This window comes from Medicago truncatula, chromosome 8 (genome assembly GCF_003473485.1).
Source record: "Medicago truncatula cultivar Jemalong A17 chromosome 8, MtrunA17r5.0-ANR, whole genome shotgun sequence".
Taxonomy (NCBI): Eukaryota; Viridiplantae; Streptophyta; class Magnoliopsida; order Fabales; family Fabaceae; genus Medicago; species Medicago truncatula.
The window spans coordinates 25,273,806-25,345,894 of NC_053049.1; the positions used below are offsets into that span (position 1 = coordinate 25,273,806).

Here is a 72,089-nt window from a genome sequence, read left to right on the forward strand (position 1 = left end):
TTCACCAAAAAAAAATCATACATCGAAAGCAATTTTAATATCAAATACCCCAAACAAAATCAATTAATAAGAATCACTTTTGCATTCGTGTATCCAAACATAAATAAATTTATACTCAACTCACTTTTGATCAAAATCAATTCGATCAAACTCAATTCTAGTCACCGTGAAACCATTGGTTCAACTTTTGGATAAAATTGATTCTGATAGAATTGATTCTAATAGAATTGATTGTAAGATAATTGATTTACGTTTGGATACAATAATGTAAAATTGATTAAACACATTGAGTGTTGTTTGAATAGTTTTGATCAAAATTGTTTTTGAATGTATAATTACTAAAACCGACATAACTAAATACATATAAATGGACATAGTTGAATGTACATGTAGATCATTATTAAATGTAAATATATTTTTAATTTAAATAAATAAATTTTCTATAGATTCATTTAAAAAATAAAATTAAGATCATTAAACCAATTTTTGATAAAAATATATTTAAGTTTTTTTTTTTGACAAGATATATTTAAGTTAAATAATACTAAAGTTAGTTGCAAAAAATATAGGAGAATTGCTGTTTCCACATCTTGTTTGGCTGTGCCACACGAGTAAAATACGAAAATGCCCTTCGGCAGTTTGCTACCGAAGTTTTTAGGCAACCGGCGGTAGTTAACTGCCAAGGAAAACCTCAGTAGTTAACTGCCGAGGAAATCTGAACTTAAACAATTTCGGTAGTAAACTGCCGAGGAAATCTTCATCTATAAAACATTTCAAAATCATTCTAACAGTATTTTTACAGAAAGTTTTAAAATTCATCATAACAGTTCAAATAACAAATAAATATTGGTGCAAATGCACAACTTAATTAAACCAACATTTTTGTACATTAAACAAAGTAAAAAAAGCCCATGAAATTAAAAATAATGTCATCAAAGTAGAAATATACAAATATACAAATATACATAACTCAATGTCATCAAAAGACTAAAACTAAAAAATAAGTCCTAAAAAAGGAAAATAGTACTACTGGTCCTGATCCTGATGATGGTGCCTCCTCCTCGGCCTCTGGGCTCTCCTCCTGGTCAAAATCGGCGCGATCTGCTCCCTCATATGGGTCATGGCCTCATACCACTGCTGAGGGGTCATGCTCATGACCTCCTCCTGGCCTAACTGCGCATCAGCGTAGGCAACAGCGCCACTAACCATGTCATAGGTGTCAGGCGAGCTTCTCGCCTCATACCGCTGCCACTGCTCTGCAATGATCTGCTCTTCATTTGCAGGCCTCGGAAGATCTCCTGGAATAGGTGGCAAGATCTGAGGGTGAGACACCCTAGTGTACCATAGGACATAGCCATCCGCCACCCGCCATGTATCCTCTCATGCCTGCTCACCCCGAGCGTCCGCCTTAAGCGTGTGAGTGCGGAAGTCGACGAACATCTGCACAATGGAAGGCGGGGGGAGGTCCCTAACATCAGTCGGATGTCTGGGGATGGTCTGCACGTATCCGTACTGCCTCAAAACCCTCTCGGGCAAGTGACGGTACACCCTACGGACGCCGCACATAATCCATTCAGAATACCAGAAAACCTCCTCGAAGTCCTGGATCTCTCTGTGCTCCTCGTACGGCCTCCAGCATACATCATCTAACTGTATACGATCGAGCAGTGACCGATACGTGATCCCCTCCCCAAGACCCTTCTGGAGCTTCCACCTCGCTGCAACCGGATAGTTTTCCAGGTAGTCAGTGTTGAGATCAACACTGAAAAACCCTGGAAAATGCGCCAAAAACCATGCCTGCACAAACCAAACAAATAACATTTATAAATTATTACGCACGGAAAAATATAACAAAAAATTAAAAGTTCACAAAAAAATAAAGTTAACATAAATATAAAATTTCAGTTTTCTTACAGTGAGCAGTGTCACGCTCCCCCCAAGCGCTCTGTGTCCAGGCCTACATGCATCCGCCAACTCGCCGTATAGGTAGGCGAGGGTCATAGCTCCCTAGGAATAATTACGCATCCCTGCGTAGCCGTCCGCCATGGTCGTCAAATATATCAGCTCGATGCGCTTGTTGCTTCTATCGCCAAACAACAAGCATCCGACCAAGTACAGAAGGTAACACCGGACGCAGTATGTCCTGACCCTCTCCAGCTCCTCAACCTCCTTAGGATCCTCCGTACCCGCCAATACGTTGGCCCTACCAAGGTACGAGGTATAGAAGTCCCTCAGCCTGGGGTAGCTAATGTACCCACCGTACTCCTGGTTGCAGATCTTCTCAGCCTCATGCTGGGCCACACCAAGATACGTCATCAGCAGTGCCGCTCCCTCATGCTTGGGCATCTTCTTCCCATGGGCCAACATCCGCCCCTCAATAGGAAGATGCGTGAGACATGCGACATCATCCAATGTCACAGTCATCTCCCCCATCGGCATGTGGAAGGTGCTGGTCTCCGGATGCCACCTCTCGCATAAAGTAAGCAGCATGGCATGAGGCACGGTGGAGTACCCCAAGTAGACCAAGTCATGTAGCCCGCTCTGCTGAAGTGCATCCCAAAACCAATTCTCATTCCCGTTAGGGCGTCCGAGAGTGAGAATCTTCGCCTCATGATTAATCGGTTTAAGCACGCGGGTCTTACGAACCTGAAATAATAGAAAAAAAATATGGATATAATAATTAAACATAAAAACACATAACAATGTATAACAGTGTATATAATAATTAAAAACACATATAAACAAAACAATTAAACATAAAAAATAGAATTAAAAAAATAAACATATAACAGTGTATATAATAATTAAAACAAACAAACATTTAAAGAAAATAATTAAACATAAAGAAAAAGAATTAAAAAAAAACACATATAGAGGTGGATATAATAATAAAAACAAACACACATTTAAAGAAAATATTTTAACATAAAGAAAAACCAATTAAAAAAAACACATATAAAAGTGGATATAATAATTAAACAAACACACATTTAAATTAAAGAAAATATTTTAACATAAAGAAAAACAATTAAAAAAATTACACTTACATTATTTGAATTATACCAGAGTGGCAACGCCACATGACCGACATAAGAGTGGAGCAAGGACAAGTCAGCCGGTCCACCAGGAAAGGGAGGGTCCGTAGGTAACACCTCCGGTGCAGCAGCTGCTGCAATGTCATCCTCGTCTCCTGCATCCTGCTCATGTGGTATATGATCCTGGTCATATCCACCGTCCGTCACATCATGATGTACCTGATCCTGATAGTTCAGGTACTCCACCCCAGTCTGGTCAACAGGCTGTGACGGGTCAACAACCTGTGACTCCTCAGGCTGTGTAGCCTGAGAGCTTCCTGAGCCATCTCCCTTCCGACCTCTACCCCTCTTTGGGATGTGGGCACTCTGTCTCTCCCTGCGGTGGCTCTGAGTCATGGCACGCCTACCACCAATCATCCTCGATGGATCAATGGGGTCCTGATCGGCCATATCTACAAAAAATAAAAAATAAAAATTAATATCATTCAACCACTTTATCAACAAACAGTAAACCTAAACAAAACCTACACTTTCACATTCAACCTAAACATAACCGCTTTCACATTAAACCACTTTACCAAAATAAAGACATTGATTGAACCTAAACATTATCATACACATTATCATTAACATTCAAACGCAAAAAATCAAATGCATTATCATACAAATTCAACCTAAACTAAACATAATTCAATATACACATTCAACCTAATTCAATATGCATTCAACTTAATTCAACATACACGTTTTCGAATTACAATCAAGATCGTATCCAATACCTAAACTAACTAAATAATCAATAAAATTGTCATTGACACATTTTATCAAACACTTTGTGTGCAAAGTATCAAACATACTCAAAATGTGTTATTTTGCCACCAATCAAAACCACATTATACCCTAACATCATTCAATCATCAATTAAACCAACTACATTCAATTATAAACTACATGCACTCATAAAAAAGTCAATTCCTACATCAACCCTAACCACATGAAAACTACCATTTTTTTTTTAAAAAAAACCTACCCAAACTAACATTATGATTAAAAATGAATCAAAATACTTACTTGTGATTAAATGGAGATGATGCACTTGATTTTGCTGAAAAATCGAATTTGGAGAAGTTGGATGGTTTGGAAGAAATTTTGAAGAATGAAGAAAACTGAGTTTCTGCGTTTTGGTTATGTCCAGTTTTCCTCGGTAGTTAGCTGCCGCCGGTTCACTAAAAACTTCGACAGTTAACTGCCGAAGGGCATTTTCGTATTTTACTGATGTGGCACAGCCATACTATATGTGGGAACAACAATTCTCAAAATATAGAATATAGCATAAAAGAAATCTAAAAGAAAAAATACAGTAAACAGGGTCCACTGTATAAAACTTAACTGGTAACAGGGCCCACCTTATAACATTTCTAGCTTTCTTCCTTCTTCAATTCCCGCGCGCTCTTCTTCTCATCCTCCTTCGCCGGAAACTTCCGCATCGGCGAAGCTCCTCATCGGAGTTCCACTCTCTCTCTCTCCTGAAACCATAACCCAACAATTTTCAAAAACCCTAAAATTCATAAGTTTTTTCTAAATCCTAATTGCGTTGTTGAGTTTACAGTGCCGTTGCAACTATGTACGGTGGTGGTGAGTGCGGAAACGAGTTATGTTGTCTTCTTATTGTTCTGATAGTTCTTAACATTGTTCATTTTGTTGAATTTTCAGATGAAGTTTCAGCTATAGTAATTGATCTGGGTTCACATACGTGTAAAGCTGGTTATGCTGGTGAAGATGCTCCCAAAGCTGTGTTTCCTTCTGTAAGTGCTTTCATTACACTTTTCTGATTTTTTTTTTTTTTTTTAATTTTGTTGTGATGTTGTGAATTTCATGTTTCATTGGTATTATTATCTGCTTTCAGCTATATTGTGTTTTTGTTCATTTTAGTTAATTGTTGATTTTAATGAATAATTTTATGTGGTCACAAGTTAGTACTGCTTGATATTGTAGTTAGGTTCATATATGATTTATAGTTTGATAGATTAATGTATTTAAAATGTATGGATGATTTACTTGAAAATTTCATCGCACAATCGTAAGATCCGTGATGTTGTATATATATATATATATAGAGAGAGAGAGAGAGTTCGGGTAGCACTTATTGTAGAAAAGATGGGGGAAACTAGGCTTAGGTAGTTTGATTATGTAGAGAGAAGACCCGTGGACTTTGTTGGAAGGAGAGCAGATGAGATGGAGGGTAGAGGAAGACCTAGAAAAACTATAAGAGAAACTACTAAGAAAGATCTACAGATTAATGAGTTGGATAGGAACATGATATATGATAGAATATTATGACGTCGTTTGATCCATGTAACCGACCCCACTTATAGTGGGATATGGTTTGGTTGATGTTGTGTGTGTGTATTTATTTAACTTTTATTGTTTTGTTTCCTGTTTCACTTGTATTAGTTGTTTTCAGCATTATTATTATTTTGTTCTTTTTGTCGTTGCTGATGATAGTGATGAACCGGGCACTGACAATGTTTGGTTGTCACATGTTTGTATTGCTTGATAGTGTAATTAGGTGTGATGTATAGTTTATTTATAGTTTGTTAGATTATAATCTTCAAAATTCCTGGATACTGTACTCATTTGGGGATTAATTTAATAATGTGATGACAATGAGTTTTGTCTTGACTCATGTGAATTTAGGTTGTTGGAGCGATTGATCAAATGGATGTTGATGAATCAGATAATGCTGAAAAGAACTCTGGCTCTGGGGAATCAAAGAACAATATTAGAAATGTTGACGGTGATAAAGCCAAGGGAAAGAGAAAATTGTATGTAGGATCTCAGTCCTTGGGCTACCGTAGAGATTTTATGGAGGTAACCCTTTTGTAACGTTCTTCTTGATTAGTTTTTGATTCATAGATTTCATATTTTTATAATTCATAGGTGCAATTATCTTTTTATTTTATGATGTCAGGTGGTGTCTCCATTAAAGGATGGTATTGTTGCTGATTGGGATATTGTTGACAGCATTTGGGATCATGCCTTCAGGTTTATACTGATGATCTAATCTCTCTATGATCTGTGTTGTAAGGATGTGTTTTTCCTTTTTATACTGTTCTTATTTTATGACATGTGATTGGCCTTTTTTAAAGTTCTTAGGCAGCTTTGTTTTGGAGGCAAAAATTAGGGATCACTTCATACCACAAGTTGTACATTTTAGATATTTTTTATCAGTCTTACAAAATGTGTGGAGATTGAGACGTGGTGGGGGGACCAACCCACATATAGATTAAGCCGATTGGACGAAATAAATACTTTCAGGTGTAATCTATGATCATTAAGCTGCTATCAGACTCAACAGAAAATATTACTAGATAGTTATAACACTAGTGTAGTGATGCTCTATATGTGTTGTGAATGATACACAACAAAGTGTCAACAACTGCAAAAGATAAATATAACAGTGAATAGTGACGAGCAAGGTAGTCAGTGTTGTCTATGGCATGTAAAACAACATTATTAAATAAAAAACTACAAATTACACCCAAAATAGTTGATAAAACTCAACTTTAGGATCATAAGATTCATAACATCAAGTCTTACAAATTTGATAAAAATGCAACAAACAATAAAGAACTCTAGTTAAGCAAATCCTAAAATCATAATTCATAAGTCACTCAAGTCTCTTGTATCCAAAACAGAGCAGTGTGATACAGGGAGTTTGTACGCAGCTACTCATAGACACAATGGCAGTAGCGAAAAAGAGAACTCTGTTCTCTAATATCCACAACATAGAAAAAGTGCAAAAACAGAGGGAATTCATGCTATATTCATTACATACTGTAGAAGAAACTATAATAGACTCGTTACACTAAATGATTGATTTATTTTCTTGCTATATACTATTGCTAAATGTTTGAATCGCGTAGCTGGCCCTACCTGTCTGAATACGCTTCTCGTGTTGTTAGTGGTTATTTTCCTAACATGGTTTTGAATATTTTCACTATTTGATGATTTTTCTTCTCTGTATGGTTTTCATTATTTTCCCTTTGTATTGTTTTTTTCTTTTCTGAGCATTTTAGTCACATGCTATAGAAATTATATAATTCTGAAATTGACATGTTTCTTTTTTAGTAGGGAGTGTCTACTGATTGATCCTAAAGAGCATCCCATGCTCCTTGCAGAGCCTTCTTCTAATGCTCAACAACAGAGAGAGAGGTATTCTGGCTGTAATTTATCATCTAGATTAATGGAGCTCTGTTTAAAACATCAACATGTATAATTCACTTGTTGTGATTCTTGCAGGGCAGCAGAGCTTATGTTTGAGAAGTACAAAGCACCTGCATTATTTTTGGCAAAAAATGCTGCAAGTGAACAGTCCTACACCAACCTTTATCTCTAAATAAAGTAATATATGTTATCAAGTGAGAATGAAAAACTATTGAAATTGTACTTGTTTGTGATATAGGTTTTGACTTCTTTTGCATCAGGGCGTGCCACATCATTAGTTGTTGATTGGTAAGAGATCATTAAGTTATGTGTTAGCTACTAGTTTCTATCCTTTCTGCATTTCAATCGGCAACTTCTTAGTATATTGTATATGGATGATTATTGATATGGTTGTCTTGTTTCACTATGCCCCACTCTTACTAAATATAGTAGTTGAATGATACACACTTGATATTAGAGTTAGAAATAATGGATGTCAAGCCCTTTGCAATCAAAAGTTGTTCTCGACTGAGAGACTGGAATTACATAGAAAATGCAGGGAAAAGAAAATAGCATGCGCACCTTTCCCAAAACCTCTCCACCCTAGTCATTTATGTCTACCTCTCCCTCATCCTTCTCCCCCTCTATTATCCATATCCGTAACCAATTCCCTCCATTTCCCACATTCCTCACCATGTAGTAGTGTTTCCGTTTGCAGAATTTAGCGGAAGGCCAAAATCCGCCGTATAAACACGCCATTGCGGCCTACGGCGCTGCCATGGCATCCATCCGGTCACAATCTTGCTATGGCAATTTGTCAAAAATGTGCGGTGGCCACCATTTAATAACCCTCGTTGGCCCCTTCCTCACGTCGTCCTTGAAGTAGTAGTCACTTGAAGCTTAACAAAAAGCATTTGGTGTTGCTTTAGTAGCAGGATAAAAAAAGGTTTCTCCATGTAATCATCACGAAATGAGCCAAGAATGGCACACAATAAATTTTGCTTACAGTTTTGGAATATAATTTTTTTACAGTGATGATAAAGAGGCTTTTACTTTCTTTGAAACATGCATTCTTAAATAAATAAGTGAAACAGTGTCCTTCTAGTTGCAAAATAAAAGTCTACAAGTTTCATTGCCATTCATGTGTTAACATGTCTATATATGTTTATTCATGTGTGATTATTATAAAGTAATCCTAGTGCAATGCTATGTGTTAAGCATCATAATGGGTGTGGTTATAGTGATGAAAGTTGAACACATACACTCTAATTTTAACAAGGCATATTATGGGACCAAATTAAAATAATAACAAACATAGAAAATCAATTTACAACATTGAAATAGGGGAGCCATCTCTGTTTGAAAGTTAAATATAGTAGTCTATTTTTATGATGCAATATAATGCTGGAAGTGTTGCTGATGAGAGGTTTTCGTATTATTCCATTGCTTAGTGGTGGAGGATCAACTACAGTTGCACCGGTACATGATGGCTATGTTCTTCAGAAGGTATTTATTATTTATGAATCAAATAAAATTCACCTCTCACATAGTTTAATTGAATTAGATTTTCATTTGATGAAACTCTATTTAGTTTGTTATCCAATTTCTTGAAAAATAACTTGGTTTTGAAGTCTTCCAATCTTGTAATTACTATTTAGTATTTACATGTCTTTTATCATATAGATAGTGGAAAGGCATACAATAGGTTCTCTTTAGAGTGGGGAGAAGGAATAAATGAAAAGCTTGAGATAAGGAGACATGCCTTGGAAGCATATTGTTATTTAAGTTGAAGTAAAATACAGTATATTAAGTGCAAGCAGGGCTGGCCCAAGAGTGAGTGGGGCCTAAAGTAAACTCTGAGGGAGACCTTTTTGCTTTAAGTGAGAGGGTTTTGAGCTGAGTCTCTTTATTAGCACATGTCACAAAAAAAAAGAACACCTTATAAGTGAAATTAGAGAAAATCCGACGAGTCTCATGGTTTAAGTGTCTCACAGGTCTATCATAAAAATGACGAGAGATAGAGGCAAATGTCAACCATAGGATCCATGCATGGTGGATGAAATAGAAAAATGCTTAGGTGTGATCTGTGATATGAAAGTAACATTCACGCACGCTTAAAAGAAAATTTTACCTTGCAGTTGTAAGACTTGCTATGCTGTATATGTAATTAAATGCAAGGCAGACAAACTCAACAATAAAATTAGACCAGTGTTAAAATTTGTAAGGCGATTAGTGCCTCCTCTTTATAAACTCTTCTCAAGAGTTCTATCTATCTGATGTGGGACTAAATCCACCCCCTCAAAGCCAACACAATGAAGGTGTTTGAGGCTGCAATGAAGGCAAGCCAAATGCTGCAATTTAGGCGACTAGGGGCGGACTGCAATGAAGGCGGAATTTCCAACACCCCCCCCCCCCCCCACACACTTCAGCCCGACCCAATGGGCCCGAAGTGTGGAATATTTGGGAAGGCCAACGATAGATCTAGGATAGGCTCTGATACCATGTTAAATTTGGGGCCTAACTCATTCTTAAAAAACCGGCTTGTAAGGTGAGGAGTGCCTCCTCTTTATAAGCTCTTCTCAAGAGTTCTATCTATCCTATGTGGGACTAAATCCACCCCCTCAAAGCCAACACAATGAAGGTGTTGAAGGCTGCAATGAAGGCAAGCCAAAGGCCGCAATTTAGGCGACTAGGGGCAGACCGCAATAAAGGCGGAATTTCCAACAACCACTATTGCAAAGATAAGAATGCCATGTCAGATAAGTGATCACACAAGACAAGATAGAATAAGGAGTGATATCATTGGAAAAAAGTAGGGGTAGCGTCTATTGTAGAATCTCATCTTAGGTGGTTTGGACATGTAGAAGAAGACCAACGTCAAATTATTAAGAAAGATTTGGGGTTAAATGGTCTTCTCACCTTGGTGGGAAGGCTTTGATTGTTGTTTTAGACTTAATTAAATATGAAGGACACACATAAACAGACTATCATCTCTATATTACTTACCAAGTTACCACTTAATCATTTAGCACTATGGTTTTGCAACAAAGGAATAGAGATAATAATGAAAAATTGATGTAAAGGTATCCATGTATATGTAAGGCACTAATTATTGCCTGGGTATAAACAATAACACTTCGTTACGTGTGCTCTGCGTATTCATATTGTCTTCCATTCTGCTCTATATAATTAATAATTTAAGATCTCATTCTAGCCTGGAATTGATATTTGAGATTTGGCTAATACGGAGCCTTTCTGTCTGATCATATTTTCTACAATTTTTGCAACACAAGGCTGTGGCGACGTCTCCAATTGGAGGAGAATTTCTTACAGATTGCTTGATGAAAAGCTTGGAAAGCAAGGGTATAGCGGTGAGTTACAAACTCTAGCTATTATATTTATCAGTGGTAAAGCTGTTGCGATTTAATCTGCCTGAGATTTCCTTTTTTTCTCTTTTCTTTCTTTCTTTCTGTACAGATGAAACCTCGGTATTCCTTTAGGAGAAAAGAAATACGCCCTGGAGAGTTTCAGGTATTATGTGTTTTCATGTTGATGACCTAGTAGTAACTAGTAACAGTTTTTTTCTTTAACGACCATGCATTCATCATTGTACGAAATCTCCCTCACCCCACCCTAAAAAAAAAACCTGGAATATGGGATTCCAGCTCCTGTATATTATGTATATGTGCTTCCAACACATCTTCATAAACTGAGCGTTCCAATTGAAATTTCTTATATCTTGATTAATTTATGAATCAGATATGATAACATTTGCATGTGCCACTACACTGCTACAATGTGAATTGAGCTGAATAGTAAGTAGGACCTATTCAAAAATTTTCTTCAAATTTATGCTAAGAAGATCCGTTTTTAAGATTAAAGTTATTTAGGAGATAATGGTGTTAGCTATTTGTATAAATTTTTGTTTTAAACTAGCGTCTAGACGGGCACTAAGTGCAGTGCCCGTCTTTCCACTTTTCAATTGCGCTTAACTGCATGCTTAGTTTATCGTATTTGGTTATATTTTTTTGGAATATACCATAATCAAATAAAGATTTAACTTATATTGTTCCTATTGTAGTGTACTTCTTCCTATTGTACTGGGATTTAACTGATCTTTTTACTTATAGATTCAAATAATATTATACAAAAAATAAAACTGTAATTAGATAGTTTAAATGAAGGGTATAATTTAAAGATAAAAAGCCAACCCAAAATCATGTATGCTCTTGTATATGCTAGCGTTCAGGCAGGCTATCCCATGTCCGTCTGCCCACTTTTCTAATTTATTTCGCTAATGCATGTAAATTATAATAAGTGGTTTGTTTTTAATTTTTTTTTAAAATTGTGATTTTGATTAGAATTATTTGGTGTATATGTTTTTGACTTTCAAATTGTTAGAAACTATGCTTTATTTTTTTCAATGACATCGACAATAAAACAAATACGATCTAAATTCTTATCTTTTTCAATAAACACCAACAATATAGCTTTCGGTTTCTAATTTAAATACCTAAAATTAATGGTGAGTCTGTAATTTTGACGAAAGGAAAAAATCCAGTCAAAAAAACTTGTATACCCTTTTTATATTGTTATTGTTATTATAGATACATCTGTAAGCCCATGTCTATTATTACCTTTATATCGGATTAAAAAAACTTTTGAACTTTTTAGGCAAATGACAGTAAGAAAAATTCACATTGTTCACTTATTCATTGTGAAAAACCTTTGTAAATGATTTTGGTTTTAATCCAATTAACTGCAGCAATGATGTATGTTTTCTTTTTCATAATTTCTGAATCTGACAGACTGTAGACTTGGATTTTCCTAATACGTCTGAAAGCTACAAGCTCTACTCCCAGGTGTGTTATTGATCATGATTTATCTCATTAAACGTCTTGTTTTGTATGTCTGGTAACTGTTTCCTTGTGACAGAGGGTGATTGCTAGTGATATCAAGGAATGTGTGTGCCGTGCTCCAGATACTCCATATGATGGTTTGTATACCTGTTGTTCTCATCTCATTTAATGTTTGAAATCTTGTTAGTCCTCGGCTTGTTCTTTTGAAAACACTTTTTTTTTTGAGACTGTCTAATAAGATAACTTGGTTTGTCATCCTTGTGATGTGATTTTTTTTTTTACTTGGTCTATGTGCTTTGTGGTTGGTTGCTTTTTCAGTGATCTAATAACATATACATAAATATTTTTTAGATAGTTCTAGAAGTCTAAAAGATGCTCTTCCCTTTTCAACTCTAATAGAATTTATGACATTCCTTTTTCTTTATTTGGCAGAGAGTGCATATTCAAACATCCCAACGACGTCGTATGAGCTTCCTGATGGCCAGTAAGATGCAGTTCTCATAGCCTAATTATTGCTTCTTGTTTATCCATAATCTATGGTGTGAGGTTGTCATGACATATTTTATTTTTTATTTTATTTTATACCACAGGACAATTGAAATTGGAGCTGACAGATTTAAGATTCCAGATGTTCTTTTCAATCCATCCCTGGCTCATGTATGTGACCTGCATTAAAAGATGTGATTAATTTATCTCCTTCATCTGACATTGAATATTTAGGGTACATTAAAGACAAATTGAATAATTTTTTTGCATCCCCTCATTGTTTTTCCTATTCTCTTGCAACATTACTCACAGTTTCCAATAGTGTTGTGGAAGTAGAAATTGATTGAAAATAGAAAAAAAATGTAATTATTGATTCAAAATCAAGATGAAATAGAAAAAATGCATTATAGTAATCTCTGTCGTAGCTCAAAGCAAAAAACTAACTATAAAAGACTGACTGCCTCCCTTTCCCTTCTCACACTCATGTGTTTCCTTCCCATTTCCCTAACTAACTTGCCATTCCTCTCCAACCAAACGGACCCAAAAACAAAACAGACAAATATCACTTCAACATGTGGCATGAAATTGAAAAGTAGAAAGAAAATTCAGGAATGACTAAACCAAAGCATGTTTGTTTGTGATGTAAATGTAATAAAATAATTTTAGATTATAATGGATTAAGATCACAGTTGATTTAAATTTAATTGATAGTAGATTCACCCTTGCTTGCTCACTTAATTGGAGCCTTATTTTGTGTTCAATATGAAGCCAATATTTTTTATGGGATGGGATTTGTTAACACACTGGCCAATCCAAATTTTTTGGGTTTATCTTACACAATCACATATGATCAGATTGGATTTGGAAGGACCATGGTTGTCAAATTGAGATTTGAATCATGAACTGAAAGGCCTTTTCCCCCAATTTTGAATCAAAACATGTCTTGAGTTTTAAATTTCACGATAACAATTGAATAAAGCATAGTATAGTAAAACCTAACATCTATATATTTGCCTTTTTAAGTCAGATTAGTTTCTAGATAGCTAACACTTTTTAATAAACCAAGATGCAAGTATTGGTTCAGTCCCTGATAAAAGGAAAAAGTTTGCAAATGATTATTTTGTAAAATATAATCTAATTATCATCATGCCTAGCAAAGGCCTATAGTGTGATTCTTTTCATTTTGTATGCACTGTATTAAAAAAAAGTGTAGCTTCTTCAAAGCATCTCTCTACAACCTTTTTCCCCCCACGCCCTTGCTAAATTTTCTCACAGTTCGTTTGGTTTTCATTGTGCTTCTATTTTTTTTCCCGCAGTTCTGTATATTACTTCACAATCTATATCCCCATTATTTTTCTCTTATGTTGTGTCGATGTAAATTGCAGTCAATTCCGGGCATGGAGAGCTTTGCAGAAATCGCTCCATCAGTTCGTGGGCTGCCTCAAATGGTAAGATAATTGTACGTGTTCGTTTAAAGTATCTCAAGACCCAAATAGTGGGAAAAGGCTTTGGCTGCTGTTGTTTTATGTATCTCAAACGATAGAGCACAATTTAATAGCTTGGGTAGAAGGATATGGTATGGAAAATTATAGGCCAGCCATTGGGAGGACTTGCATTTATATGGTCTGTCTTTAGACATTACGACATTGTTTGATTCATTTAGCTGACCTCACCTAGCGGAAAAGCTTCAATTGTAGCGATATTATTGTTTTTGTTTGGGGTTTTAACTTCCTGTTGCTGATTTTTTTACATTCCTTTGAATATTTGCAGGTTATCCAAAGCATTAATAAGTGTGACGTAGACATTCGAAGAGAATTATTTAGTAGCATACTGGTAATGTTATTTTTTGTTTCCTTTAATCTCTGTTCCTTTCTGTACATAAACTATACCCAGTTTCTATGTAGAGCTTAATTAAAATTAGCACGGAGTCACAGACACTTTTGATGCATAAAATTAAAGTGCAAGCATGGCTAGTCTGCACACTTATAACCCATCCCATAACTATTTTGATAGGAGCATTTTAGGAGCCTCATGCAGCAGGCCATCCTTTTTTATTGAAAATTTGGAGATATTTTGAGGATAGAATAACAAGCAAGGTTATATAGTTTTCTGATATCACATGCATTGAAACTCGTTTTTTTATTGTGGTTGGAATGCTTTGAGGTTTATTTTGTAGTCAACTGACCTACATTCAACCAACAAATATTTGCTGAAACCATATGATGTACATATATAGGCCAAGTTATCTGTTTGATAGGTTTTGCCTTGCTGTACTGAATAGCATGATGGGAGCATATCATACAGAATCATTTACCTGTGTGTTTAAAATTCCATTTCACTTTCAGCTTGCTGGTGGCACGGCTTCAATGCAACAACTGAAGGAACGCCTTGAGAAAGACTTGCTAGAGGTATAATGTTACTAACAAGCCCTTGTTTATATTATTCACTCTGGCAATTTGTGATAATTCGGAGGTTGCTTCTCTGGGTTAATCACCCTTGAATAATTTTTGAATTGTTGTTTTAAGGTGGTGATTTCAAAGGTTTAACATTTTTTCAAATGGTTTTTCTGTGCGTCTGGATTATTGCATTGTAAGTTGTTGTTGTTTACTCTGTCTCATCCTAGTTGGTCTAATTTTGCGCTGCTGAGTGGCTGACTTCCATTAGTACAGCTCAAGGTACTCAGGAACGAGTCCCAGCATGTAGGATCGCATGATCTTACGTGCCACAACACCTCGACCGTGCTTCGATCCTACTTACGAACCGTGTTTTCTCTGTTTTGCTCTGTTTCCTCTGTTTTCTCTGTTTTCTCTGTTTTTTGCCATTTTTCCTCTGTTTTTCCTCTAATATCTCTGTTTTTATGCTTGGTTCCCCTGTTTTCCCTCTATTTTCCCTATATATTTCTCTCAATTCTATTGACAACCTATCGATCCTACTTACGAACCGTGTTACGTTCCTCGTGTTTACGTTCTTTCACCGGCCGACCGAACCTACGTAGGAACTCGTTCCTGACTACATTGGTACAGCTGAATGGGAACTTTAAATGCCTTGCTTTTTATACTTTGTTTCCCAAGTCGTTTTTAACTCTTATTAATAAGCACTTATCATACAAGAGCTTTTATGTTAATTGTTTCTTCAATCTAAGAAGGAATGAGGGTTACTTCACACAAATTCTGTGTAAGCCGTTTCCATAAACTTCATATGAAAAATTCCAAACACACAATGCTTGTGTTTGATAAGTACAAATAACCCTTCCAAATGTCCCATAGATATACTTGGCTTCTCAACAAAGATTTTGGAGTGTTCGCTGCTTTTGGTTTTCATCTGTGACTTTCAAATGTAATTTTCAAGAGAAGTCTATGGTTATGGTTTCCTTTCGTGTGTTTCTTTGATGGAATTGCAAAGAAGTGGTGAATTCTCTCTTGAGCTAATAGATTTTTGCCCAGTGAATTATCTCAATAAAATATAGAAGTTATCCGGTGACATGGTGATTGAGTTGGTAAAAAGCCAATGGAATTTAAAATCTTGGGAATGTTAAATTGAAATGCCCCCTTTCACCAAGCATTCAAAACTTTTTATCACCGAAACTGTTTAAAACATTTTGAATGTTTTGTATGGTGGAATATTGTGTTTAATTGTAACGCACACTGTTCTGTAAGATTGTGCTACTGCATTATAAACATGCAGCAAAGCTTCTACATTCTTCAAATACTTTCAAAAGAAGATAATCATATTGGAAACTATCAAAAATTGAATAATGATATTGGTTTTTATAAATATAATTACAATATATTAACACATTCTATCTTTTTAGTGTGTATAATCAGGGGTGTCCTTCATAAAGCTGAAAAGGTTATCTGTTATAAAAGTTGACTAAAATTTCATTTCTGATGCAGGAATCCCCTCAGGCTGCTAGAGTAAAGGTATTGGCCAGTGGAAATGCTACTGAAAGGAGGTTTAGGTGCGATCTCCCTCTCTCTCAGTGTTATGATTTTGGTGTTTGATGTTGGCATTATCTCTTGCAGTTATGCTATTTCCCTTTTAGTTATATCCTGCCATTTCTACAAGTTTGTTTCTCTTTGTATGGTTAATTCTACAGTTATAAAATTTTGCGATCAACATATAAGGTGGCTATGGCCATTTTCAGCTAGGAAGCAACATTTATGAGGCTCTTTGATTGTATTTTTTATTTTTTCTTATCTTTGAAAACTATACTAAACAATTTTGAACATTTGCTTTCAAAACTACTATTTGTTAATATTATTTGAAAATGTTTTAGAGGTGAAAGAATAAAAAACCTACTTAGTAAATTTGTTTTAAGAACATATTTTAATAGCCAAGGAGTCTTGGTTAGTGCAGATGTTGTGAACAAAATTGAGAAAAAAACAATTGAACTCCAAAACTATAAGCTCATGTTTTCCTGCTCTGAAAAATTGAACTCCAAAACTAATTTTGAGAACAAGAAAACTTACATATTGAGTTTGTTTTTCTCGATTGTATACAATGTTCACAATTTTGCTACTTGCACAGTATAAACTATCTTAGTTTTTTAATCAGCAAGGTTTTCTATTTATGTCGATTTAGATTTTGTTGTATGGTTAACACCAGGTTTAGAATCTTATAAAAGTTGTGATTTGACTCACAATTATTGATTTTATACGGGGAGTATTTGTTTTTGCATTGCATAAACTGTTTTCTAATTTGTGATGGTGAATTTATTGGCAGTGTCTGGATTGGAGGCAGTATATTGGCTTCTCTTGGTTCCTTCCAACAGATGTGGTTCTCCAAATCCGAGTATTTACCTCCTCCTCCCGTGTCTTAAGAAAAACATGATTATGAAATTATTCCTCAGATTTTTTTGCATAAAGGATAACCTTAAACACTAAATTGTTTTAATGCACTTCTAATAGGTATGAAGAGCATGGAGCTTCATATATCCAAAGGAAATGTCCTTGAGTTGCGATTGGCACGGTTAACATTCTCGTTGGGTCTCTGTCTAACTACCACTGTAATATGCATTGATGTGGAGTGTGCTTAGAGTTCTGTAACAATGTCCTATTTATCAAATTGTGTATTCCTTGGGGTGTAAATTTAATTTAATGTGGAATAACCATTGAGATTTAATTATTGAATAGTTAATTGTATTTGATATATAATTTTTGATTGTCGCCTATCGTAAAAGTTGCAAACACTTGTATTCTTAGGTTATTCTAATGAAATTCTACCGTCTTTGTTAGTCTCGTTTTTTTCTCATATTCTCAATATTCTATATTGCTAACAAGAGTAATGCTATGATCATACACTCTAACACAATCTTGTAGACACATCCACATATGTGAAGACACATTGTCATCTTTGTTTTACTTTACCCAGTAATCGGGTAGCCAAGTTGAGAGACATACATTTTTTTCTTTTCTTTATAGGATTTAACTTTGACATTATTGCTGCCATCTTTACAAGCTCCAAGGCATTGCTGATCTGATCCATCTTGCTCTTCGTTATCCGCCGGCTCTAGTGCGATATATTCTGTCACTTCTATCTTCATCGTTTTCGAGAGCTACCAGGTCCTTTTTTGTGATGTCTTTATGTATTTGTTGTGTGTTTGCGATCTATTCCTTATGGTGCTCTGTTAGTGGCTACCATTTATGTTTGGGAGCTCCAATGGCCATTTATGTCCCTATTATCTTTGAAGAAAGCTGCGGTTACTGCCAATTTCTGGGTGATGTGAAGGAGAACTATGGCAGTGGCTTTGGCATTCTCTAATGTTAATTATTAAAACCTTTTTCTCCTCTAAATAGTAGAACAAAACACTAATAGGTGTGACCTTATCATTGCTTTTGGTATTAAATCAAAATCAGTGGCCAAGAACCATATTTAAAAAGCGTGTGTTATAAGGTGTGACCTTATCATTGCTTTTGCTAATAAAATAAGACAGTCTCCATCTCCAATGAGACAGTCTTAACCTTTTGCGACCTGGTACATGTTACACCACTGGGGAGGAATTTTTTCAAGGTCTTATAAGACCCGAGGTCTCACTTAAATATTCATTCTTAAGTGGGACCCACGTCTTTTAATATTAAAAAATTGATATGTAATGATATAAAATTATTGATAGTTGATCAGTGGATTTCTATTAAGAAATTTGTGTGAGATGCTGGGTTGAAGAGATTGAGTTCTTATTAGATACTACTATTGAAAAATTATAATTGAGTGATGTGTACAAATGAGATCCATTTAAATACTCAAAAATGGATATCTTCATTATAGATACTCTAAATGAATTGAAGTTTTTATTTTCTCTAATAATTTAAAGTTTAAATGAGTTGGACTATTAGAATCCATCAGAGTTAGGCAGTGGCAGAGCCAAGTAGGAATAGGCAAGACCATTACCACCCATAATTTTTTTTTTTTTTTTTATTTAAAAAAATAGGTATTATATACATTTTACAGTATTAATTGAGGTGTATGCATAAATTTTATCGTTTAGCAAACATCCATCGCATGCTGGCGTAAAACATATACTCCACCCATCCTAAATTAGCTAACTTACTTGTCATTTAACATATATATTAAAAAAAGTGTATAAATAAAAAAGATAATAACATTTTTTGCTAAAATACTTTTATCTTGTATTTCATGAATTTTCCATTTCCGTAAGATGGTAAATCTTCGAGTGATGCAAATAATATTATTTAGATGATACAATTAAAAAATAATTAATAATGAATCGAAAATTGAAAAATTCAGTTATTTTTGGACAGTTTTTTTTTTTTTTTTTTTTTCTTTTGTTTTGTTTTGCAAATATAAATGGAGGCTGGGGAATCGAATCCCTCTAAAGCCTTTTTCTCTTACTATTTTTTTTTGTTGGAAAATGTAGTGTTCATTTATCTTTGATTTGCAATATACTCATTTATTTCATTCGGGTGGTAAATCAATGCTTGAGCTGCAATTTGGTTTTCGAATCCAATTGCTCTAAAGTCTTTTTTTCCCTATCTTCTTGGTAAAAACGGGTTAGACATGTTGAACCTCATACTACCAAAAAAAAAAAAAAAAAGGTTGAACCTCGCATAATCGTGAGATTTTGGATTCGAACTCAGATGAAAGTATTTAATCTAATAATATTGAAATTGTCCAATTGAGTTAGACTTTATGGACATTTAACATATACATATTACAACGTAGTGTCTTGCTTTTACCGATTGTGTAATGACATCTAGTGAACAACACTATTTAATTTTTTTTATAAGACATAGACTACTCTCGACCACCCCACTAACATGTCTACACTCTCCAAAGACAATATCTAACTTGCCCTCACAACCCAACAATATAAGAGAAAGAAAAGAGTTAGATATAAACTGAAAGTCTTTATAACTAGTGTATCTTGTAACGAAGAAATATAGTCTATATATAGTCTTGTTCTACCTTTTCTTTTAAAGTTTTATGCAATGTGAAACTTCATCAACATGTATATTTTCAACCAACACCAACAATGTCCAATTACCACCCAATCCAAACACAATCTTATGTTTTTATACAATATTTAATATTGTGAATTGATCATCGAAATGCTTGTATCAATTAACAAAGAGAAACATTTTAGCCACCAATTCAGCCTCATTGGATGCACACTTTATAATTTATTAAAGAAACTATAAAAACATATTCTATTTTAAATTAAAAAAAATTAAATTTGAATCTATGGTATATATAAAAAGAATACATGATTTTGGACTGACTTTTTTTTTATTACTTCAGTTATATTTTTGTATTATATTAATTTTATATTGTTGGTGTTATTAAAAAAGGTAAGAATTTATATTATATTTGTCAAATTATTGTTGTCATCGATAAAGATAAATAGGGTTTGTTGAGTTTGTTACAATTTGAAAGTCACAAATATCTGTACTTATAGTTTTATTTAAAATCAAAATTTCATATAAAGTACCATTCATAATTTGCATGTGTTAGCACAATAAAAATAGTGGAGTGCCCGTCTTTTTGCTAATATTAAATAAATCACATACAATTGATTTTTTCTCATTATCATGAAGTAAACATGACATTTCGAGTTATGAATTTAAATCACAAACAACAACTACTTCCATGAACTATTAATAATCTTGCAACATAATAAAATAAATTTCTCATTTTTAATATTAAATATGACTATTTGAGTCATACATGTTATGTGAGAATGAATATTACATATGTTAGAAATACAACGTGATTGTAAATTTTAACTCCTATTACATATATGTATTATACATCTATTATCTATCAAATAATTGCCTAAATAACCATATGAAAGTTTTGTGACTTTCTTTTATTTTATGTAGAAATTATAAATTACATAAGTTATCACTTAAAAATTAGACAAAAAAATATCAATAATATTAAGGCTAAATTGCAGTTTTAACCCCCTAACTTTCACAATGGTGTAATTTTGGCCCCCTATTAAAAAAAATTAAATTTTAAACACCTATGTTTTAGCCCCTTTGCAAAACAGACCTTTTGGTCAATTTTGACCAGGTCAACGCGGAGGTGTCATGCCACATGTGTATTTTCTCATTTTTTTTTATTCAAAAAGCCAACTGTGTAATGCTTGGAAAAAAAAAATATAGAAGGTGTTATTCAAAAAGCCATTTTTTTTTCAAGCATTACACAATTGGCTTTTTGAATAAAAATAAATGGGAAAATACACATGTGGCATGACACCTCCGCGTTGACCTGGTCAAAATTGACAAAAATGTCTGTTTTGCAAAGGGGCTAAAACATAGGGGTTTAAAATTTAATTTTTTTTAATAGGGGACCAAAATCGCACCATTGTCAAAGTTAAGGGGTTAAAACTGCAGTTTAGCCTAATATTAATTATTTCTTTCATTTCTTATTTGTTTTCATTTATTCTTGTACTACCCTTCTAACCATTAATGAATATTTTTAAAATCAAATTCCATGATATATATGATCTATATAAATTATTACATAGAATCGTAGGAGGTGCCAACCTTTAAATTAACAACACTTTTTTGTTTTTCTAAGAATTAAATTAACAGCACATGGAAGATTTTTTTTTTTTGAAACAACACATGGAAGTTAAAAATAGTGTGTGTGCGCACCACTGTTTCTCAATAGTGATGTTTTCAAATCAAATATGAAATCTATCAACTATATATATATAAAAACAAATAACTATGAAATATATTTTACTGCCCTTGGTCGAAATTCTTTTACTGCCCATTTTTACAGCTACTTAAGGGCAATGCAGCCATTTCATTGTTCTCTGATGCCTTCAAATCACTCCAATTTAATTTTGCTAATTTCTTCCCATCTTATCCTTTATTATAACTACCGTATAGTTTTTCAATGAGGGGTAAACCTGAATTTTTATATCTATTTGATTGTTTAACATTTTATTTGAACACAAATAACTTGAACTTTCACTTTTGCCACTCTAATAGATGTAGTAAATAGTTCCAAGCAGAGGATAAATGTGTAAAAATGGTTAGGGTTATCAACTTTTCATACTACATCCCATGTTACACACTTTTAACCACCACTGTTCTCCTATGCATGCTATTATCCGCTAGACTATAGACGTTATTGAGTTGCTATACACTACCTTACGGCAACAAAATCTATGAACCACAAAATTTGACACAAGTCTCTAGCTTTGAAGATAAGAAGTCTCTCTCTCTTGCTCAACCATCTCAGTTTCGATCTCTCTAACAAGGTTTGAATCGCTTAAACTCAATTCTTGCATGTTAAATAACCGTTTAGCTCTGATGTGGTTTGATGTAATCTCATTTTTCTTTAAAAAAAATTGTTGTTTTCTTTGAAGTTCATCAAAAATTCTGGAATAAGTTGTAAAATTTGTGATTTTAGTTGAAGTTCTATTTTTTTTTTTTTTTAAGGAAGATGAACTTCTCTGATAACAACATTGATTTTTTCTTTGTTAACAACATTGTTGATTCAGTTTCTATTTTTATTTATATTTATTTTGTTCTTAATCATTCATGCTCGTGTTTTTTGTTCTTAATCATTCATGCTCGTGTTTTTTGTTCTTTCACTTAAAGGTCCTCTTTTTATTGAAATCCAATACCAAAAACATGTTTTTACTTTCAATTTTTTTGTTGATTTTAGTTGTGATAAGTTTAAAATCACTTAAAATAGGTGATTTTGTTGCATCTATAATACTCAGAAATCCATTTTGGTGGTTTTAAATTTTGATGTGTTTATAATCACTTATAGAGTTCACTTAAAGGACGTGTTAGAATCTTTATTAACACTAAACAATCACTTGATGTTTGATGTGTTTAAGATACCTAAAAGCATGTGCTTTTCTTCATTTCATTGTTTTAATTTTGATGTGTTTAAGATAGCTAAAAGCATGTGTTTTTCTTGGATCTGTTATGATGTTTGTATTAGGATGGAAGATCATGTTGAAGTTGCTCGTCCTTTTGATGATATCAAAGATATCATCAAAAGACATCTGGACTCTGTCAATTAGGATCGTTGATGTTTGGCCTGTCATCAGTAAATTTAAGAGTGAACATATTGAGATGGTTATCATGGATGCTCAGGTATTATATTTATGATACATTTGTTAACATTATATACATTTGTTATCATGGATCGTTGATGTTTTCACTGATTTAAATCGCAGAGTGGTAGGATTCAGGTGACTGTCCCTAAGGAATTTGAGGCAGATTTTGTACTTGAATAACACTCTTGAAATGGAAAACTTTAAGGTTTGCAAAAATGAAATTGTTGTGAAGGCAACTCCTCATCCATATCGGCTAATTGTCACCGGAGCTACTGTCATTACACCATAAGATTTTCCTGCAATTCCTTTGGCAGGGTTCTGTTTTAAGGATTTTGAAGATGTTCTTGCTGGGAAGTACAGACCAGATCTAATAGTGGGTTAGTATATCATTTAAAACATATATTTCAATTTCTATTTTTAGACGTATTAATGTTTTCATTTAAACTGAAATACCATTTAGATGCAATTGGTGCCTTTCAAGAGGTGACCAATACAAACAGGAGCTCAGGAAGGCTCAAATCAATCACATTTCTTCTAAGAGATGCTAGGTATGATATCCATAAACCAAAATCGGATGTAGTATCATTATGTTTCTTTGTATTATTAAATTTATTTATGTTAGTATTGTTTCTTTCGTAAATGTAGTGGGAAAAGGCTCCATTGTTGTCTTTGGGATGATTATGCAAAGCAGTTTTCTGATGCTTTGGCCAGCTACAATGGTGATGATGAAATCTGCATCATTATCAAGCATTGTAGGATTAAACCTGCACAAGGTTTATATATTTTCCAATCACATAATGCTTACAAAATTTTCCTTAATCCTATCACCAATAATTTAACTTTGATATATGTGTTAGGTAATTATCCTGTTTGCTTCACTAATGCTTGGGATGGCACTCAACTTCTATTCAATCCTGTTTGTCCTGAAGTTGCTAAATTCAGAGAATTGTTAGTTGTTTCTTACTAAATCACTATTATTTTTTTCTACATTATATTTTGTTTTACATATATTAACATAGTACTTTGAATGCAGATTGAAACTTCTTCCAGCTAATGATGTTGTCATGAGTCAGAATGCATCTCAGTTTAGTCAAGGATCTCAGTTATCAACTCCAACTGATATAATGTCAAAGGCTACTTTTCTCAGTCTCTCTGAGATTAATGACATTACAAATGTCTTGCTCCATCAACAATCTCATTTAAATATACTTCTTAATTATGTCATAAAGTGAAGTTAACTTAATTATAACTTATTCATTGTTTCAGGAGATAATCTGTGTTACTGTTGCTGAGATAAAGAAACTGAATGCCACTATATATGGATGGACTTATGATGGGTGTAAGGAATGTACCAAAGTTGTTAAGATGGATGATGGACAGTTGAAATGTAAAAATGCTCATGTTAATCAGAAGCCTGTTCCGAGGTAATGTTTCTTAACTATATTAATATACTCTTTACAGAACTTCTGTTAAAAACATAATACAATCAATTTATATTATGATATAGGTACAAAGTTAAGGTTCAGGTTGAACATAAGGGAAGTAAGGCAAGATTTCTGTTCTGGGACGAGCTAATTGTGTCCATTTTAGGAATATCTGCTGCAGACTTGAGGGAGCAGATGATTCAGGTATGTTGATTAATCATTATAAGTTATATTAGTGAATTCTATCTACGATAAGAGTATCTAATATCTGTTATTTTTTCAATTTCTGTATGGAAGGCTGGCCATACCAATCCAAAGACCTACCCTAAGCTCCTTGACAAACTGGTATGCAAGAAGAAGAAGGTTTTCAAGGTTAAAGCTCACCCTGGCTCAAATCCATGCTCTATTATACAGTTCAGTGAAAGTGAACAGCTGTTGGGTAATCTTGAGAAGCAATTTGGATTGGAGGAGGTAATAAGAATGTCATTTTAAATATCTTATCGTATTATTCAATAAATGTCATATATGTTAACTAATCTCAGTTTTTATTTATATAGGAGAGTGAAATTAAGAATGTTGCTGGAGAAGCAGTCCTTGCATTAGAAGCTGTTTCAGAAACCAAAGACCTATCACTCATTCCATCTGTATGTATTTATTAAGAACTTTAACCTGAGATTATCAAAATTAAATTATTGACAGTAGCTTAAAATACTAACTTTTTGCAACAACTTTATAGCTTTCTCCATGTGGTGAAAATGAACCAAGTTTTGCTATGTCCACACCTCCTGCCAAAAGATTGTCTCAAGATGAATCTGATTCTGCTACAAAGCCTGGTGCTGAAGATATTCAGCCAACCCAACTTTCATCCACTAAGTTTGCCAACAACCGAAAGTATGCAAAGACACCTAAGCTTGAGAAGAAGTAGGTCTTACCAGGAACATCTTTTGAAGGACAATATCTATGTTAAATATGTAGAATGCTTAACCTATTTTGTGTCTAACCAACAATGACTATTTTGTTGTCAATCAGAGTACAAGCCATGGCTAACTCTTGATGCACAATCTAAAGCATCTATTATTTGTTGTTTATGTTTGTCATGTGATTGTAGTTGTTTATGGGCCTACCAGTTATGATGAACCACTTTCTCATGAACAAACGAAATATATGTTAATCCTTTCATTACTATGCATAATCATTCGAGCAATTTCTAGAGACACAATATTTTGCAATCACCAACTGAGATGTGATCACAAACATAGGATAATCAAATTTATATGATGGAATTTAGCTTAATTATTAACATGAGCCAATCAACGAATTTAGTTTTATACATCAATGTATTTTAGGTTATTCATATTTATCAAATACAGATTAGTTCAAATAATTAGCAGAATTTTCTTAAATAAGTTTCTATTTAATATAATGCAAGTATCCATCAAATTGATCTACATAAAGAGATTACATCGAACATTTATAGCATAGCTTCGGTCAATGTATATAACTTGCATTGTAATTCAAACTACTCCTGATCAATTTCCTAAACAATTTTCTTGACATACCTTTAGCAGCCTATATACTATGCTTCGGTAGTCACAAACAAGATTACACATTGTATGGCTGGTGAGTTCATCAAAACCAATCTATATATTATATTATATTATCAAAGTGTTTTGTTTAGTTAAATAGATATTGCTTGCAAGCTGTTTATCGTAAACCGTGATGACTGACCTGATAAGATGTTTTTAGCTAAGAGTTGTAACAAGTACTTGAGTATACCTAAAAATATAATGTTAAAATACACTACATTTCTACAAAAGACTATTAGCTATTACCATAGAGTATGGGCTACGAATAGTGTTTAGCAACTTCTTAGGTTACTGTTGTTAAGAGCACTTGAGTAGAACTAAAAATATCATGTTAAAATACACTATATTTCTACAATATACTATTAGCTATTAGCATAGGGTATGGCTATGAATAGTGATTAGCAACATCTATGTTCAGGCGTATAATTAAATATTATTACTACTCATAATTTATGATTTTTTTTCCAAACATAATAGCAAATTTCAAAACGGAGGGAAAAAATGGAATGACAATTCAAATTTTCAAATTAACTTTTGTACTTTCTTTAATCATATCCTTACATTAATAGAAATTTTGTGAACTTCACACAAAATATTATGATTCAATGTCTTTATCTTCCCAGCACTAATTTATTTTCCACAGTTAAGTAGTTATTACAAATGGATGTGAACAAGAAGGAAAATGCTTCTATTGCAAGGTTGAAAAGAAGATATGTCCTTAAATCTAAGAGGTCAAAAAAACAAAAAATCTCTACTCAAGGTCCATCTAATCCTTTAGGGGATATCACTAACATATCAGTTAAACTCAGCATTAGTAGATTACAAAACATAAACAATGTTAGAACTTCTGATTTTAATGCTTCCACATCCCCTGCTTATACACCAAGATTTACTTTTCCCATCAATACCCCCACTTTGCCTCATCACAAGTCCATAACAGGTTCCACAAAAACATCCCATTTTCCCATTAGTAGTCCTACTTTGCGTGAAGCTGGATCATCTAAGAATAATGTTCACGCAAAATTAACAACTGTTAGGTCAGCAAAATACAATTTCCGCATCAATAATCCTAATTTACCTGAAGATGGATTATCTAATATGAAGATGAAGGAAAATGTTGCACCAGTTATGTCACCACCACACAGTTTTCCCATCAATGCTCCTACTTTGCCTCATCTTCGATCATCTGGAAATAAGATGAAAGAAAACTTCACACCTCTTAGGGGACCAACATACCATTTTCCAATAAATACTCCTATTTTTACTCATCTTGGTTCATCTCAACAGAAGATGAACCAAAACTTCACACCTGTACAGTCGCCTACTTACAATTTCCCAATCAATACTCCAACTATGCCTCAACCTCAATCATCTCAACAAAAGGGAAAGGATAAGATTACACCAACAAATTCTACACCTAATTTTATGCCCAACTGCACTCAGTCAACCTCCTCATATCAGGTTAAGTCCTCAACGAGGAGAAGACCTAATTTTAATCAAATGGGAGTGAATCTAATGGACAGGTTTACTGCAAACACACCTGATGTGCCTTCTTCATCAACGCCTAATGTTGAGATTAATGACTCCAGCAATGGAATGCAGATTGATGATGATACCAGTTCTATAGATAGTTAAGAATTACAGGCATACATTCTTACACAAGATAGTGATGAAAGAGATATATACATCTGATACCGACCTTGAGGATCAAGAAAGCCCATTTAATGATATGAGGCCAAATGGGACTTCTCAAGTAGGTCATGGAGGTATGTTAAATCAATGATAACTAAAACATATAAACCTTCATCTATTTTAATGTTCAAATACTTTATTAAAATTACGTGCATTTGACCACTATCTCATGTATTTATATAACAGCTTCACAAGTTCGTATCATATGTCTCAATGTTAAGGTTAAGTCCTTCTATTATACTTGAGTTTATTTGTATACCTTATTTCAGAATATTCTGATATTGGAGATCCATCAATCGAATCTAAAAAATGTGGAGCATGCATGTGGTATCAAGAGCGTAAAAACAAATCAAGGAATAGTGCTCAACCTAAATATAACATGTGTTGCAGCAATGGTAATGTTCAAATTCCATTTTTGCCACAGCCTCCGCCATTGCTGCAACATTTAATGTTTGATCACTCAGCTACTGAGTCAAAAAAATTTCAGGATAACATACGACTATACAATAACATGTTTGCATTTAGTTCACCTGGCTTTAAAGTTGATAAAGGAATTAAAGCAGGAAGAGGTCCCCCTACTATAATAATTCAAGGTTAAGCATGCCACATAATTGGAAGTATGATTCCATTACCCGGAAAACGTCCAAAGTTTGTGCAACTATATATATATGACACAGACAATGAATTAAAAAATAGAATCCAAGGTCTCAGGTAAGGCAGTTTCCTTATTTGTTATAATATTGGTTTTTAATTGTGACGGCTTAAAACTAAACATACATTTTGTATTATTAATTCAGTAATCCGAAGTCGGTGAACATTGAGATGGCTTCCAGACTACAACAAATGTTGGATGAAAAGAACTGCCATGCCAAGTCTTTTAGAAAGGCACGTGACCGACTGAGGAACAACAATGTCCAAGATTTTAAACTAAAGCTCATTTTTGATAGGACAACTGATGGAAGGGTTTATAATCAACCTACTGTATCCGAAGTGGCAGCGCTGATAGTCGGTGATGTCGACTCAGCATCAAAAAGGGATATCATAATGGAAAGGCAAAGTGATCAGCTAGAAAGAATTGATGAATTTCACCCAGCATATCTTGCATATCAATATCCTCTACTGTTCCCTTATGGTGAGGATGGTTATAGGGATGATGTTTTACACATAAATGTTGTCGATGGTTGTACTCGGAAAAGAGAAAAACTGACAATCAGAGAATGGTTATCATTCAGACTACAAGCAAAGAGAATGGAAGCTATGACAATTTTGTGTGCAAGAAGGCTATTTCAACAGTTTTTGGTTGATGGTTTTACAATGATGGAAGCTGATAGGTTGAAATGGTTGAGGAGGAATCAATCCAAATTGAGGGTTGGAAAGTACAAAAACTTGAATTAAACACCATCAGATGGAGATGACCAGTCTGGAAAACAAGGTAAGAGGGTTGTTTTACCATCAAGCTATGTTGGAGGCCGTAGATATATGGATCAACTATATTTCGATGGTATGGCCATTTCAAGTTCAGTGGGATTTACAGATTTATTTATAACATTTACTTGCAATACAAACTGGTCTGAAATTCAAAGAGTTGTTGGACCTCTGCATCTAAAAGCACATGACCGTCCAGATATAGTAGCAAGAGTTTTCAAAATCAAATTGGACGAACTTTTGAATGATTTAACTAAAAATGATATCCTTGGTAGAGTAGTTGCATGTAAGTATTTATAATCAAATTTGCCACAGTTTGCTTCATAATTTATTACTGATTCTTATCTATTATCTTAACAGATTTGTATACTATTGAGTTCCAAAAGCGAGGGTTGCCACATGCACATTTACTGTTGTTTTTACACCCTTCAAGCAAATATCCTACTCCAGAGCACATTAACAAGATTATATTTGCTGAGATACCAAGTCCAGTTCACCAGAAAGAGCTATACAAGTTGGTTGGCACTCACATGATGCATGGACCGTGTGGTTTAGCAAATATCAGTTCTCCTTGCATGAAGAAAGATCGTTGTTCCAAATACTTTCCAAAAAAATTCCAAAATGAAACTGTTGTTGACCATGAAGGGTATCCTGTTTACAGAAGAAGAGAAAATGGTAGGCATATTCTGAAAAAGGGAATAACTTTAGACAATCGTCATGTTGTTCCGCACAATCCTTATCTCCTAATGAAGTATCAAGCTCATATCAATATAGAATGGTGTAACCAATCAAGTTCAATTAAATACCTTTTCAAGTATATCAACAAAGGTTATGACCACATAACTGCAGCTGTGGTTCCCGATAAGTCAAATCAAGGTAATGTCAAGGATACTAACGCTGATGAGATCAAAAAGTACCTAGACTGTCGTTACGTATCGCCAAGTGAAGCATGTTGGAGAATATTTGCTTTCCCAATTCATGGTAGGAAACCTTCTGTGGAACATCATTCAACAACTATTATTCCTTTTTTTAGAACTATGCAGAAATGGAACCTATCTTTATGGTTACTTACCATCATGAATTAGGAGAACATTTGAATGTTTGCAACAACGAAGGCAAATATCATATCATAAAATACAACAAAGATTTGATCTATCCACTTATAACCACAGGTTTCAATGACCTTAAGGCATTCTATAACATTCAAGACAATGTCAAAATAGTGTTGTAATATTTTGGCAATGATCTATTTCAAATTAAAAGTTTCACACCAATAGATTCAACATCTTCTATTCCATCTTTCCATAGCAGAAATACAGATCATTCAAAATCTTTCATATTTGATTTCACACTACCTACCAACAGAAATATAGATGGTTATTTCGTAAGTACATTATATTTTATATCATTTTACATTCTAAACAACCTCCATTTATTTTTTCAACATTTTAACATAAATATCTTATCTATTTTACAGATTTTACCACCTGCTTTGAGTTATTATATTACAGAAAAAAAATGATAACTACATTACTCTATGCGGAGACGATGGACAAAAACAACTTTTCCAGATTATGAAAAATAACTATGTTGAGACTACAATTGGAGGAAATTGGGATCATTTCTGTTTCAAGAATGGACTACAAGAGGGATGTCAGATCCAGTTTAAATTTGCCCTTCAAGATCTTTTTTTTAAGTGTCATGTGTTCAATCTTAGCTTAGCATAAGTGTGGTTCTTCATAAATAATGTAGTACATTTATGTTTGCATTTGTCTTTAACTATTGAAGTGGCCTATCTACTCCTCCAATGATATATGACATATGTGAAATTATGTATCCTATAATATAACATATTCAGTACCTAATATCTCTCAATTTCAATGCATTACATTGTCCAAAATGATTTAGCATTATGATAAATGTTACTTTATTGTTTGATCAGTTATGTCAAACTTCATTATTATCCTCTCCACTATATCTTATATATGCATGTATGAGAAAGAAAACTAATGTCAAGCACTAACAATTAACAAATTAATTCAGTAAACATTCCTTCACTATATCTTTTCAAAATTCTTCATTAAACTTTATAATAATATTTATAATTACTCAACATGGCATACATACAACCTACGCGTTGGAATTTCAAAGTTAAACAATACAAGACATCCAACATCTATTTCCTTTGAAGCAAGATATTTATACCATCCTTCACCAAAGTACATAAGACTTCCATTTCTTCTATCTCTCAAAATCTCATATTGATATGTCTTATCTGTTTCTTCATCTTAAGAGTTAAACTATTTTACTCATTCATGTCAAGTTGATCAGCTACATGTTTAGGAAGATGCTACAAAGAAAGAAATCAACTTACTATTAATAAATTAAATAAATTATACTTATATAATTAATACATATTCACGTAGCAAATAAACTTACCGTAACACCATTTCCATTAGCCCAATTTTTTGTAAATTTACAAGTCCACAATATTGGATTGATCTGAAAATCCATTTACACGTTTATGTTTTCTTAATATCCCTTGCTTTATGAAGATGAATTTGGCATATATTGATATGCCTTTAAATAACAAATATATTTCACATGTTTGGAATACATAATTATATATCTATTGAATAGTCTAATCAATCAAATACAACTCTATGCCAATGTACAACACTAATAACACTTGAATGGTAAACTCATGTCAGGAATCTCTATTCCATTGTACTTTGAAAAATTCATTTTCCTAAAAAAATATTATTTAACTAAAAGCTACAAAATATTCATATCTTTATAAAAATAATTCCTTCCTATAAATAAAATACTTACTATATTCATTGTCGTTGCAGTTTTATTCATTGCAAACCACTTACTATATACTATTTAATCTTTCATAATTTTACTTTATAATCCATTAATATGGAGTCAAGTTCTTCATCCATAAGTGAATTACCTTCCAGCCAAAGAAGGGGACAGAGTAGCAGAACTCCATTGATAACATTTGAGTCCAATAGACCTTATTTCATGGATGTTTGCACAGAAGTATATAATCATTAACTTCTTCCAAGTTTATGTTATTTGATTTATATATTTATATTCTTTTATTAGCAAATAACTAATATTATTTTATTTACATTGAAGATCATTTGTGAATTAGATCCATTATTTGTTGTAGAGCATTACCATGAACTCGAAGAACATTGGATACTACAAGATGGTTATGGAAATTGTCATCGAGTTGAGTTTAACAATTGTATCACTATGCCAATGCTTACCGAAGGTTGGCACGAATTCAGGGATTTTTATCATGTAACATTGAATCCACTTATGTCTTTCATATATCTAGATAATAGTCATTTCCAAATTAAAATTTTCAATGGTTCTACGCCAAAAAATGAATATCCACGTTATCATAGGTTGACTACGTGCATTAATCGAGATCTTCAATTCTATCTCACAATACCAGACATATATCCAATGAGTAACAAATTGGTATGAGTTTTCTTCTTTATATGTTATTATTTTAATTCATTTCTTAAATTGTGGATTTTCAATCATAAATACCTATTCATTTTTTTACTATCAAATTTACCAATTTCCAGATTTTACAACCAGATCTTGGTAGCTTTCTCCAACTTAAAAACCATCAATATCTCAGACTATCCGGATCATCAAATACTGTAACAATCTGCAAATTGATATTCAAAGAGGATCCAGAAAGCAATACGAATATTGTTATTATTGGAAATGGATTGAAAAGATTCTGCTCAAATAATCGCATACGTCCTGGAACTCATTTAGAATTCAAATGTGACGCTGTGATGGCAAAAAACATCGTTGTTGTAATGAAACTTTCTCGAAGATATGATCTTCAATAAAACTCCTATTTCCATCTAATAGTTATTCCCATATTTTATGTTATTTATAAATTATATAATTAAGTATCATTATTTTTCAGCCACGAATATATTCCACCATGTAAATTTATAATTGTCATGAATGTTCAAATCATGTTAGTAACAAAGAATAATATTACTTTTTCATTCATTCGTTGTTTTGCTTTTAAATATTCTATCTTAAATAATTAATATAAAACTTCACAATTAATATAACAATTTCCCCTTTCTCAGACTTTAGCAGAAGGACTGGGCATTTATGTTAAAGATAACTGCATCTTAGAGTTCATTCGGCTTTGTGGTAACAATGGACAAACTATGGAATTTGATGTCGTCAATTTAAATTAAAATGTCCTACTAATAACTAAGTCTGGAATGGGATGGAAAATCTTTTGTTCTAAAAACAATATAAAACCAGGCGATAACATCCGATTTAAATTTTCAATTGACAATCCTATGGCCAAATGCAATGTTTACAAACTTCATTCATTAACACTTCACCTGAGTTCTACCACTTTTTGTGATGTTTGCCTCTATATAGTTTTTGTTCTATTATATATCTAGAATCTGTTTTGCTATTCCTACCTATTTATTTCTATTTAAGTTAAGTGTATTTTAAATTTTTCAACTACATGAACTATGTATTAGTGAACTGCACATTTATTTCAGTCATTCTTCCTAATAAAGTCTTCATTTACTCTTAATTACACATTAAAATCTTATGTCATATTCACGTCCTCCCTTAACGCGCGGCGCAGCCGCGCTACCCGTGCTATAGCACGGGTCTCTCGACTAGTTATGAAACAAAACCTCTAATCATCGACTTCCTCCGTTCAAATTATATATCATCCGAGCAAAATTTGTTTGTTTTAAATTATATGTCACTTTACAATATTAAGGAATCATTAATGTTTTTTTTCTTTTCTATTATGCCTCTTACGGATTACTATTTATTACTTTAATTTTTTTTTAATTATTTTAATTAATGTTTTCCATACCATTAATGAAGGATATCTTTGTAAAACAACTAACAATAACTCTTTTCTGTACATAATTAATTCTTAATCTATGTGAAACTGCTAGAATGACATAATTTGAAATGGAAGGAATAGTAAAAAAAAGAAAACTACAATCATTATTAAAAAAAAAACTACGAAGATCATCTATGTCACATATAAATGAGATAACGTGATACATATGTATTTAATACTTTTTTATATGACAAAATAAAAATTCAATTTTTTTCTTCACCATAAAGATTTTTAAAATCATATGAAATTATCGAATAAATAACTTCTAACAAAACTACCAAATATCTCCGTAATATTAAGAGTATCTCCCACAAAAGCATCTTAAAGTATTGAATATATTGTTTTGTTAATGAAGACCGAGCTATTAAGATTCTCATATTATGGACGGTTTCAGCCGGTGTTCTCTTCTTATTCACTTTTGAAGAAACGGGTAAACAATTAAAGAAAGTAACAGTGACAACATGAAAGTAAGATCCTCAAAAGTAAGATGCTCAAGAAACGTTTAATACCAACTGTTTTTTACTTGGAGAAAGTAAAGAAATTTAAGAATATTACGTATTATCCACTGCTCCACTGCCCTATGTCCTCCTCTCATTACATCTGCTGCATGTCTCTTTATCTATATGCTTGAAGATACGCGAAAACAATACGGAAGATACGCTAAAACAAATATGTTGTATCCTTGTAAGTGCTAAAGATCAAATTAAATACATTTGGACAGTGTTTAATACGACTAAACTTATATTATTTATTATTGAATAAATAAGTTTAACAAAATTACCAAAATAACATGAGTATCTTCATAAAGAGAATATACAAAATATCTTAAAAAAAGTGGACACTAGTTTGTTGCGGACATTAGTTTGTTGCAAGGGACTAACATAGCTAGGTCTTCTACCTTTTTTTTTTTGCAATGTCTAGGTAACTTATTAGTATACTTAATTAGACAGTATGAATCGACGCGTACATTAACACTATACCTCATGCATATCAAATTCACTTGTCGTATTACCACTACAAATAAAGCGACGCGTATATTAACTCTATGCCTCATGTACTCATGCATGTCAAATTCACTCGTCGCATTACCACCACAAATAAACAATAAACTAATTGTTAATATAAAGATGAAAAGGTACAGAAATATTGAAAGGTAAAACTCATTGTATTTAATATAAGAAATTAGAAATATAAAGACATAATACCGTTGCCATAAACTAGAAAAGTAAAGACTAAACTAAACTAAACTAAAACTTGTGTATCCACACAGTCTTAAAAACATAACTTGATTGACTAAAACTTGTTTGCCACAACATTCTTTATATCTTTCATATGTTGAACCAAATCATTCCACCTTTGCACAACAACCGTCAATATCCCAACCATGCAACTGACGAAAACAAGTACCACAATAACAAACCAGCAGCCCCTTAGTATTTGCTAAAAGACAGTCGCGCGCATATATATATATATATATATATATGGGTTTGCTAGAACACACCCACTAGTTTTTATGTGGGAGTGTTTTAGCAAGCTATACCTTAAGGTGTATTTAACTACTTTTTAGTTATATCTTGCTAAAACACACTTTCTAAGAGTTGCTAACATACACCTACTTATATTTTAGAATGCGTGTTTTAGCAACATTCACATTAAGGTGTATTTAACAACTTTTTATAAGTTGTATATTTGCTAAAACACGCCTTAATAAAAAGTAGTGGGTGTATCCTAGCAAACCCGATATATATATATATATATATATATATATATATATATCGGGTTTTGCTAGAAGACACCTTCCTTTTGCGATTATATTATAAGTATATAATATATGCATGATTATGGTATGATTTGAATGATTTACGACTATGTTAATGGTTTGGTTGATATTGTGATGAATTATGAGTTTTGGAAGATTTGATAAGATTAAGGGATTTATTTTATTGTTAAATAAAATAAAGATTTGAAAATAATATAAAATATTTAGTTGAGGGGTGTTTTGATATTTTAGATAGTTTTGGGGGAGAAAGTGAGATAAGATAAGTAATTAAGAAAAGATATAAATAGGAGAAGACCTAATTGTTAGAAAACTATTGTACGTACGTTTTTGGAGAAAAAGGGAGAAAAAGCCAAGAGAAGAGAAACCAAGAGGGAGAGCTGCGATTTCTGCAATTAAGGTAAGGGTGAGACTAATAACTCAGTATTGTTAATTGAATGTAATTCTGATGATTAGTTAGCAAGAATTAGGATTGAATTGGAGAAAACGAAAATTAGGTCAAAACCCTAAAATTGATGATTAAACGGTAGGAATTGATTAGATTGCTGTAAAAAGTGTTCCTGGACCTTAGATAATATCTATGACAAACCTTGGAATCAATACTAGACTTAGAACCAGGTGAATCGTCGGATTTTTGTGAAATTAGGAAGCCTGGCCGTAGCGACATTCATCGCTCGCCATGCGAGCCCTTTCCCTTCGCCTCGCGAGTTCCTTTGGTATCACTCGCCATAGCGAGCAACCTTACTCGCCATAGCGAGCTAAGGCAGAGAGCATGTTAGATTTTGTGTTTCGACCTTTTTAGTTGGACCTTGAGTGCCTTTGAGTGCCTGAACATACCTAGTAATGATTAGGAATGAATGTAGGGCAAGATTGGACCCAGAACAACTTTAGTTTGGGAAATGTTTGGTACTCGCCATGGCGAGTAAGAACTCTCGCCTCGCGAGCACTTCCAGCTTTGAGTGTCTTGAGTGTTTGTGCGATCTGTGTCGCACGTTTGGATCAAGAGTGAACCCCCTTATGATAATGAGACCTAATGATGACGTTTAATGCAGTCTGTAAAGCTGTTTAAGATATGTTGATATTAATTGAGTATGATTAATATATTTTACAATTATGTAAGATATGAAGGTTTAATTATGATACAATTGATGTGTTATTGATATAATGATATCATCCTGTTATGTGACTTGATTATGCTGTTGCTGTTATTTAACTAAGTGCATAGTGTGTGTCTATATATATATATATATATATAATGAATTGATGACGTTTAGCTCCAAATTATTGGATGCATGTTGATATGTTGATTATGGTGGTTTGTTCATAAGAGTCCATGCATAGCATTTCATTGAGCTTAGTCCTCACCACGATTATTAGGAGCTTTGTCCTCCGCACGATTAAAGTATATTAATACTTATGATGACGATTGGTACCACATGCATATAAAGAGTCTAAGAGCATTGTCACATTGTCATGTCCATAATGCTATGTTGTTGATGACGATTGAATATGTGAATACGTGATACATGTTATTTGAATATGCAAAGTTATTTAAGAATGATTATGATGTTAATGTTAATTATGATTCGAATTACTTTGATTAACATTATTTTGTTATGAAATCTCACCCCTTCTGCTTGAAAATGTTGCCCTTCGTATGGGTAACTTGCAGTTGATCGTGCTTAGTGTGCAGTTGCCGTCGTGAGTGGCCTTGCCTTCACTGTGTCGTCTAGGTCGCTCTGATACGTAACGGGATGGGGTTATTTGCATGCTTCATTCTCTTACGTGACTATCATGTTTATGTTTTATGATGTTGAACAATTATGATGTTTTGTGAAATTGAATTAACTCATTTGAGATATTTTGATGGGGCCTACGTGCCAAAATGATTTATGGATTACGAACTAATTTCCGCTGCAACGTTTGAAGTATTTGTTAAAGTTAAATTGTTATTTAACTAATTTTGGATTATGTCTTGTATGTTATATCCCGTTTATGCTGAATACTCTGATAAATGTTTAGAAATTTTTATATTGGGAAAACGGGGTGTTACAATTGGTATTAGAGCAAGTCGGTCCGTCAATTAGAGAGTCGTGTCGAGTCTTAGTAATATTTATATTACTATCTGATGTTGTTGTTGCTACTTTTGTAGAATATCAGAATGGCTGGAAGAAACGATGCTGCGTTAGCTGCTGCTCTACAAGCTATTGCCCAAGCTGTGGGACAACAACCTAACGCAAATGCTGGTGCGAATGCTGAAGCTAGGATGTTGGAGACTTTCATGAAGAAGAACCCTCCAAATTTCAAAGGACGTTATGACCCTGATGGAGCCCAGACGTGGCTTAAAGAGATTGAGAGGATTTTCCGGGTTATGCAGTGCACTGAGGATCAGAAGGTGCAGTTCGGCACTCATCAGCTAGCTGAGGAAGCTGATGACTGGTGGGTTGGTCTTCTGCCTACCCTTGGGCAGGAAGGGGCTGTTGTGACTTGGGCTGTGTTCAGAAGAGAGTTCCTGAGAAGATACTTTCCGGAAGATGTTCGCGGGAAGAAGGAGATCGAATTCCTTGAGTTGAAGCAAGGAAACATGTCTGTGACAGAGTATGCTGCCAAGTTTGTTGAGTTGGCGAAGTTCTATCCGCACTATACTGCTGAAAATGCTGAGTTCTCGAGATGCATCAAGTTCGAGGATGGTTTGAGGCCCGACATCAAGAGGGCAATTGGATACCAACAACTGAGAGTTTTTCCGGATTTGGTTAATAGCTGCAGGATCTACGAAGAGGATACGAAGGCTCACTACAAGATAGTGAACGAGAGGAAGGGCAAGGGACAGCAGAGTCGTCCTAAGCCGTACAGTGCCTCTGCTGATAAAGGGAAACAGAGAATGGTCGATGATAGGCGGCCTAAGAAGAAGGATGCTACTGAGATTGTGTGTTTCAATTGTGGTGGGAAAGGCCACAAAAGCAATGTCTGCCCTGAGGAAATCAAGAAGTGTGTCCGGTGTGGCAAGAAAGGTCATATTGTAGCTGATTGCAATCGTACGGACATTGTGTGTTTTAACTGCAATGGAGAGGGTCACATTAGTTCACAGTGTACTCAGCCTAAGAGAGCGCCGACTACTGGTAGAGTCTTTGCTTTGACTGGTACTCAGACGGAGAACGAGGATCGTTTGATCAGAGGTACTTGCTATATTAATAATACTCCTTTAGTTGCTATTATTGATACTGGTTCTACGCATTGCTTTATTGCTTTTGATTGTGTTTCTGCTTTGGGTCTTGAATTGCCTGATATGAATAGAGAGATGGTTGTCGAAACTCCAGCTAAGGGTTCGGTGACTACTTCTCTCGTATGTTTGAAATGTCCTTTGTCTACGTTTGGTCGTGATTTTGAAATGGATTTAGTTTGTCTACCCTTGAGTGGTATGGATGTGATTCTGGGTATGAACTGGTTAGAGTACAACCACGTTCTTATTAATTGTTTTAGCAAGTCAGTGCATTTCTCTTCCGTCGAGGAGGAAAGTGGTGCAGAGTTTTTATCTACTAAGTAGCTGAAGCAACTGGAACGCGATGGTATCTTGATGTTTTCATTGATGGCTTCTTTATCTATTGAGAATCAAGCAGTGATTGATAGGCTACCGGTGGTGTGTGAATTTCCTGAAGTTTTTCCAGATGAGATTCCTGATGTGCCTCCAGAGAGAGAAGTCGAGTTTTCTATTGATCTTGTTCCTGGAACGAAGCCGGTGTTGATGGCACCTTATCGTATGTCTGCTTCTGAGTTATCTGAGTTGAAGAAACAGTTGGAAGATTTGCTTGAGAAGAAGTTTGTTAGACCAAGTGTTTCACCTTGGGGAGCGCCGGTTTTGCTAGTAAAGAAGAAAGATGGTAGTATGAGGCTATGTATTGATTATCGACAGTTGAACATGGTAACTATCAAGAATAGGTATCCACTTCCGAGAATTGATGATTTGATGGATCAGTTAGTGGGTGCACGTGTTTTCAGCAAGATTGATTTGAGGTCAGGTTATCATCAGATTAAAGTAAAAGATGAAGATATGCAGAAGACAGCTTTCAGAACGCGTTATGGTCACTATGAATATAAAGTTATGCCTTTTGGTGTTACCAATGCACCTGGAGTGTTTATGGAGTATATGAATCGCATCTTCCATGCATTTTTGGATCGGTTCGTAGTTGTGTTCATCGATGATATTTTGATTTACTCCAAGACTGAAGAAGAACATGCTGAGCATCTGAAGATTGTCTTGCAAGTGTTGAAAGAGAAGAAACTTTATGCCAAATTATCTAAGTGTGAATTCTGGTTGAAAGAGGTGAGTTTTCTTGGCCATGTTATTTCCGGAGATGGTATTGCTGTGGATCCGTCTGAAGTTGAAGCGGTATCGCAATGGGAGACTCCTAAGTCAGTTACAGAGATTAGAAGCTTCTTGGGTTTAGCTGGTTACTACAGAAGATTTATTGAAGGGTTTTCCAAGTTAGCTCTTCTGCTAACGCAGTTGACTTGTAAAGGTAAAACTTTTGTGTGGGACGTCCATTGTGAGAACAGTTTCAGTGAATTGAAGAAACGCCTGACGACTGCTCCAGTTTTGATTTTGCTGAAGTCAGATGAACCTTTTGTGGTGTATTGTGATGCGTCCAAGTTGGGTTTAGGAGGTGTGCTTATGCAAGAAGGTAAAGTGGTAGCTTATGCTTCAAGACAGTTGAGAGTTCATGAGAAGAATTATCCTACGCATGACCTCGAGTTGGCGGCCGTAGTCTTTGTATTGAAGATATGGAGACATTACTTGTATGGTTCGAGGTTTGAGGTGTTTAGTGATCACAAGAGTTTGAAGTATTTGTTCGATCAGAAGGAATTGAACATGAGGCAGCGTAGATGGCTAGAGTTGCTGAAAGATTATGACTTTGGTTTGAATTATCATCCAGGTAAAGCTAATGTTGTTGCAGATGCCTTGAGTAGGAAGACATTTCATATGTCCGCTATGATGGTCAGAGAGTTCGAGTTACTTGAACAGTTTAGAGATATGAGTTTGGTTTGCGAATGGTCACCTCAGAGCGTGAAACTGGGTATGCTGAAGATTGATAGCGAATTTCTGAAAAGTATCCAAGAAGCACAGAAAGTTGATGTAAAGTTTGTGGACTTGTTGGTTGCTAGAGATCAGACTGAAGACAGTGATTTTAAAATCGATGATCAAGGTGTGTTGAGATTCCGAGGGAGAATTTGTATTCCAGACAATGAGGAGATTAAGAAGATGATTCTTGAAGAGAGTCACAGAAGTAGCTTGAGTATTCACCCCGGGAGCTACGAAGATGTATCATGATTTAAAGAAGATTTTCTGGTGGTCTGGTTTGAAACAAGATGTGGCACAGTTTGTGTATTCCTGTTTAGTTTGTCAGAAGTCGAAAGTCGAGCATCAGAAACCTGCTGGAATGATGGTACCTTTAGATGTGCCAGAATGGAAATGGGATAGTATATCAATGGATTTCGTGACGAGTTTGCCGAATACTCCGAGAGGGAACGACGCAATTTCGGTTATTGTTGATAGGTTGACAAAGTCGGCTCATTTTCTACCGATTAATATTAGTTTCCCTGTTGCCCAGTTGGCAGAGATTTATATCAAGGAGATTGTGAAGTTGCATGGTGTTCCTTCGAGCATTGTATCAGATAGAGATCCAAGATTTACTTCTAGATTTTGGAAAAGTTTGCAAGAGGCTTTGGGTTCAAAGTTGAGATTGAGTTCGGCGTATCATCCACAGACAGATGGTTAGTCGGAGAGGACAATTCAGTCGCTAGAGGATTTGTTGAGGATTTGTGTTCTTGAGCAAGGAGGAACTTGGGATAGTCATCTTCCGTTGATCGAGTTCACATACAATAATAGTTATCATTCTAGTATTGGAATGGCACCTTTCGAGGCTTTATATGGTCGGAGATGCAGAACTCCGTTGTGCTGGTTTGAGTCAGGTGAAAGAGTGGTCTTAGGACCAGAGATTGTTCAGCAAACTACTGAGAAAGTTCAGATGATTCAAGAGAAAATGAAAGCGTCGCAGAGTCGACAAAAGAGTTATCATGATAAGCGTAGAAAAGATCTTGAGTTTCAGGAAGGAGACCACGTATTTTTGAGAGTCACTCCTATGACTGGTGTAGGACGTGCTTTGAAGTCAAAGAAGTTGACCCCGAAGTTCATTGGTCCATATCAGATATTGGAAAGAGTTGGAACGGTGGCTTACCGAGTGGGTTTACCGCCGCATCTTTCGAATTTGCACAATGTTTTTCATGTGTCGCAACTTCGGAAGTATGTTCCGGATCCATCTCATGTAATCCAGAGTGACGATGTGCAAGTTAGAGACAACCTTACGGTAGAGACTTTACCGGTGTTATACCCTGATTTTGGACCTAAAAATACTCGTTCAAATTTCTTTTCTAACACTGATATTTGTCAATTCTCTGTTATTTTATTCTGAACCCTTACTCTCTTTTCAAGCGTATTTTACTGCCTCTGTCTGTCTTTTCTTGCATTACAAGTCATTTAAAAACTCTCAGAAACATCGCATTACTTTTCTGGCGTTTTATTTCAAAAAACCATGCAAAAGGGTATTTTGGTCATTTCCTGCAGTGGAACCCATTTTAGTCCCTGTGTTTGCCTCTGAGTCTTTTCAACCTGTCTGTACGAATTATTGTTGAGTCTTTGTTTAAAAATCATTTCAAAAATTGCATCTGAGTCAGTTTGAGTCAGTTTAGTCCCTAGGGGCATTTTGGTCTTTTCCTGTCAAAATTTCGACAGGGAGGTATTTTAAAATACCTCATGTCAGTAACTGGTTCATTTTAGTCCTTTTGTTGATTTTATTTTCTGTTTCACTTTACGTTTTTTCAAATTACCAATTTTAATCCAATTTTATTTTAATTTGCATTTTAGTCCAAAACGTTTAAAAATTTCATTTTAGTCCATTTTTCTTATTTGCTGTTTAGTCCTTCAATTTTTCTTTTTTGCAGAAAGGCCCCTCAAAATTTCAGTTCAAGGCCGAGCCTTCTTCACAAAAGACAGATGTCACCATTTCATTAGATCTCAATCACACTTGGCAGGGTATAAATAGAACACAGTGTCAGAAATTCCAGCAGAGGTCCATTCAATCAACGCCACATCACAAACAAAAGAGAAATTTCTCTCTCCTTTCTGTTAGGATCAAAACTCAGAAATCACCAAGAACACCAAGAACACTCAAACCCTAAATTTCCAGAATCACAATTCAACACAAAATTCAGTGAATCTTTCGCAATTCTCAGAGATTCATCACTGAATCTTCATCATCGAATCGGTTTCCTTCGCAATTCAAGGTGCGAATTCGCCATTGGCAAACTCCAGCACCGATCACGAAGGAATCAGTGAGAAGAAGAAGAGAAAGAAGACGAAGAAGATTGGACCGGTGACGAAGAAGAAGAAAGTGAATCAGTGAAGAAACACCGATTTATTTTCGGTTTCGAAGCAACAAAGCAACAAAAGAATCAGATCGAAACTTTCCAAAGATCTTCGTCGAAAATCTCCGATTCAAAATTCCAGGTAAAACCTAAACACCTTTATTTTTCCATAAAAAACATCAACAAGGACGAATCCAACGTAGATCCGTGAAGCTCTGAAAGTTTCCATTCGAAAAGAACTAAGAAAAACAAGAAAAAGATTTCGTAAACCGCAAACACAAAATTCCAGATCTACGTTGATTCGAACCTTGCATGCAAAATCCAATGCCATATTCATGCTTAGAACGAAAAAGGATGTCTTAATCTGTAAAAAATTTTGAAAACGGAGGAGTTTCTCATCTCCGGTGCGGCAGCGCCGCCCTGTTGGGCCGGCAAACCACCACACCGGAGCGGTGAAGCTCGCCGGAGAAGATGACCGGAAGAGAGGAGAGAGGTGAGAGCTTCTCTCACTAGGTTTAGGTTAGAGAGAGAGAGGAGAAGGGAGAATGAATTGGACCGGTCCCCAAACCTTTTTATAACCAACTGAACCGGACCGGTCCAATTCTGGTTCGTTTTCCCTCAATCTAGACCGTTGGATCTAGGTTTCCATCTCCTGGATCAATCCAACGGTCCCTGTACTTTCCTGTGATCCGGTGTTGGGCTTTGGGTTTGGGCCTAGGGTTCCTGTACGTTTTTGCATTTTTTTGTGCTGTTTACACCTTGTTTTCTTGCTGATTGAACCCCTGCTTGCTCAATTTTTCTCTCAAAAATTCTGGAAAAATTCCTACTGTTTCTAATTCATTTTTTGGTATTTCTTGTGATGCTTTTACACATTAAAAAACTAATAAAAAATGCATGTGGTATTTTCTTGATTAATTGGTTCTTTTTGGTCTAATCTTGTGAATTTCTTGCCATATTCTCTTCATGAAACTTTGGCATGTGATGAGAATGATTGATGTGCAACTTCATAATGAATATGTCTCTGATCCTATATGTGATTTACTGTTTGGGTGATGTGAATTTTCATTTTTCTTATTTTGCAAATAATGTGTGTTTTTGTTAAGAAATAAAGTGCAAAGTATTTCTAGAAATATGTCAATGCTTGGCTTGTATGTGTCCTTATCATCATCACATTATAGCTCAAAATCAAACCTCTTTTAAAAATGGCTATGATGAGGGAATTATAGGTCATGTGCATGTCTAAGTGTTATACCTAATTCTAGGCATATTTTGTCATTTTATTTCATTTCATTGTTCTTTTCTTTTTGTTATCTTATTTCAATATTGCTTCCTTTTTTACTATTTTATGCCTTATGGTACTAATCATTTCATTTCATATTTCATCCATCTCATAGTTTAGGCATTATTTTTTCTATTCATTTCTATACCAAATGGGCTTGTAATAATTTTAGGTAGATTAGTTTCCTTTTAATTCCTTGCAAGACCATAGCATGTATTTAGGACTCGATGTAAAGGACTATGGACACTATAAGTGATGTACACCGACACGAGCACCGACACATGCACACACCCCACATGGATATTCTAGATGCATGATTAGGGAATGTATGTTTAGATGTATGCTTAGGTTTTACAACGCTTAGACAAAAATCATTTTCCCAAAAAAAAATGTGAGTAACCTCACTTGAAAACCTTTTTTCCAAATTAGGAGTCAAAACTCCTCATTTTCCTTTTATTTTCTTAAGTAAAAATCTTAATGAATTTTAATCATACTTAGACTTTATTTTGCAAAATAACTACTTCCACCTCACATTTTCCAAATCCCATGCCCTTGAGGCCTCTCATCTCCATTCTTCAAAGTTCCTTTTTCAAACTTAAAATCAACCAACAAAAACAAAAACAACTTTCGAGAATGAACTACGTTTGGTTTTGATCCCTTAAAAGGGTACGTAGGCAATGAGTTAAAACTCCTCCAAGCCAAGTAAAATAAAATCTCAATCATCTTCTCTCCCCCATTCTTCACTCAAATAAAACTTCTTTTTAATAAGTAGGCAATAAAAATAAAGCGTAGAAATAAACTTAGGAGAACGGTTCTTATGGAATACCATAATCGTTCCGGGTGCCTAACACCTTCCCGTAGCGAAAACGACCCCCGAACTTAGACTCTAAGGGTTTTTTCTCAATTTTGCCCTTCCCAAGAAAAAATAGAGAATATCAAAGATTAAAAGGTTCAAGCCTAATTAATGACTTGACACCCGAAAATCGCGATAGCAACCGGTAAGGATTGATGATCGTAAAGTGAAGACGTTGAGAGGCAAGGAGATACCTCTCGTGAGAGTCGTTTGGACGGGAGCGACTGGTGAAAGCTTGACGTGGGAGCTTGAGAGTAAGATGCTGGAGTCTTATCCAGAGTTGTTTGCTTGAGGTAAATTTTCGAGGACGAAAATCTTTTAAGTGGGGGAGAGTTGTAACGCCCACTTTCGTTAATTGTTTATTTAATCGAGTTTAGGCGATTATATTATAAGTATATAATATATGCATGATTATGGTATGATTTGAATGATTTACGACTATGTTAATGGTTTGGTTGATATTGTGATGAGTTATGAGTTTTGGAAGATTTGATAAGATTAAGGGATTTATTTTATTGTTAAATAAAATAAAGATTTGAAAATAATATAAAATATTTAGTTGAGGGGTGTTTTGATATTTTAGATAGTTTTGGGGGAGAAAGTGAGATAAGATAAGTAATTAAGAAAAAATATAAATAGGAGAAGACCTAATTGTTAGAAAACTATTGTACGTACGTTTTTGGAGAAAAAGTCAAGAGAAGAGAAACCAAGAGGGAGAGCTGCGATTTCTGCAATTAAGGTAACGGTGAGACTAATAACTCAGTATTGTTAATTGAATGTAATTCTGATGATTAGTTAGCAAGAATTAGGATTGAATTGGAGAAAACGAAAACTAGGTCAAAACCCTAAAATTGATGATTAAACGGTAGGAATTGATTAGATTGCTGTAAAAAGTGTTCCTGGACCTTAGATAATGTCTAGGACAAACCTTGGAATCAATACTAGACTTAGAACCATGTGAATCGTCGGATTTTTGTGAAATTAGGAAGCCTGGCCGTAGCGACATTCATCGCTCGCCACGGCGAGCTATGAACCTCGCCTCGCGAGTGATGATCTTCATCGCTCGCCACGCGAGCCCTTTCCCTTCGCCTCGCGAGTTCCTTTGGTATCGCTCGCCATAGCGAGCAACCTTACTCGCCATAGCGAGCTAAGGCAGAGAGCATGTTAGATTTTGTGTTTCGACCTTTTTAGTTGGACCTTGAGTGCCTTTGAGTGCCTGAACATACCTAGTAATGATTAGGAATGAATGTAGGGCAAGATTGGACCCAGAACAACTTTAGTTTGGGAAATGTTTGGTACTCGCCATGGCGAGTAAGAACTCTCGCCTTGCGAGCACTTCCAGCTTTGAGTGTCTTGAGTGTTTGTGCGATCTGTGTCGCATGTTTGGATCAAGAGTGAACCCCCTTATGATAATGAGACCTAATGATGACGTTTAATGCAGTCTGTAAAGCTGTTTAAGATATGTTGATATTAATTGAGTATGATTAATGTATTGTACAATTATGTAAGATATGAAGGTTTAATTATGATACAATTGATGTGCTATTGATATAATGATATCATCCTATTATGTGACTTGATTATGCTGCTGCTGTTATTTAACTAAGTGCATAGTGTGTGTGTATATATATATATATATATATATAATGAATTGATGACGTTTAGCTCCAAATTATTGGATGCATGTTGATATGTTGGTTACGGTGGTTTGTTCATAAGAGTTCATGCATAGCATTTCATTGAGCTTAGTCCTCACCACGATTATTAGGAGTTTTGTCCTCCGCACGATTTATAGGAGCTTTGTCCTCCGCACGATTAAAGTATATTAATACTTATGATGACGATTGGTACCACATGCATATAAAGAGTCTAAGAGCATTGTCACATTGTCATGTCCATAATGCTATGTTGTTGATGACGATTGAATATGTGAATACGTGATACATGTTATTTGAATATGCAAAGTTATTTAAGAATGATTATGATGTTAATGTTAATTATGATTCGAATTACTTTGATTAACATTATTTTGTTATGAAATCTCACCCCTTCTGCTTGAAAATGTTGCCCTTCGTATGGGTAACTTGCAGTTGATCGTGCTTAGTGTGCAGTTGCCGTCGTGAGTGGCCTTGCCTTCACTGTGTCGTCTAGGTCGCTCTGATACGTAACGGGATGGGGTTATTTGCATGCTTCATTCTCTTACGTGACTATCATGTTTATGTTTTATGATGTTGAACAATTATGATGTTTTGTGAAATTGAATTAACTCATTTGAGATATTTTGATGAGGCCTACGTGCCAAAATGATTTATGGATTACGAACTAATTTCCGCTGCAACGTTTGAAATATTTGTTAAAGTTAAATTGTTATTTAACTAATTTTGGATTATGTCTTGTATGTGATATCCCATTTATGCTGAATACTCTGTTAAATGTTTATAAATTTTTATATTGGGAAAACGGGGTGTTATAGAAACCGCAAATCCTGTGATCAAGTATTGAAAATCTTTGTACAGTGCGTTGGCAAAAGAAAAAGATGCTAGCTTCTAAATTTGAAGGTTGAGTGTACACGTTAGAAACATGTTGTGCCTGCTTTACCAAAACCAACTCCAATTCAAGCACAGGAACTCATTTTCTTTGGTAAATTAAAGCATCAGCATATCTTTCCGATTTTAACTATAAACTCGAGCACTCAATTATTGTAGGATTTTGATCTTATAAGAACAGTCGAGGGACTTGTACACCATGCATTCTTGTGGAAAAAGATTGCAACTTTAATGGTAGGTTCAAAATTAAAATTCTCCTTCTATTTTAATAGTTGTGTGATTTTAATATTTGACATATCAAAATTGATCACGAACACGTGTTTAATTTTAAACTTGAGTAACTTGGACTTAATTCCAACGTTATATGATTAGACAATTTTATTTATTGCAGTAAAGATATATGAACCAAAAGTTCATATAAATCAGAATTTAGAGAATATGAATCTCTAAATATAATAGATTATGATATTGTGTGAACTTGATGACACATAAACTAGAAATGATAATATGATATTTTATCATATTTATCGATGACTGTGAATTTTGGAAAATAAAATTGATATGTTTGATATGTTCAATTTTTATAACGAAAATTGAAATTTATAGAGTACCCAAGTCTAAGAATAAAAATTCTAATTAAGAAATTTTTGAAGAAAAGACAACCTAACTTGTCTTATTTTTTGAACTTGGGATTGTCTGGACTATATTTAGATTCTGGACCCCAAGAGAGTTGAACTCACCAGTAGAGCCTATGAATGTATATTCATTGGGTATGCTATAAATAGCGAAACATATAGGTTTTATAACCTAAATGTTAAAGTGATCATAGAATTAAAAGACGCCGATTTCTATGTAGATATTTACCCCTTTAAACTACAGAATAGTGGGGGCACAACATTATCTGCGGAAAAATAAATTCCCTTCTAAAAATTAAGAAATAGTGGGGGAACTATATCTGATCACATTCATGTAATCAGAAATAGTTATGAAAACATCGTACCAGATGTTATAGAACCTCGAGGAGGTAGGAAAGCTAGAATAGCTAAAGAGTATGAACTCGGTTTATACATTGGAAGAATATCCATTAAGCCTTAAAGAAGTTATATCCTTATTGGATGCTGAATTATGGCAAGAAGCAATAAACGATGAAATGAATTTTCTAGAGTCTAACAAAACAAGACACTTGGTTGACTTGTCTCATAGTTGCAACTAATCGGTTGTCTTTGGATTTTAGGAAAAAGAACTAAAACCTGATGGTACGGTTGATGAATACAAGGCTCTCCTTGTAGTCAAAGGTTTTAGACAGAGAAAAATATAGTCTTCTTCGACACCAGTCACTAGAATCATATCCATAAGAGTGCTAGTCCCTTTAGCCGCCGTTCATAACTTGATAGTACTCCAAATGGATGTAAAAGTTGCCTTCTTTATGGTGAACTAGAAGAAGAAGTCTATATTAAACAACCTGAAGATTTTGTGATTCATGGACTAGAAAACAAGTTCTGTAAGTTAGATAATTCTTTGTGAGGTCTAAAATAAACTCTTAAGGAATGATATGACAAATTTGACATTCTAATGCTATCGAATGAGTATAAAGTGAATGAAAGTGACAAATAATATTTGCACGATCATATGTTTCTATGAAGACAACTTGCTCATATTTGGTTTAAAAATTCATGTTATGAATTATGTGAAATCATTGTTTATCAACAACATTGATAAAAAAGACCTAAACAAAGTTGAAGTAATTCTTGGTTTCAAGATTGCCAGATCAGAAAAGAGAAATTTTGATATGATAGAAACAATTATAGCAGTTATCTTTGATATGATAAGTACCGATGAAACACACGACACACAAGGCATGACAATCATAGCAACGATTTTAACTATAGGAATAGGCGGGTTTTCTAAGATGGAAGGAATTATAATGATGAGAAAAGTGATAACTGTGAAAACTAATAACAATCTCATGACAATGAGATTATTCTCCACAAAGTTGTCGGCAAAACCTGTTATCTACATAAACAAAAGCCAAGAGTGGAAAAAAAAAGTGGATACATCGTGGTAAAGACTTCCATAGAATTTTTACTTTTAGTGACATGAGAGGGTTGTTGCTGAATAGCCATTGTTTGAGAGAGAAAAGGGTTTGGTTTGTTTAAAGCACAAAATATGTGAGAGAGGGTTTGTTTGTTAAATAATAAAAGAGAAAATGGTGCTTTTAATATGGATAACCTTGTACTCCTTGAATATAGGAACGTACATAACAACCATGTTAACAAAATTAACGGAAAAGAAAGGTGAGTCATGCACAAAGGACACACATCTAGATCCTTCTTCTATGCTCATGCCTCATAGTACTTACTTATTACTTTCTTGGACCTTCTTCTATTATTGTGCGTTCACTTCAATTTTTTTAAGAAAAAACTTGTAACAAACATACTAAATTTATGCAAGTAGTAATTGTTTGGTCTTATTAAAATGGGTCATGCCCCAAGGGCACAAGTTAAAAACTAAAAGAAGAAATGAAAAATGAATTTTGCATTAAGAAAATATATTTTTTTTAACTTTTTAGATGTTAAATGCACAATTTCCCAAGTGTCCTTAAGGACACAAGTTAGTTTTTTCCAATAAAGAAATAGAGGTTTTATCACATTAACAACCGAAATGTGTTTTGTTTGTAGTTATGTTGATGTTGATTATGTGTTAAATAATGGTCATTATTAGTTCATTTCATCATTTATACTATATATATAAAAAAAAAAAAAAAACCCCTTTCAGCTTTTTTGGGTTGACTTTTTCTTTGCAAAAATGTCTTCAATTTTCAATACAAATAACACATGTAACAAATAAATAAGAAAAAATTTAAATATTAAAAAAAATGTAACAAACACGATAAGAATAAATATATGTATGATTTTTTTTTCCTTTATCATTTAAAAAGTACTATAACAAACTAGATGAGTATATTTATACTTACTTTTTCATTATCTCAATTATACCCTTAAACAAAAAATTTTATAATAAAGACTGTTTTTTTTTTTTGACACATAAAGATTGTTGTTGGTGTTATTAAAAAAATAATTTAGATTTTTTTATTATATTGTTGGTATCATTGAAATAGATAATCATGGTTAGTTTTTATATTTTTAGTTTTAATCAAAATTTCATAAAAAAAACACCGTTCATAATTTTCTAACAATAACGCAATAAAAAGAACGGAAAGACGGGTATGTGAGTGCCCGTCTTTTCGCTAGTAGATATATAAAGAAAACAAACCCCGTCTTTCGGGCTGACTTTTTCTCTTTCTAAAAATGCCTTCAATTTTTAATACAAATAACACATAACAAATAGATAAGAGTCAATTCAAATATTAAAATAAAAGTGTAACAAACACGATATGAGTATATCATCATTATTTATTAATTTTGTTAGGTCTGCAACAATTTAACCTAATTTTTTCCCACTCATTTGCTTTATTAGGTTTGCAATTATTTAACCTAATAAATTCCATCTAAAAAAAATACATCGCACCAATTTCATTCCTATCCACTTGCCTTCTATTTTATACTCTTTTTTTTTTGGAATTTTTTTGACAATATTTTGTACACAATACTAGAAAAATTCATCGAACTAATTCATGCCTTTTTTTTTTAACAATATTTTGTACATTTTTTTTTAATCGATTTCATGCCTTTATTTTATTCCAATCATGTTGCTTTTTTTTTTTTTACAATATTTTCTACACTTATTTAATACGCTTACAAACATAATACCCTAATTTTCATGCAAACTCGGCTGCCCTAAACGTGTTTCTCTAAAAAAAAAAAAACCTAAATCGTGTAAAAATTTCATACACAACACAAAAATCATATTATTTTGATATTTAGAGCTTTGCAAATGGAAAGACGTGACCTTGCAACTTATTTTTTTTTCATTGTTACCAATTATATATTGCATTTTATTATCCGTATGTCAATCCCTTTACAGTAAACCCGAGCGGAGCATGGGTCAAAAATCTAGTTCAAATATTAAAATAAAAGTGTAACAAACACGATATGAGTATATATATGACCAATTTTTTCCTTTATCATTTAGAAAGTGTAACATACTAGAGTTTATATATACTTACTTTTTCATTATTCCAATTATACCCTTAAACAACATTTTTTTATATAAAGAATGTTGTTGGAATCATTAAAAAAGATGAATTCAGATTTTTTTTTTTTTTATTATACTGTTGGTGTCAATAAAAAGAGTGGAAATGTTTGTGGCAATAAATTGCTGAGAGTGGAGGATTTTACTTTAGAGCGGTAAATTTAAAATTATTCATCCAAGGACAAATTGTTAGGGAGAAATTCCAACTTTCTTGCCTCGTGGTCAAATTTTAAATTATTAGGGTTCATTCATTAAGAATCAGACGGTTAACACCAAAAAATGTAAAATTAATCGTAATTTTTATTTTTTTATTTTAGGGAAAAATTATTTGTAGTTTATTTTTTTTAGAGAAAATAATTCCTAGTTGTACATGGTACTATTGCATATATAATATTATTTTTTGGTTACTATTGCATATATAATATAGATATATCATAAATAGATTAATAATTATAAATATTTTGGAAGATTTTAGAATATAGAAAGATCTCAATATGGATTTAATTTGTACAATATCCTAACATAGAGGTAGAGAACACATTAATGATCGATAACCCTAGGAAAACAATTGGGTTTTTTTTGTTGCAATGGTAGCATTTTACTCCTTGTTGGTTTTATTTTCCTTCACCATTCCTTCTCATCTTTCTTCTCCCAATTACTTCTACCCCACAATGAACGACAATGCAATATCCTATTGGGTATTTTGCAATGGTAGCATTGCTCTTTGGTGGTTTTATTTTCCTTTACCATTGTTTCTTCACATCTTTTTCTTCTGTAATAGATAAAGATGCCACGTCAGCTCATAGGGACCCACAAGGAAGCAAAGAGAATCAAGTTGTTAGTAGTGGCCCAGGAATTAAGGTTCAGAGGAAAGGAATTAGAAACCGCACCACTAATTCACGATTGAAGGATTACGTGCACTAGTATATTATGTCTATTGTTAGCAGTTTTATTTTTTATGCAAGTTGTGAGAATTATCTCTTTTCTATTTCTCCCTATTTTCCTTTTCTCTGTAATTTGCATCAGTTGTACCTTTCCTTCTAGAACTCTTCTGGAAGTGATTTCTCAGTTCAATTAACATCAGTACTATTTTTCCCTTTGAGAATTTTATCCATTTCGTTGGTGGTTTCATCTCACCATGGCAGATAATACCCGAATGAAAGAGCTCAGAAATCGCGAACACATCTCACTTTGAAGCGCTGCAGACGAACACAGAAAGCAAGTTTTCTCAGATCAACAGCGCGCTTGATATGCTACTGAATCAGAGTCCCCGTAAATCTTCCCATGGTGCCGGTAACTCAAGCAAAAATCCATTTCAGGTGAGAAACATTAAATTGGAATTTCCTCGTTTTGATGGAAAAAATGTGTTAGAATGGATATTTCGTGCTGAGCGCAGTTTTTTGATTATTACGGTAGGCCGGATCCAGATCGTTTAACCATAGCTTCTGTGCACTTAGACAAAGACGTAGTCCCTTGGTTCCAGATGATGCAGCGTTCTCACCCATTTCATTCTTGGGTGGAGTTCACACACGCTTTAGAACTTGATTTTGGCCCATCAATTTATGAGTGTCCCAAAGCAACATTATTCAAATTAAGTCAAACTGGAACTGTAGCTGATTATTATCTGCAATTTACTTCACTAGCTAACAGAGTTTACGGTTTGAGTAATGATGCATTGATTGATTGTTCCGGAGATCAGACGGGATGTTATGATTCACACACCAATTTCTATTGTCAAAGCTGTGTCCCTTGCTAAAGTATATGAAGAGAAGTATACCTCAACCAGTAAACCACAGAAACACACACCATCAAATTCATACTACCACAGAGCACCCTTCAATTCAAATAAACCAGAAAATACCCAAAAATCAAACCACACTCCTCTCCTTCAAACCCCACCAACAAGACCCATGAACCCCAATCAAAGAAACCCAAACATGAAAAGAATTTCCCCAGCTGAAATGCAACTGAGAAGAGAAAAAGGGCTATGCTACTGGTGTGATGAACCTTTTTCCATAACACACAAATGTCCAAATCGCCAAGTGATGATGCTGCAATATGATGACAATGCTGATAACCTTGAACTTGAACTAGAAAAAGCCAACCAAGATATAACCCAACCTACATCTGAACCTGACAACAATGACCATCATCTTTCTCTGAATGCAATGAAAGGGACAAATAGTATGGGTATTTTGCGATTCACGGGACAGATCGGACACATTGATGTGCAAGTGCTAGTAGATGGAGGTAGTTCAGATAATTTCTTGCAGCCAAGAATTGCTGAATTCCTCAAACTTCCAATTGAACCAGGGCCGTGTTTCAAAGTCTTAGTGTGAAATGGACAAACTATGACTGCTGAGGGAGTAGTACCCAACCTGGCTCTAACAGTACAAGGTCAGGAAAACATAGTACCTGTGTTCTTATTACCAGTGGCAGGAGCTGATATAATCTTGGGATCCTCTTGGTTAGCCACATTAGGCCCACATGTGGCAGATTATGCAGCATTGACACTCAAATTTCTTTGCAATGGAAATATAACCACTAGCAAAGTTATATGTTGGAGAAAAGTTAACATATCATGTATACTAAAATTGCTAAGAAATCTTTTCAATAAAATAACACTGTAAAAGTATTAATATGATATTTTGGTTTTGTAATTCTAAAATCGATTGGATGTGGCTAGGTTTTGTGCCTTTCATGTTTTGATAAGGTGTTAGAGCAGTGACATGTATTTGGAATCCTTGTAAATAAATGTGTCGATCTCGACCGTCCGATGTCAAGTAAACGGTAAAAATTATTTAAAAATGTTTCTGGTAAAGATATAATGGGAACATTCTTATCTCAACAACATGCCCCTTTTCTCATCTTAACCAAGACGCTTGTTATGACCAAAGAGTTGAGCAGTTTAATTGATTTGAACTAATGAATAAGGAGTTGAATGTCGTGAGTTTAAACTCGAACAAAGACTATATTTTAATCTAACAACTAACTACTAATACTTCCTACTTCGTAAAAAAAAACTAACTACTAACATTTATCATTAAAAAATAATAATTGTTATGACTTAATTGAGATGGTCACATTTCACATATACCTTTATAATCATTAAATCATATAGAGACAAATACAACAAAACTAAATCTATCAAATTTTGTCCTCGTGAGATGAAATTTCGGAATTTTCAATTTATTTACCTTAAAGAGATGAAATTATAGCCACTAAATTACTTTAAAAAACTCAAATTTTATTAACAACCACTAATATATATTCCATGCAACAAATATTAGTATGTTGTTAATTTTATACCTAAGTTTAGGAGATTAGTTTAATTATGCTTTATCTTTTACTAGTAACAAGTTATTTAGGAATTCTAGAATAACTATCATTGTCATTTTGTAGTTGTTACGGTCATGAGTATGCATCAAGTTATATAAATAGTGTACCATTGGTGATTAGAATAAAGAAAAATAATCAATTTTCTTTCTTTTATCTCTGATTTTCTCTCATAATTTATGGAGTGCGATTCCTATTCAAATTGGGTTGTATTATTTATTTATTTCATTCTTGATCTCATCCCCACTAAGGGCAATAATGGAGCTTTCACTTTTCGCCGAAACGAATATGCCTATTGGCGGGATCCTCTGCACTGAGAGTTATTTTAGGGCAACAGGAAAATCAGAGGTGGCTAAGATGACGGCGGTTGCGTTGACTATGTGAGGTCATGCTCTTTGTCATACCTCAAATTTGGACCGTTTAAAATCTTTTTTGTCTATATTTTAAAGTAGTCCACATTCTCTTTTATTCGTTTTTTTTTTACCATTTAAAACTCGTGTTTTTCGTCTTTAATCATTTAAAAACTTTTATCTTGCATTTAAGTCCCCGTTTGCATTTTTACAACAATTAAAATCACTTCATCTGCATTTATATAACACATTTTATAGTCTTTTTAGTCATAATAGTCAAGTCATTTTAAAAAGTCCAATCGTATTTTAAAAGTCGCGTCTTTTTAATCATTTTAGACGAAATTTGGACAGAGAGGATACTTTGAAGTACCTCATTTTAGGTTCCGAAGGCAACTTTTTTAAACATTTTAATTTCTTTCATCACTTTTTATTTCATTAGTGTTTATCTCTTTTTATTTTAATTGGTTCTATTTTTATGATTTTTTCTTGTCTTTCCTTTAAGCGACTTACGATTTTTCTTTATTTTTAAATCATTTATTTGTCTTGTTTTTATTATTGTATTGCTTTAGTCTTTTTGTCCAATTAGTCATAAGTCCTTGCTATCCCATTTGGGGGCATTTTCGTCCAAGTTGTTTTCAGCTCAAACCCTATTTTGTCACTATAAATACACTGTCCAATCATTGGGAAGGGGGTCTGAAAATTCACTGTAGCCGCGTCAGAATCAGAGTCAAATCAGTCCCTCAATCAATACAAACACTTTCCCATTTCTCTCTCATTCCAAATACGGATCAAATACCAAAAATCACAAAAATATGAACATCACCAACAACACTCATGAATATTCATGAATAGTCCAGAAATCAACATAAACACCACAAATCCACAAAATCAACTGAAATCAACACATAACACAAACAAATCGAACCCGAACCTAAAACCAAACCATTCAAAGTTTCAACAACCTTCATTAACATAAACAGAGTCGAAACCGAACTTGAAGAGAAGAAGAACGAATCTGTTCCTCATATCAACAACAACTCGGATCGAGCAAGATCAAGGAGAGGTAAACGAATTGAACTGGATCTAAAGGAAAGCGAACCGGACCGGATTAGTGAAGTAAACAAGGTAGTTGTTCTTATCTTTCTTCGAACCTTTTTTGTAGATCTAGATTTGTAGGAGCTTGTTTTGAAAATTTTGAGGCCGGATTCGTGTTTAAGATGAAAAAGGATATTTGGATCTGTATTTTTTTTGGAATCGGAGGAGTTTAAAACTCCGGCGCGGTGGTGCCACCACCGGCCACCGCGAAGTATGTGAGGTTTTTGTGTGTTTTTCTTTATTTAATTTGCTTTTATATGCTCTATTTTCTGTTTGATCCTATGCCTGTTGTTCTTTGGCCTTATCGTGCGCTTGCGAAGCTAGGCCGTCAGATCTACGATCTGACGGCCGATGATGCTCCCATTGTTTAATCCAGCGCGTGTTCTTTTTGTGGTTTATGGTGTGTTTTCTATTTGAACCGTCAGATCAACGATCTGACGGTCACTGTGTTTCATGTGTTATTTCTCTATTTTTTGAGCTGTTTTTTTTTTAAATCGTTGGATCTTAGATCCTATGGCTGTGATGAGATCTTGGGATTCAGATCTGGACCTCTGGATTCATCCAACGGTCCAGATTAGATCCTGCTGAGCCAATTTTTTATTTCTGATTTTTAATTTCTTTATTTTCAAATACTGTTTTTACACTTTTTGACTTTTTGTTGTGTTTAGAAAAATTCCAAAATATTGTTCTCATCATTTTAATTTTCTCTAATTTTAAAAATCCATCCTATTTGTTTTCTTTTAAAATTTTTTGTTTATTTCATATATGATGATCTTAATTATTGCTTGTCTTAATTCCTTGCTTTTTATTTCTTATGTCTCATTCACCATGATATTTCTTATGCTTACTAACGATTTAATTTTTGTTTTGAATCATAGCGTGCACATTTAATTTTCTCATCATTTTATTTTGTCATTGACTTAGTGTGTATAAATAGGGAATTAATGTAATTTTATTTCTTGCATTTTATTTTGGCATAAAGGCCTTAGGGTTGTATTTAGGAATTGATGTAATAATGTAGGTAACACAAGCACCGACACTACCACAATTTATTTACCGCTTTCCGCTCGTTTTTTTTTTACGACGTTACGTTAGTTTTCACCGTTAGTTTAGAAAAATCATTTTCTCAAAAATCAAATATGCAAAACTTCAAAATCATTTTCTTAATAACATTTTTCCTTTATTTTCTTAATCAAACTCTCAATCAATTTTAATTCAACTTCAATCATTTTCAAAATTTAAAATCAATCAACCTCACTCATTTTTTTTATCTCATGCCTTGAGGCCTCTTTCTCTTCTTAAAACCCATTTTCAAAAATCTTAAAATCAACCTAACCCACCAAAGAAATTTTTGTGTGGAACTACGTCGGTTTTGATCCCTTTCCCAAAAGGGTACGTAGGCAGAGGACTTGTCCTTCCAAATCAAATAAAAATAACCAAAAACATACTTCTTCTCCCTCCATTCTTTCACTTAGATTTTTAGGTAATAATTTTTCAAGTAAGCAAATGAATTTAGCACAAGATAATCTAGGTAAGCGGTTCCTTCGGAGTACCGAAGTCGTTTAGGGTGCTTAACACCTTCCCTATTCGAAACCAACCCCCGAATCCAAAGTCTCGATAAGGGTTTTACTCATTTTTTCCTTTCCCACGAATAAAAATTGAGAGTTCAAAAATTGACGATTCAAATCAATCAATGGTTTGATATCCGAAAATCGGGGAGCACACTCTTCTATGGTGGTCTTATCGTCACCAGTCTAATTGGAACACTTTTACCATTGTTCTCTTATGGCGTTTAAAGCCCGAGGGAAACCTTCAGGCTTAAAGTTAAAGACTATTTATAAATATATTTACATTTAGTTCACTTCAAAGGCACACGTCGGTTCTATTTGGCAGTAAAAAAAAACAAATAATTGATATAAATTAGTTCAGGTGTCCTCGTGAACTTAGCTCAGTTGTATGGACAATGTATAATATATGCAAGGTCTGGGATACGAACCCCGACCACCACCCAAAAAAAAAAAGACTATAACCGATAGCGGAAAAGTAAACTGATTGAATTAGTAATGTTAGAAAAAATTTGTGGTTGAACTAACTTAGATGACATAAAAACAAGCACGGAAGCAGAAAACAAGCATGCCATTACAATTTACAAAGGCTGCAAAAGTGGGTAATCTTCAAGTAACTCCCGTTCTGAGAGAGTATCATTTTCATCTTGTGGGGTCCATAAAACCTCAACTGCCTGCAAGTAGTTATAGAAAAATCGTGTAAAAAAAAAGTACCAACAACATCTGAAAATGACTTGGAACTATTACTGATCTTACTAATAATTTGCTCGAAGGAATGGATCCAAGTTTTTGTAAAGCTTCCTTCAAGTTTCCACTTCCATTGATGCTAGGAAGTTTATGTTCTCCTTCAGCAGCGGCCAAGATTGTTATCTGATATATATAAGAACAACAAAGTTTAGAAGATAGGTGAACCATCCACATGGAACTTCACTTTTTCAAGTGATTAGGGACAAAGAAGTTGAAAATAAAGAACACTTGTATTACAAACATATTTAAGTCAAAATAGCTACAACTTAATAGTTAAACCAAATCATGTGTCGATATTCGATTCCCTTTCTTTGTTTTCTTGTTACTACTTTGTTTTCCTCATGCAACAATCATTGTTAACATATATCAAGCATATCAACAAGGATCATCTTTGAAAATATTAAACGGAATGGTCTTACATGGCATGTGAAAATGTGGCTAGTGGAAAGGTGGAATCTACCCAAAAAACCTTTTTCATTCTCAGTGGATAGAAACACATTCTGTTTTAGATATTGATGTGAATAGGGATATAAACCTGGATATTGAACCAGTAAGAGGTGCCTAAAATGATTAACTGTATGTCTAGTTTCATGCATAGAACAGGTTAACTTGTACTAATATCTGATTTTTTTGTGTCATGCTAATCCCAAAGTTATTTTTTTTAAGTTTTTAAGTCTATAGTGCATAAAGGAATACAACATGTTGAAAACAGACACCAAGATAGTTATGATACCACTATGTATTCATTGCTGCACCCATTAGATATCTGGCTTCTCGTGCTTTGCCTCTTTATGTTGTCAACGTTGACCAGCGTCTCATCATCAAATTTTCCTCGCTCTTCAATTGAAAGTTGGTTAAAACATTCCTCCCCTTCTTCTATACCCCGCTTTATGTCCACCTACAAAAATGTCGGAAAATATGTGCTTTCAACTTTCCAATTTCTATAAACTCAGTTTCCTTTATTTCTATATAGCCACTTCAATACTTTTTCTTTTATCTAGAACATTTATTTATGTGGAGATGATGTGTCACAAGACGTCATCTATTCCAGCAATACAATTGCAATGGCACTTACAGAAGAGTACACCGAGATACAGTAATCCGGATGCCGAAGCAAAGCTAATGAGGTCTCTGCAACAGAAGGTCAAATTAGATTCAGAAAGTAGATCGTACAGCCACGCGGCTTTCAACTACATTAGTATAATTTGTATAACTCATAAGTAATTCAATATTTAACACAGATATTTATTTTTTCAATATTTTCTATACAACAGATTTGACCCTCATCATTTTCTACATACATCTGCACTACGTTGACAATAAAAACCACAATAGTTTACACAACATCACAAAGCACTAATTTTATGTCATTAATAATCCTTCATTACACAATACTGAAATCACTAATCATTTTCAGTAAACCTTAAAGTATTATCATGTGGTTAGGAAAAAAGAAACAACTAAAGACAAGTGACCAAAAATCACATGTTTAGGAGGAGATTCACCTGTCAATATGTAATTCAAACCTTCTGGAGATGATGTATCTGCAACTTCTGCAATCCTATTGAGATCCCTTTGAAGTGAGCGACCCGTCCCTAACAAACCAACCTATAAGAACAACACTAACATTGAGAATTTGAAATTCACCAAAGATTCAAAATAGTGAATAAAATGAAATGACTATGATGTGCAGTGTAGTGGACCCAATAACCTTTCATTCATAAATCTAAATGAACATTGTATGCATTAGTGAGAGTAAAAGTAGCAGTACATGATTTCAAGTAAGCATGAAATAAGCCTAGTCTACCTCAAACCAAGGCTAGGCCAGACTTATTTACTAGAAAAACTAGTATAAGCCTTTCAAAAAAGTCTACTTAGCGAAACATACCATACTTTAGGTTATTCAAAAACATTCCAAGATTGACAGGACAGACAACCTATTTAAGCATATTAGTCTGCATATGGAGTTGAGGCTATAAACACATTTAGTGAATGCCTTATGAATTATTATTTATTGGTCTTATTACATAATATGCATTTAGGCAGGACCGCCAAACTCAAGCCTTAAGTTTGCGAACTTGAACAGACTGGTCTACCAAATCCCGGCCAACCTAGACTATTTCCACCCCTAACTTCGGCTAGCCAAAAATACCGACACTATTTATTGAAAGCACGTGATTGAACATTTCATATAACTAGAAATGCAAATGCAAATAATTGTCTTGAATAGTTTATTTATGTGAAAAACTTGACCATAAGCGAAGCATATGCATGGTGGTTCTCAATGGCAGTGAGTTCATTATCCACACTAACCTGGAAAAAACTTAGAGCATTTGTAAAAATAATTTGTCCCAAAATTACAGACTCTTTTTCCATTTTCAATAACATTAATTACTTTTTCATAGTTATATCATCTGATTAACACTATTTGCATTACTTTTATGGTAGAATTGAATACACCAATATATGATGGATACTATTTTCACTAAAGTGAAGTACCATTCTCTCTTTCATCTATACATACATTTTTTCTTAATCTGCATGAATTGATCAACTAAGTCAGTTATGTTGCTGACGGATGGAGGGAGTAATAACTAAATTACCTGAAGCTTGAGTACGGTGGTTTTTCCAGCAGCAGTAAGAACACTACCCTCATCACAATCAGTGGCGGATCCAGGACCCTAGGTTAGGGGGTGCAAAAAATTATTATAATATATAAATAAAAAATAAAAACATTAATAATACTTATAGGAGACAAAAGTTTTAGTGTAGTACTTTTTTCTTAGTATGTTACCATATATTTCAAGTATGAAATTATAATATTGTCACTTATTACCAAATCAAATAGCTATTTTTTATAAGCTCATAAAACATTGATTCTCCATAACTATGAGTGTATATGGTCTTGTCCGGGGACCTTTTTTTCTTGCTAGAAAGTTGTTGCTTCTAGCAAAAATAACTTTTAGCAATGGTTCATACATAAAAAAAAGGGATTTCAATATCTTTTTTACGGGTGGTTTGTCAATCTTTTAGATTATACGAATATATAGGCAATTGTTGTTTATTTTGGTTTGTTTTACACCTAGTGGGTTTAGTATCATTTGTACTCACATCTATCATCTACAAAATTATTCAACTTTTCCGTTAAAAGAAAAGGAAATACATTCAACAGCAAAAGAAAAATATATTCTTAAAAAATAAAAAATAAAAAATAAAAGCATGCAATATATACTCTAAAGCGTTAAAAACTTTTAGAATATATACTAACTAGTTATGACATGTTTTTGGCTCTTGCTTTGGTGGCAAAGAAATAGTGCCATGATCTTGCCAAAACCAAGTTCGAAATACCAGTGTACTATTCTAATTTGGTGTAGTTGGTGCAATGGTAAAATTTAAAAACATGGAATAATTAGTAGAAATTTGAAAAATTGAGGGTGTGCAGCTGCATACCCTAACGCCAATGCAGCTCCGCCCCCCGATCACGATCAGAACGAATACTACAAACCACGCCTAAAACACAGAAACACACTAACGCTAAGGTGAGAAATCCAGCATCATCAAATGCATCAAATCCAGCACCAACTCTAACACCAACGGCAGGCGATGGAACCGAATAACTCCAGGACGATGAAGACGAAGACGAAGGCGAGGCAGAGTAAGAAAACTCTGGACTCGGCGGCGATGGAGCCGAATAACTCCTGGACGAAGATGATTTAGAGAATGCACTTCCTCCCATTCTACCTCCGGATGGTGCTGCTAAGGACGTGTTTGGATTGTACGTAGTCAATAGAATTCCTATTAATAATATCGCGGCTACCACGGGTTTTCGAAGTGTGTTCCATATTGTGGTTGCCAGAGATTCTAATAGGGGTTTTGGTTTTGAATTGGAATTGGAATTGTGATTTTGGTTTAAGTGACATTTGAATTTCAATTTGATGGCGGCGTTATTGTGTGATTTTATGTTGTTGGGTATTGATATTGAAGTTGTTAAGGTGTGAGTGCGAGGAAAATAGAATTGCTTCTTCCATTTCAAATGGAAGGGGCAGGGTTCTAGTGACAAACTTGTGGACATAGTCATTGCTTTTTCAATTTTTTGATATTATTATTTCACGATCGATGATGATGATGATGGAATTTATGGAGGTATATATATATATATATAAAGTAAGGTATTTTATTATTCTTTTTATTTTCTAAAAACAATATTTTATTTGACATGAATATCTCAACAAAGTTTATCCACTTAATATTTCTTGTTTTAAAGTTTATTTAAATTTTTATTGAATTTCTAATCTATATCTTCTTCTTATATATTAAAGTTAACATATAAGCTTATTTTATCCCTAATTTTAACCTAAAACCTAATGCCTTAATTTACTGTTTTAACCTTAATGCTTATTTCATTTGTTCTATTTTTTTGTTTAAACTAATCGGCCTGCTTATTTCATTTGTTCATTTTTTTCTTTCTTTCAACAAATCGGCCAAATCACACTCATAACTAAATCTCCTATTTTCTTCAACAAAACAAATCGGTTCTTCCTTTTCTCTTGGTTCACGACATATACAAGCAACATCACTCCTAAATCTGATTTCAACAAAACAAACGGTTCTTCCTTTTCTCTTGGTTCACAATTCAATTTCGACTGTTAATGGTTTGTTTTTGATCGGTTTGTTTTTGAGAGTAGCTGAATCATTTGTTTTTGATCGGGGTTTGTCATTGATCGGTTTGTTTTTTAGAGTAGCTGAATCATTTTTTTTAATGGTTTGTTGTGAAATTGAAATTGATAGTAGCTGAATCATTTGTTTTTGATCTGTTGTTGTGAAATTGAAATTGATAGTAGCTGAATCATTTGTTTTTGATCTGTTGTTGTGAAATTCAAATTGAGAGTAGCTGAATCATTTGTTTTTGATCGGTTTGTTGATTTTACAATTTATGAATTTTCAAATTAGGGTTTAAAATAAGATTAATAGATTATCTACTGTAATTGTTTTAGTTTTATAGATTATCTATCAAATCATTATGTGCAATTGATTATGCTCACATATCATCTGGTTAGTTAACATACCTTTTTCTTTTCTTTGATTCTCTTCTTTTCATCACTATTAACCCTATTCTTTTCATCGCTATTTTAGAAAACATGGCCGGCATAAATATAGAAACTCTTTTGTCGTATCACTACCTAACTGGTAAACTTTTTAACACATATTCCTTTAATCTAATTATATTTTCCTGCGATATATACATGACAAAAATTTGACTTTCGTTTTTTATAGGTCCTCTGCTCAAAAACCCACTTTCAGAATATGACAAGGCAATCAACAAGCTACAAGTAAAGTACAGAACATATATCGTCGAGTACGACTTCGACACTGTGAGTATACTTTCATTTTCGTTGTATAGAACAAGCTATAATGTTGTTTTTAAAATTATAAACAGATAGTTGTTGAATAGTGTTGTTTGCTAAATTTATAGTGTTGTTTGCATATTGTAAATGTTTGTTCTATTTTAGAAACTAATTGTTTACTATATATATATTGTGTTGTTTTGTATAAATGTTGCTATATGAAAACTGACAGATAGTTGTTTGCATAAACTAAATATTTGTTCATAAGCCACATATTTGCCTAATCGTGGATATTAGTTCTCACCTATTTGTCAGTTTGTATTCAATGTCCTTTTTTTTAAATTACGGTAGGTCTTGCCTACCATAGTGTGATAAACAAATAATTTTGTTGTTTTCACCAGGGTGCCGTATGCTTGCCAAGTTACTAATAATGTTGTTTATATGTGTAGTGCTGTTTGGAAACCATGGAATTGAGTCATCTTAGAAACTAAAATTATAACTAAATCTATACAATGTATCTTATGTATTTTATGTTTTGCCTTGGATCAATGATTCTATTCTGGTCTGGCTGAGTTATAATTGAATTGGTTTAAATTTGTGTTTCAACTCATGAACCACTCAACCATTAAAATGGTTCAGTTTTTTTTACCATTCAGTTTCGTTCAGCTTAGTGATATGGTTTCAGTTAACCACATTTTTCACACCCCTGGATTCAAGCAAGTGTTGGTATTATTTTTTTATATTCTTAGCAAGGTTAAAATCTAAAGAAGTGATAAAATATTCTTAGTTGATTACAAGTTATCTGCCACAATTTTGAAGATTCATTGTTCTTTGTTGTTTGTTAGACGTGTCAAATACTAAGTTGAATTTAATTTGATGGTTTCTTTTCTTTCTCTTTACCCTATTTCTTCCTGAACAACTTTTAACTTGGATTATCCCTTAGATTATGAAAGGTTAACTTGGATTGGATTTGCAATGGTCAGCTTCTAGATGTCACAATAGGATATTTTATGATTGCATTAGTATGCCAATATATGGATGTTGGAAATCAATGGTGGGGTGGAGCCAGAGAGATTGTTCTAGCTCATGTCAAAGTAGGTAAGACATAATCAACACAAGGTAAACCAATTTTGTCTTTGTGAATTAGTTTTTTTCTTACTATTGATTGTGTTCCCTTCACCACCTGTTTGTTATAATGCTTCATTGAACATTCAACACATATTTGCCTGATGGTTGATTGTCTGTCACACTCCACTGAGTTTTGGAAATGTTTCATCATTTGCCTTTCATGGTTTAGGTTTAAAGTTACGCATCACACGTCTCATTGTAAAACAAGTAAAAACTAATTTTCGCGTCTAGGATAACATTCAATGTATAATTTTGGAGAGCATTTGAGGGTTCAACTTTGTTCTTCATCGATATAATTTTGGCATCTGAGGAATTTGCTCTGCATTAAGTCACTTGCTTACCGAAATTAGAAATTTTACTTCTTTAATATCTCATAATTAAACCTTATAAGATACACATGAATTATCTCTTCCTTTATGTCCTTCACGCGTCGCAGTCTGTCTTCTAATTCTCTCCTTTCTCTGATTTACTTTTTTATCAGTTGGTTTGTATTTTTTTAATAAATAATGAGCTTACAAAATATTTATTTCTCCATGTTGTGCTCCAATGATTTCAAACAAGAAAATTATTTGCTCATTATTTGTACTATTTTATGAAGTTAGTAGTGTGACATATGAGAACGATAAGGACCTGAAGGCTATCAAGCTTTCATGTGGCTTTTAGGGACAAGGGAAAATGAGGAAGAAAAATCACTATTTGTTATAGTATACTCTGCATAGGTAATGCCTCCCAATTTTATCTGATTTCAAATTACAAGTAATTAGAATTGAGTTTTAATATAGTTGTCTTTGACTTCGAAAATGTATATTGAGAACATAGCACAGCCAGGCATGAAAAAATGTATATTAGGATAGCTTATGAAAGCTGATTTTTGTGATTATGTTGATTATTGCTTAGGATAGCTGATTTTTTTTCCTCCATAAAGGTTGGTTTCAATGAAAGATTGTTATAACCGTGTAAGTCATAGCCACCATAGTGTAGCAGTAGGCAAAAAGGTTTTTCTGTAGCAATTTTCTGGTGTTGTTGTTGTCTCTGTGCTGCTGCTGTAGTGTGTCTGCTGGTGTTGTTATTACTATTTTTCTGGTGTTGGGTTCGGCTGTTGTTTATGCTGCTAAAACCACTACTGTTTGGCTGATTGCAGGTGCTGTCAGTGTTTGTGCTAAGCCTGTGTGTGTGCTTTAGTCAGTTGTTTGAGCAGCAGGTTTTGCTTCTTCCATGTAGGTGTTTTGGTGCTGTTTGGCGTGGCCGTGTTTTTGAGCATTGGCCCTTTGTAATCTGTTTTTCTGATCGCATTCTTAGGTGTGTCTTACACCTTAGTTCTGCTTAATAAAATTTAGGAAGAAAAAAAAATGACATGGCATTGATGAATCCTTAGATTATTTTGAGTTTGATGTAATTATGGATGATTTTCAATTAATTCAAGATGAATTACAACATTATTTTTGTTGAAACTTATACCGCAGTTTACGTGTAGTACACTAGCAAATATGAATTTAGAAATTATCAACTATTCTTTTAATGTAAACTATAGTTATGTTGAAATATTTTAATATATTATTGTTACAAACTATATCAAGAAATCATCAATTATCCGATAACACAATCATATTATTTGGTACCAAGTCTCCGTAATAGGTACTCTCTTCTTTGACTCCACAATAAAAGTAGTTATCAGGTACCAATTCTTACATAACAAGTTCATTTTATTATGGATGGTCTAAGTGTAAAAAAACGCTACTCAACTAATTAAGAATTGAATCACAGATCTCTTTCTTAAACTATTTAATGTCTCAACCCCTTACACATTAGAATACAACTTATGTGATAGAAAGTTTGTTTAATATATGTTGATTTATAAATAATAATTTACTCAAATGTTAAGTAGCACATCAGACCCGTGCGGCGCATGGATCAAAAGTCTAGTAATCTATATAATATAAATTTAGGACCTATTTCATATCCCTATATGGAAGTAATTTACTATTCTTTTGGTGTTGTCATGTGTCCCTTTCTTTTTTACAAATGCTCTCACCATATTGATCCTCACAAAATGCTCTCACCACATTCATCCTTACAAGTTTCTATTTAATCCTTTATATATAATCCTAGCAAACATGCAAACCCTACTTGCCAACCTCTAACCTAATGATTTAGGCGCCAATTAATGTTGACCGTTGATTTCAATCAAAACATATCTAACCATTGATTTTGAATTGTTGCCTCCCACCATATTGTTTGTTTCCAACGCAAGTAGTAATTGTTGCCATTAACCATTAATGCTAAATGTATTTCCATTGCACCACTTCACTGTCCTAGGTAGTACATGATTCCAATGAACCAAAAAGACTTCATCCGAATTAACTTTGTTCATTTTCTAATAAATAAATAAATAAAAAATCAACATTTGCCTTCAAACTTTGAGACCCATTTCACCTCTTCCCCTCTCGACACCTCCACCGTCTCAACGTCCTTTCACCCATCGTTGACTGTTCGTCCTTCTCAACGTCCTTTCACGCTTCGTTCATCTTCCCAAAATATCAAATCCAACATGTCCAATAATGACGTCCATGCCTTGCTTTCTTATCATGCAATGACTGGTAAATTCTGGAACTCCCAACATTATGATGTTCCATGCACTTTCCTTTATCAACTTAGCTTATTTGCCAATTTATGTTGCAGGACCTTTGGATCCCAACCCCGTTTCTGAACTGGACCGTATTGTCAATGATCTTCGCAAGAAATAACGAACATATGTTGTTCCATATTCCGGAGAACATGTATGGTTATTAACTAATTTATTTTGTTCATATGTATTTGAGGAAGAAAACTGACTGTTTAATCGAATTATAGGGTGTTGCTGTTCTCCCACCTATGTTTGGTCACGACTTTGGAGACCAGATTGGGCGTTACGCAACTTTAATTGATGGTAACAATAACAAGTTCGAGGTGCTGGTAGAGAGAAACAACACTGGGATTTATCTAACAAGGGGGTGGCTCGCTTTGCGTGATTTCTACAAGATAAGCCTTGGGTGTTGGGTGTCCATGTTCTTTGTTGGTGAAAGCAAGTTTGAGATAACCATTGAGGATAGGTTTCGGAGGAGGATGGCCAATCTCAGGTTTACTCCATCCATGAAGTTTGAAATCGACAGGGATATGCTTCCCTTTCTCATGATTGATACTGTGCCAAGGCCCTATGTTCACGACCCAATGAATTTTCAATTCTCTTATGAGAAGAAATTGACTGGTGATGAGGTTGATTCTGGCTGGTTGGTGAGTATATAATACACAATTTAATTGTATTTGTTTTCTATGTAGTATTACTCTAATAGTTATACTTTTGTGTTGATTCAGATTCTTGCTGCTGGAGAGTTTTGTCGTTTAACTTTGAACAAGAGATCAACTTCAGTTAAGTTGGTGGATGATTTTGGAAATGCTTGGTTTTGCACGTTGGTGTATGGCAGGCGTAAGTACGCACACTTCAAAATCGGTGGTTCATGGAAACGAATGGTTAAAGCGAGAGGACTTCAGAGGGGTTCTCATCTCATTCTTGGTGCACCGAAACTTGGAAGCAACGATACCGTTTATTTTAATCTTATTTGCTAATGGTAAAGCACAAGGACTTCGGAGGGGTTCTCATCTCATTCTTGGTGCACCAAAATGTGGAATCAACGATACCGTTTATTTTAGTCTTATTTGCTAATTAGGGAATGATACATTAGTTTTTTTTGCTATGCACATGTAATGCCTGATAATGCTTTTTGATGTTTAGTTTATTTTAAATGGTATCAGGTAGAAACATTGGTTCATTTTGGTTCAAAGATTGGCAAGTTTTGTAACAGTTATTATCAATGGAACCTTTCTCTGCGTTATGAAAACTTTGTTTATTGCCAGTGGTTCAATTCAAAATCAAATAGTCGTATCAATTTGAAATATTCTCAATGAGAAGCATTTTTAATTGTTTTTAAAAGACTGAATTGTATGATTCCTACAAGATAAATCTTACCTGTATTTTTAAATAACTCAATCATATAAGTTAAGGTCTTATGGCTTATTATGTATAATGTAATACCTAAGCTTATAGAAAAAGGTTTAAAATAACATAGTGTCATTGAGAAAAGGTATATATATATATATATATATATATATATATATATATATATATATATATATATATATATATATATATATGTTATATTTTGATCTAAATTTTATATTGTTAAAGAATCTGAATATAATTAAATGAAGCTATTGTAAATTGATGCAATTTTGGAACCAAATAACTTTTCTAAGGAGTATATGTTTTGAACCAATGTCTGCACATGTGAAAAAATTAATTCTAATTAATGTTTATTATAATCTTGCAGAAAAATAGGACCATTTACTATAATTTTTAAAATAACAATTACATTTGTAATATATGGCACTGCAATAGTCACAACCATAAAATTCATTATTCCAATACAGTCAAATAACATTTTCATGTATAATTCACGTGTTGGTTTCCAATGCATAGTTCAAAGGTTTAATTGGAGTTGTCACTGATTTAATGCAGACCACTTCACAAGGATATATTTTTTTATTTTTTTTTTGTATTTTGAAAGGTCACAACTGAACTTTATTTCACAGGTTGACAATTGTGTTTTCCTAAGCTTTGGTTTGTTGTGCGCCTTAATTTCATTGTGATTGCTTTTGGAGTATTGCAAAGGTCACAATGTAACTGATGCTTAGAACTATTTATAAATAGCAGCTTCTTTGTATTCATTACGTTGCCTTTTTGCACTAGCTCAAATCAGTTTTACACAGAGTTAAAATTATCAGAATGACTTCCATCCTAACCCCTGTCTCTGCAATCGTTGCTGGGAAAATTAAGCTCAAAATTCGTGTGCGTGTCATCAACCTTTGGACTGTTTCTGAATTCAACAACCCTAACGAAATCACTGGCATCCATATGTTGCTTCTTGACGACAAGGTTTAGTTTTTTTGTTGTCACTTCCTTCATTGTGTAAGGCTTGATATTAATCTTAATGTATATCTAATTTTTGATGTATAATAATTTGCAGATGGGAAAGATACAAGCCTTTGGGAAGAAGATTTTGGTGCCTAAGATTAAATCATTAGTAGAGGAAGGGAGTTGTTATGAGATCGAAAATGTACTGGTGACCCGTAATGAGACTAAGTTTCGCTGCACTGGACATTGGTTCAGACTTAATTTAATTGACATAACCAGATTTACAAAGATTGACTGCAGTGATATACCAAAGTATCATTATGATTTCATCCCTTTCAAAGAGGTGCTTGAATCGACCAAAGAGGACAAATATACTGGTGGGTTGTTGCTATAGTTTCTGCTGCATCAAACTTATTTGTTTTTTTTTAATATAGGATAACATCTAACCACTATTTTATGAATGCAGATGTCATAGGACATGTGGTTGAAAGAGATGTCCTTAGAGAGAAGGTTGTGAATGGTAAGAAGAGCAAGCTCATCGACCTTACCTTGGAAGATAGTGAGTAAGTGTCACTCTTTACCTTGGAATCTTCATGTTCACCTCTGCTTCAAAGAGCTTATAATAGTGGTGGCAAGCATGTTGTTCTTTTATTCGATAACAATAACTATCATCCATTGTTCGTTCTTGTTGTGTTTCGCTTTGTTTTGTTAAGCAAAATGACATAGATTGTTGATGCATTTTTCATATTATCCATTTGTGGTTGGTTGAAAGTTGCTTTTGAGCAATAACAATATCATAATTCGACCTTGCTATTATATTACCTTAAACCGATAAAACGTGATACATGGTTACGTGATTATATTACCTTAAGAATATTCCTTTAAAAAAAAACTAAAAATAGTTACACATAACCTAATAAGTTTGTTCCTCTTTTCTTCACTTTGTAATATATATATATATGGAAATCGAAATCTGCAATTATTATAAAGATTGTTGAATAAAAAACTTATGCTTCAAAAAAAGAAATTCATATCATTTCCAATAATTTCATTTAATTACTCATTATTAATTATTAATTTGCTATTAATAAAAAAAATGTATAATTCATACAATTATTGTATATATAAGGCACAACAAATTAGCCATTCCAAATTGCTCACATCATTGTTCAAAACTTGTAGAGCTTTTTATACTTTTGTGCAAAACCTTCCTCCTTTTTTAATGTCATGCACCTCCTATAATCTTAGAGTTATATGGTTATATGGGTGGGAGGTATAAAGGCTATTATGAGGGTATTCAACAATATTTTCATATTGCTGGTGGTGAAATTAATTTTGCTAGCATGGAATATCCTCACAAGTT

At 33.8% G+C, this 72,089-nt stretch overlaps 4 protein-coding genes and 1 long non-coding RNA gene across 6 annotated transcripts; 3 read left to right on the plus strand and 2 right to left on the minus strand.

Moving 5' to 3' along the window:
• Nucleotides 1-1,318: 1,318 nt before the first annotated feature.
• On the minus strand, nt 1,319-2,559 carry LOC120577729 (protein MAINTENANCE OF MERISTEMS-like). The gene is made up of 2 exons (XM_039829576.1): nt 1,915-2,559; nt 1,319-1,797 (listed from the first exon to the last, which is right to left on the minus strand). Exons 1-2 carry the CDS (start codon nt 1,999-2,001, stop codon nt 1,381-1,383), a joined length of 504 nt encoding a protein of 167 aa, XP_039685510.1. The 5' UTR covers nt 2,002-2,559; the 3' UTR covers nt 1,319-1,380.
• Nucleotides 2,560-4,445: 1,886 nt separating this feature from the next.
• LOC25502581 (actin-related protein 4) lies at nt 4,446-17,819 on the plus strand. 2 transcript variants are annotated; one of them, XM_024771658.2, is made up of 20 exons: nt 4,446-4,670; nt 4,749-4,840; nt 5,733-5,906; nt 6,007-6,080; nt 7,167-7,250; nt 7,338-7,398; nt 7,501-7,550; nt 8,693-8,747; nt 10,535-10,612; nt 10,719-10,772; nt 12,050-12,103; nt 12,177-12,237; nt 12,533-12,584; nt 12,691-12,757; nt 13,972-14,034; nt 14,357-14,419; nt 14,932-14,994; nt 16,480-16,544; nt 17,309-17,377; nt 17,494-17,819. In XM_024771658.2, the coding sequence occupies exons 1-20, from the start codon at nt 4,658-4,660 to the stop codon at nt 17,537-17,539; spliced, it is 1,338 nt and encodes a 445-aa protein (XP_024627426.1). In that variant the 5' UTR covers nt 4,446-4,657; the 3' UTR covers nt 17,540-17,819. The 2 variants fall into 2 exon arrangements, with proteins under 2 accessions (XP_024627426.1, XP_013445586.2); XM_013590132.3 differs by having other exon boundaries at nt 7,170-7,250.
• A 5,739-nt stretch (nt 17,820-23,558) lies between these two features.
• On the plus strand, nt 23,559-24,766 carry LOC120577512 (uncharacterized). The gene is made up of 6 exons (XM_039829075.1): nt 23,559-23,677; nt 23,775-23,902; nt 23,987-24,077; nt 24,163-24,304; nt 24,396-24,553; nt 24,637-24,766. The coding sequence occupies exons 1-6, from the start codon at nt 23,559-23,561 to the stop codon at nt 24,764-24,766; spliced, it is 768 nt and encodes a 255-aa protein (XP_039685009.1).
• An 88-nt stretch (nt 24,767-24,854) lies between these two features.
• Nucleotides 24,855-25,641, plus strand: LOC120577747 (uncharacterized). Its single transcript, XR_005643708.1, has 2 exons — nt 24,855-25,024; nt 25,111-25,641. It is a non-coding gene; the product is annotated as an uncharacterized lncRNA (long non-coding RNA).
• A 33,432-nt stretch (nt 25,642-59,073) lies between these two features.
• Nucleotides 59,074-63,041, minus strand: LOC25502583 (uncharacterized). Its single transcript, XM_039829076.1, has 8 exons — nt 62,859-63,041; nt 62,756-62,815; nt 61,909-61,986; nt 60,811-60,913; nt 60,381-60,436; nt 60,039-60,203; nt 59,315-59,428; nt 59,074-59,232 (listed from the first exon to the last, which is right to left on the minus strand). The coding sequence occupies exons 1-8, from the start codon at nt 63,039-63,041 to the stop codon at nt 59,140-59,142; spliced, it is 852 nt and encodes a 283-aa protein (XP_039685010.1). The 3' UTR covers nt 59,074-59,139.
• Between the last annotated feature and the right edge of the window lie 9,048 nt (nt 63,042-72,089).

Coding starts and splice junctions, on each gene's coding strand:
- LOC120577729 (XM_039829576.1), bottom strand. CDS start 2,001: ATGACCCTCGCCTACCTATACGGCGAGTTGGCGGATGCATGTAGGCCT. Junction 1,798..1,914: donor GGAGCGTGACACTGCTCACT/GTAAGAAAACTG, acceptor TGGTTTGTGCAG/GCATGGTTTTTGGCGCATTT.
- LOC25502581 (XM_024771658.2), top strand. Junction 5,907..6,006: donor ACCGTAGAGATTTTATGGAG/GTAACCCTTTTG, acceptor TTATGATGTCAG/GTGGTGTCTCCATTAAAGGA. Junction 8,748..10,534: donor ATGGCTATGTTCTTCAGAAG/GTATTTATTATT, acceptor TTGCAACACAAG/GCTGTGGCGACGTCTCCAAT.
- LOC120577512 (XM_039829075.1), top strand. CDS start 23,559: ATGTTTTCATTTAAACTGAAATACCATTTAGATGCAATTGGTGCCTTT. Junction 24,078..24,162: donor GTTGCTAAATTCAGAGAATT/GTTAGTTGTTTC, acceptor CTTTGAATGCAG/ATTGAAACTTCTTCCAGCTA. Junction 24,305..24,395: donor AGATTAATGACATTACAAAT/GTCTTGCTCCAT, acceptor TCATTGTTTCAG/GAGATAATCTGTGTTACTGT.
- LOC25502583 (XM_039829076.1), bottom strand. CDS start 63,041: ATGGGAGGAAGTGCATTCTCTAAATCATCTTCGTCCAGGAGTTATTCG. Junction 60,914..61,908: donor CCACCGTACTCAAGCTTCAG/GTAATTTAGTTA, acceptor TTGTTCTTATAG/GTTGGTTTGTTAGGGACGGG. Junction 59,429..60,038: donor GCAGCAATGAATACATAGTG/GTATCATAACTA, acceptor TATATATATCAG/ATAACAATCTTGGCCGCTGC.